General features: G+C 40.4%; 1 long non-coding RNA gene across 1 annotated transcript; it reads right to left on the reverse strand.

Annotated features, from left to right (window-relative positions):
* Window positions 1-13,235: 13,235 nt before the first annotated feature.
* LOC137648678 (uncharacterized) lies at window positions 13,236-38,565 on the reverse strand. The gene is made up of 3 exons (XR_011045676.1): window positions 38,406-38,565; window positions 15,791-15,862; window positions 13,236-14,398 (listed from the first exon to the last, which is right to left on the reverse strand). It is a non-coding gene; the product is annotated as an uncharacterized lncRNA (long non-coding RNA).
* Between the last annotated feature and the right edge of the window lie 33,524 nt (window positions 38,566-72,089).

Raw genomic sequence — 72,089 nt, forward strand, 5'->3', positions numbered from 1 at the left:
CAGGAGAAGCTCGAGGAGAAGTTCTCGGCTTGGGAGTACCTGCCTCTGCCCAGGGAGACTTCTTAAGCCTTGTGGACTCTCCTCGTCGTCTAGCCATGAGACGCTCCAAGATTTTATGGTCGGCTTCAGAGCTAGACCATCTTCTGTTAGGAGTTTTTTCGAGCGTTTGAAGTTTTTATTTGTTGGATTGGTCCCTGGGAGCCTTAAGTAAAAAGGTCTCTCCAGCTGTCAATGTATTGCTGTACAATTATGTCATGCATGAACAAGGCTATCAGGGATGGCTCCAATGATCTGGCAGCCACGTTCACTGCAGGAACAAGGCTATCAGGGATGGCTCCAATGATCTGGCAGCCACGTTCACTGCAGGAGTACTTAAGATGTAAGTGCGCTCAATGTGTTCATTGTCAAGACAAACTTCACGATGAAGACTACCAAATCTGTCTTGGCAGCAGTAAGGGAAGGCGACTGGATGGTCTCTCTCGACCTTCAGGATGCATACTTCCACATCCCGATTCATCCAAACTTTCAACAACATCTGAGGTTTGTGGACGGGAAAGTAATGTACCAATTTCGAGCACTGTACTTCGGCCTCATTCCTGTTCCTCTTGTTTTTACAAGGCCCTTGCAAAATGTAGCAAGCTTTCTACATTTTTTTTGAGGATTCAGAGCCTCCCTTTATTTTGACGACTGGCTAATCAGGGCGTCGTCATTATATCGCTGTCTGGAGAGCCTCTAATGGACATTAGACCTAACCAAGGAGCTAGGTCTCATAGTGAACGTAGAGAAGTCGTAACTTACAGTACCCCATCCCAGACTATTCTTTATTTGGGAATGGAGATACAGTGTCGGATTTTTCGGGCCTTTTCGTCTCCCACAAGAATGGAACAAGCTCTGTTAAAAGTCCTTCACTTGCAAGAGAAAAACAGTTGCTCTGTAAGAGTTTGAACTAGCCTCGTGGGAACTCTTTCATCGCTGGAGTAGTTTATCTCTCTGGGGAGACTCAGCCTTTGCCCTCTCCAATTTCACCTAAACCATTGGAACAAGGAGAAGGGCTTAGAGAGTATCTCTTTCCCAATCTCCAACTCAGTCTAGACATGTCTGACTTGGTGGGACAGCAACATCAGACTTCGAGAAGGTCTTTCTCTTGCGATCAAGAACCCAAACCATGTGTTGTATTCAGATGCATCGGATTTGGGTTAGGGAGCTCCACTGGACAGTCTGAAATGCTCGGGTCTTTGGTCCACGGATTAGAAGGAACTCCATTTAAGGCAAGTAACATCCCTCCTTTGGCTAGATTTGTGCAAGGAAAAATGAATGTCTTGGCGGACTGCCTCAGCAGAAGAGGACAAGTCATCTCCATGGAGTGGACGTTGCACAAGACTGTGTGCGAGAAGCTATGGATGACATGGGGTCAACCCACCATAGATCTTTTTGCGATGTGGAGGATTAATTTTATTTTAATTTATTTTTTTTTGTTTTGCCAAATCGAGAGAGAGAGAGAGAGAGAGAGAGTGAGTGAGTGAGTGTTTATTTACTTAAGTTTTGTCAAACCGCAAGAGAGTAAGTGTTTATTTGCTTAGTTTTGTAAGAGAGAGAGAGAGAGAGAGAGAGAAAGAGTGTTTATTTGCTTTAGTTTTGTCAGAGAGAGATAATTTCATTTGCTTTAGTTTTGCTAGATCGCGCGTGCGCGAGAGAGTATGTGTGTATGTGCGTTTGTGTGTGCGTGTTTTGTGTGTCCGCGGTGCGCGCCGAAGAACAAGGGTAGTTTGCGAATGATTGGTTGTTGTTGGAAAGATTGTCGGTATATTTGAGGTTGTTTGTTTACATTTTTTAGCTAGGATAGGGCGGTGATGAATGTCTTGGGCGAAAGCATTGGATCTTTGACTGTAGGAGGAGTCGGTTGTTATTTTTTTGTTCTTCGGAAGCCGGCTGTTTAGTGTTTTTTATATTCGGAGTAAGTACTGTTTTTATTCATTTTTGTTAGGCGCGTTCGTGAATGATAGAAAGTTTATTGTTTATCTTTGATTATAGTGCGATAGTTAAGTTAGTTAGGAGTGTTCATAAGTGTTTTTCTTTTTTATTTTGGCAGGCCGTGATTCCTCCTTTGGAGAGGTTTTCTTGAATGTAAAATTGTTTGTTGACGACTTGGCCTGTAATAGAACTTGATAGGACTGCTCAGATTGATTTGCTTGTTGACGACCCGGACCGAATTTACTTCTGATTGCTGTTTATGATGATGATACCGATGAGGATGATGATTACGCTCACGGACTAAATCAATTAAAACATTTTGTATTGACTGAGTGTCAAGTGTTGCCATATTGTGGTGTTGCAACCGAGTTGTGGGGTTGGGCTATAAAAGGACTGTTGGCCCTCGTGTGGACAACGACGTCCACACATAAACAAATATTGGTTTTGGTGTGAGGGGTAATTTTAAGTCTGTTAGGGTTTTTGCGGGTTATATGAATGGTGCTTTCGGTTATTATATATTATATTATTTGGTGTTAAGTTTTGATTAGTTTTAAGTGTTGGTAATTTGATTGTGGATGGTTATTGATTTATTTATTATAGTTTGTAAGAATATAGTGTTAAGGATATGTTTTGTTTTGATTTTTGTCCTTTCGTCCAAGAGTCCCGCTGCTGATAACGTAAGGGGAAAGTTTGTTTTGTGGAGACCATTGTAAGTAAGTAAGATTCAAGGGTGTGGGGGTTGTTTTGTTGACATCCCGCCACAGCGACTTCACTGACAAAGAGGCTCTTGACTTACTGCTTTCCAGTTCCAGATCCAGAGGCAGCCCACATAGACGCTTTCCTGCTGGACTGGTCTTACCTGGACGTTTATGCCTTTCCACCTTTCAAGATCCTAAACAAGGTGCTGCAGAAGTTCACCTCTCACGAAGGGACCAGGTTGATGTTGGTTGCTCCACGCTGGCCCGCGAGAGAGTGGTTCACAGATGTACTTCTATGGCTGGTAGACGTTCCAAGAAGTCTGCCGTTGCGGATGGATCTCTTGCGACAGCCTCACGTAAAGAGATTTCATCAAAGCCTCCCCACGCTTCGTCTAACTGCCTTCAGACTATCGAAAGGCTCTCTTGAGCTCGAGGGTTTTCGAAGGAGGCAGCTAGAGCGATCGCGAGGGCTAGAAGATCCTCTACCATCAGGATCTATCAGTCGAAATGGGAGGTATTTAGAGACTGGTGCTATTTCCTCTTCCAGTGCCTCTGTAGCGCAGATTGCGGATTTTCTGCTTTATCTGAGAAACGGTCGCTCCCTTTCTGCATCCACCATTAAAGGCTACAGAAGCATGTTAGCTTCTGTTTTCAGGCATAGGGGTTTGGATCTTTCTAATAACAAAGATCTCCAAGACCTGCTTAAGTCTTTCGAGACTTCCAAGGAGCGTCATATTTCGACTCCTGCTTGGAACTTGGACGTGGTCCTACGGTTCCTTATGTCAAACAGGTTTGAACCATTAAATTCAGCCTCCCTGAAGGATCTTACCCTCAAGACACTTTTTGTTTGGTGTGCTTGGCTTCGGCTAAAAGGATTAGTGAGATACATGCTTTTAGCAAGAACATCGGCTTCTCCACTAATAAAGCAGTATGCGCTCTTCAACTTGGTTTTTTGGCCAAGAATGGACTTCCGTCTCGTCCTTGGCCTAAATCATTTGATATCCCCAGTCTTTCTGAGATTGTGGGGAATGAAGTTGAAAGAGTGCTGTGCCCCGTTAGAGCTCTTAAATTTTATTTATCCAGATCTAAACCGCTACGAGGTTGTTCAGAGGCTTTATGGTGCTCCGTTAAAAAGCCCTCTTTGCCCATGTCTAAGAATGTGTGGTCTTATTTTATTAGACTTTTGATTCGGGAGGCACACACTCATTTAAGTGAGAAGGATCGTAATTTACTTAAAGTCAAGGCTCATGAAGTCAGAGCGATAGCAACTTCAGTAGCGTTTAAGCAAAATAGATCCATTAAAAGTATTATGGACGCTACCTTTTGGAGAGGCAAGTCGGTATTCGCTTCATATTACTTGAAAGATGTCCAGACTCTTTATGAGGACTGCTACACACTGGGTCCATTCGTAGCAGCGAGTGCAGTAATGGGTGAAGGCTCTACCACTACATTCCCTTAATCCCAATATCCTTTTAATCTACTCTTGAAATTTTTAATCTTATTTTGGGTTGTACGGGAGACTAAGAAGTCTTTCGCAATCTTTTTGATTTGGCGGGTGGTCAAAATGTTGTTTCTTGAGAGTGCCCAGATTAAGGGTATTGATGAGGTCCTGTTATAGGGGTGTTCACCCTGGATATAACAGCTCCTGGGAGTCTTTCAGCATCCTGAGAGGATGGCTGGGCTTCGTGAGGAAAGCAGACTAATGAGGCAAAGTAATCATCAGAGTCAGCTTCCTTACCAGGTACCTATACTTAAGTTGGTTTTTTATGAAATAATTGTCAAAAAACTCTTGAGCATATACGCCTTTATTGTATTAATACTGGTCTCTACCCACCACCATGGGTGTGAATCAGCTATTATATATTCACCAGCTAAGTTTAATATTTAAAAATGATATTTCTGGGCTCAATCCCTGTGCCGCCCAGTGAAATTGCTCCTTATGCACCATTTCAAAGGAATATAACTGCTAATATTACCAGAGAAAAAATGTAAAGGAATGCTAGGTTGAACTAGCTCGCTCACCTAATGGTGTCGGTATAGACTGGGGCGAAATACCAGAGGTCTCGTACCATTTAGACTTCTCCTCTTCGAAATCCCTCAATAGTGAGGTGCAGTTCAACCTCCCCTGCCTCGCAGACCAGTACTACTAACTCAACCCACGCTTGCCCATCTCTCCTTTCAAGCACCTGATTCATATAAGTCTAAGTTTTTTATTCTCGTGTTTTTCATTGGATTTATCATCAACTTTCTCTCGATGGCCGATTCCCAAGATACCCCATCGAAGTTAAGTACCTTATCCATGAGTTGTTAGCGAGATTGGGCAGTGTAATTTTTGTTTTTATTATTGAGAAGTGTTTATATATGAGCGGCGTCCCCGTTCTTACTTTCGCCTCTGCCCTTTGTCTCATTAGTTCGTCCGTCCTTAATATTCGTTCGAACCTTTAGGAGTTTTTTCCTTATATTCATATAGTACACCGACTTTATGCTTTCATATAGCATTTATTTTATGTTATCCTATGATATCGGTGTTAGCGTTTCATCAGGAGTAGGTTATGTTGGTATGCCTGCATTCGTGCATGTTGGTGGATAGCGTCACCTTTGAGATTGTTTCGCTAGTTCTAGGAGCTTTATTATCGACCATCTCACTTATTTTTAGTAAAACCTTTTGTTTTATTACACTCCACCTAGTTTTACGTTTGGTTCGAGTGGGACTCTCGCGTATTTTGTTGTTTTTACTGTTCGATCTACCGCTTCAGTAACTAGGTTGGTACCCCTGCTTTCCATCTCCTGATGGCGTCATGCTCCTCCCCTACCACTCGCCCGAGTCCCTCTCTCGCCATATTTTATCTGCATGCCTAACCTTACTTACGTGATTTCGCTTTTAATTCATTAATTATTATTATGTATTTGTGCATTGATATTATATTTATTGCTTTACTCCGTTATGATCATATTTTTGGGATTTTCATGTCATGATTGAGGGGATCTCCAGTTGGTAGCCCTGTCTACCACTGCGCACTGGCGATTTCCCGGTACCATTACCCCTCCAACAAGTTGGGGAGGCTATTCCATCCCCCCCCTTCAGTGTACACCCTTCCTCTCACTCGATGGTTGTTGGTTATGATTTACGGGTCAAGTATGCTTGTACCTCAGTCTTCCATCAACGTTCCGACATATTGAGGACTGAGTATACCAACGGGGTATGACTTAGTCTCATTCATTCATAACGGGCGGTTTCGTCTCCCCCCTCCCGTCGCCCCGATTGGCCATCGGTCGGGGAGGGGGAAGGCCGGGACCACCGGGGACTATCACACGTGATTAGTCGGTATAACTGCACCTTGGTGTAACCTTGCTTTTAGCTACGGTTGTTAGAATGAGCACTTATATTAGGAGTGTCCCCACCTACGGTACCTCCTGCTATTATCGTCCGTATAGGACTTATTATATCCCATATCATTATATTATATTCTACATGAATCATTACCTTTGTCCCGGTACCTCCGGTAAGGTAGGGGGTTTCCATTGGCTCCCCCCGCGCTCTCCCGTTGTACCCTCCCGTCATCAGACATCGGAGCCACCGGGCTCTTAACTACAAGATCGGTTGACACTGACACGGTTTTGATTAATATCATCCCTCCGGGAGCCCTATTCATTACAGACATTAGTTTCAGATCATAATTGGCGTTCTCTATTTATGTACTTTAAGGATGTATCTTAGGTACTTTAAGTTTACTTTAAGTTACTTTAAGTTTACTTACCAACCCTGTTCCCCGGCCCCGGGGGCCCCGGAACTAGTTATGATTATATATTCATCACTGTTTTTTGCATCCTTTTTCATACCCGGCTCTGCCGGATTGCTCTTGGAATAGTCTCAGTTCTCTGCATGTTTAGTCAAAGGCTATACATTTATTTTTATTAACTGGCAGGTCCCGGACCCTCCAGGACCCCTTATAGAGAAACTAGTAGATGCTCATGGACTATTCCGGATGACAGCCTGCGCGGCCGTCCTTCACCAGCCTTGCGGACATGCTGTCTGTCGGTCCCACGCGGACTGTGGGATCCAGATGGACGATATTGTGGTATGGCACCCTGACAACTGCCTTATCTGTTATGACCTTATCTCCACCCTCGCTTCAGATTCGGTGAGCCTCTTTCAGTCATTTTTGTATTTACATTCCCTTCACTGGGCGGCATCAATATGATACATAATCATTAACTTCTGTTATGAATCTTCGGGTTCATTCATCCTTTTGTCCCTCGGGTTTGCTAACCTTATCCCCGTCCTTTCAGAGTTCCCAGGCGGTTAAAACTTCAGCAAGAGCCACTTTGAAATTATGGGTAGGCGGCTTCGCCCGTAACGTAAAGGCCAGGAAGCCCTACGTCCTCTCAGAAGATTATTGTAGTTTTATCTACCCGAACGCAAAATCTTCGGCAGCAGTGCCTAGGCAAGTGGCGGCTCCTATAATTGCTGACATTGCGGAAACCGTAGAACTCAATCTCGTCCAGGATACAGACATCCCTGACGACCCGGACCCCATTGAAGACAATGTTACGGCTCTGACCTTAGACATAGAGCCCATGGTTTTAGACGAACCAGACACAGGTAAGGTGGTAAGTGAGGCAGGTGGGTCTGGCGCTAAGACCTCTCTTCTTAGCCCCTCTTTTTCTTCAACTTCTAATAATTCTTCCTTTCTTGGTTTTGAAGGGAACCACGAATCCTCCCCGAGATCGCTCTCGGTTCCTCCCAAGGTCAAATCTCAGAAAAGACCTTTAGTGAGGACTCGTACGAATCCTACACTACCTGGATCATCGAAGCCCAAGAAGGCTCCCCTCCCCGGAGCCCCTAGTGGCTCGACTAGCACTGCCCCTATGTCTCAGGACCCGGGAGTGCAGTCATCCCCCTTAATTACCACAACCAACCTCGACCCGGTGGCCCTCACGAATATGTTGTCGAGGGTCGTTACAGAGCAGATTAGTTCTATACTTTCTGCCGTCACCAGAAGACTAGATACCCTGGAAGGTGGACTGCCTCAACAACAGCAGTTCCTCATCCCGGACGCCTCAAAACTTCCACCCTTCACGAAGAACCCGTGGAAAATGGCGCTCCACTGTCCTTTCACGGACGGAATGTTGACCATTGAGGGTTTTGGGACCAGGCCCATTGATGATTTTGAGTTCTTCCCTCCCGGCCTTCAATTTCCTTTCCCCGGCTTACGGAAGAGGCTCTTGTCCGGCTAGATAAGGTCCCTAAAGAGACCGTTATCTTTCCGAAGGAACAAGCTCAGTCGGTTTGGGTTAGAACCTTAAATGAGTGGGGTTGTACAAACACCATGCTGACCCCCCACAAGAGTACTTACACCATGTTTCTTGTGGACGAACAGACCCCCACTCCTTGCGTCACCAAAATGGTTGAATTAGCCCTTCAGGCAGTGACCGAAGATAAGCCTTTCCCACAACTCCGGGAGACAGATCCTACATCTCTGCTGTTCCCATCAGATAATGAATGTTGGCTTAACATTCAATCGACATTCACTTCTGGTAAGCTATCCGCTGACTGTGCATCGACACAATTCAGTGAACGCCTCCCAAGACTACCTGAAACCTTAATCCGACTCGAGTTCGAGTCCCGGTCTAGGTTTAGCCGGAGCCTCAACGTCTCGACTATGGCGGAGATGTTTTCTCTTACTTATGACGAGGAACACTCCTTTAAAGTTATGACTAAAGCCACCCTGCAATCTTTGTTAGCAGATTGCTACGACTTCTTGGTGGCCAAAAGACGTTGCCGTAGGCATGTCTTATCTGAAGCTACTATTCGCCATGAGCCAAATAAGCTCATTAAAGCCTCTGCTTGGGGTCCGGACCTATTCCCGGAGGACATGGTCAACTCGGTTTTGAGTGAAGCTGCCAGAGTGAACCAGAGCCTCAAAGTCCGTTGGGGTCTCACTCCCAAACGGAAGTTCGAACAATCGAGCATTCACTCCCGGGGCAGAAAGAGGTTACGCCCTTATAGCTCTACCCAATTCCGCCAACCTATTCAAGTAGTCCAGTCGGCCCCGGTCCCTCAGGGCATCCAACCCTCCACCTCCAAATCTCAGCCCCAAGTGAAGTATGTCCTCGTCCCTGAAAGCCAAGTGGCCTCGAACTCGTTTACCTCTCCTGTTTATAACCCGGTCTATGAGTCCCGGTTTTCCTCCCAAGGATACCAACGAGGCAGGGGCCCCGGTTCGAGGGGTTCTTTTCAGAACAGAAGCAAAGGGAGATATTTCTCCCGTGGAAAAGGGTCACGTGGTGGCCGAGGCGGTAAAACCTCCAACTACTGACGGTCTTCAGGTAGGAGGGAGACTTTATGTGTTCCGGAGTCGCTGGAAATTCAGTCCTTGGGCCTTCAGCATAATCTCCAAGGGCCTGGGGTGGAGTTGGATAGAAGGGCTTCCTCCACCGAACAAATTCCATCAACCCTCGACACCGGACCTACTTTTGTTTACCCAAGATCTTCTTCGCAAGAATGCGATCAAGGAAACGAAATATCTGAAGTTTCAAGGTCGCTTATTCAGCGTTCCGAAGAAAGACTCCGACAGCCGAAGGGTCATCCTCGATCTGTCTCGACTAAACTTGTCCATTCAATGCGACAGGTTTCACATGCTTACCGTCTCGCAGGTGCGAACCTTGCTTCCCCGTGGGGCCGTCACCACCTCCATCAATCTTACCGATGCTTATTATCACGTTCCAATAGCGAGACACTTCCGCCCATTCCTAGGATTCAGACTGGACGACAAGGCTTACACGTTCAAAGTGATGCCTTTTGGGCTCAACATCGCGCCCAGAATCTTCACGAAACTGACGGAATCGGTCATTCAGGAACTCCGATCCCACGGAATCCAAGTCGTCGCATACCTGGACGATTGGCTAATCTGGTCAGACAACGTCGAGGATTGTCTCAAGGCAACAAACAAGGTGATCCAATATCTTCAGTTTCTGGGATTCCAAATAAACTTCGGAAAGTCTCGTCTGACACCAGAGACCAAATTTCAGTGGCTGGGATTACGGTGGGACCTACGTTCTCACACTCTATGTCTCCCCAGGTCCAAGAGGATAGAGATTGCGAAAAATACCAAACGCTTTCTGGGGGAAAAGATAACTTCCAGAAGGAACCAGGAGAGGATTCTAGGGTCCCTACAATTCGCTTCAGTGACAGACCTCCTTCTGAAAGCGAAACTGAAAGACATCAACCGAGTTTGGCGCTCCAGAGCGAACAACAAACGTCGGGACAAGAAGACACGCCTTCCTCCCATTCTTCTGAAGAGGCTTCTCCCATGGACAACCGCCAAGAGCCTATCAAAGTCGGTTCCGTTGCAGTACCCCCTCCAAGGATAGTCATCCACACGGATGCCTCCCTATCAGGTTGGGGAGGCTACTCCCAACACAGGAAGGTTCAGGGCCTTTGGTCCACAATGTTCCAACAATTTCACATAAACGTCCTGGAGGCCATGGCTGTCTTACTAACCTTGAAACGTCTTTCCCCGGCCAAGAAACAACATATGAGGATAGTCCTCGACAACGAGGTCATAGTCCGTTGTCTAAACAGAGGGGGCTCCAAGTCAGGTCCCATCAATCACGTGATGGTGGCAATCTTCTCCCTGGCGGCCTCAAACCAATGGCACCTATCCGCCGTCCATCTGGCTGGAGTTCGGAACGTTGTGGCAGACGCACTCTCCAGGACGGTACCGTTGGAGTCAGAATGGTCACTAGATCGCAAATCCTTTCAATGGATCCTCTTCCAAGTGCCGGATCTCCAGGTAGACCTCTTCGCGACGGAATCCAACTACAAGCTGGAATGTTATGTGGCCCCCAACCTGGACCCTCGGGCTTACGCCACGGATGCCATGTCTCTCGACTGGAACGCCTGGGAAAGGATTTATCTTTTCCCACCGGTGAACCTACTGATGAAAGTGCTGGACAAACTTCGAACCTTCAAAGGTCAAGTAGCCCTGGTGGCCCCCAATTGGCCCAAGAGCAATTGGTTTCCTCTTTTACTGGAGCTGAATCTCCACCCTCACCAGATTCCCAATCCGACTTTGACCCAGATAGTACAAACATGCACTGTGTTCGCTTCCTCAAACATTCAGACCACCCTAACTTTATGGACTTCATGAAGTTTGCGGCTCACAAAGGGGCTAACATAGACCCCCAGAATACTTTATTTTTAGAATTTGACAAGAGAGACTCCACTCTTCGTCAATATGACTCAGCGGTCAAAAAACTAGCTAAGTTTTTGAAAGATTCTAGTACTGACTTTATGACACTAAACCTAACGGTAACCTTTTTCAGAACCTTGTTTGAGACGGGCTTAGCAGCTAACACTATTACTACCATCAAGTCTGCCTTGAAGAAGATTTTTCTAATCGGCTTTAATATAGATCTAACAGATTCATTGCTAGCTTCGATCCCAAGAGCCTGTGCCAGACTGAGACCATCTTCTCGTCCTAGCCCGATTTCCTGGTTTCTCAATGATGTTCTTAAACTAGCGTCAGAAACCGTCAATGATTCATGTGAGTATATCCCTCTACTCAGGAAAACTCTCTTTCTCGTGAGTTTAGCATCTGGCGCCAGGATTTTGGAATTAGCTGCCTTATCAAGGGATCCAGGCCACATAGAGTTCCTTCCGTCAGGAGAGGTCCTCCTCTCCCCAGACAAGGTCTTCTTGGCCAAAAATGAAGACCCTCAGAATAGATGGTCCTCCTGGAAAATTATCCCTCTCCTTCAGGATCCTTCCCTATGCCCGGTTACCACTCTAAAGTCCTTTCTATCAAGGACTTCCTATAAGACCTCGGGACCCTTGTTCATCAGGGAGCGGGGAGGGACTATAACTTTGAAAGGGATCAGACAACAGATCTTGTATTTCATTAAACAGGCCAATCCAGAGTCTTTTCCTCACGTCCACGACATTCGGGCGGTAGCGACCTCAATAAATTTTTTCCATCATATGAACTTTACAGATCTCTCTAAATATACCGGATGGAAATCCCCCTCAGTGTTCAAGCGGCACTATCTTAAACAATTAGAGGCCCTTCAACTCGCTACCGTAGCTGCAGGGAGCGTGGTATCTCCCGGACAAATTCCTTCTAACTAATCCCTGAATCCTATATCTTCCACCTTCTTCCTCTTACCTGCCTCACTTACAGTTCCTACCTGAGTTCGGTTTGTTGTATCACACCCATGGGTGTTCCTAGTTCGTAACATTGCTATTTTATTATCATTGTTCAATTTATTCTTACCATACGAACTGTATTTCTTTAGTGTTCAAGTGTATGTAATTTGTTCCAGTGTTTGACCTTAATTGATTTTATTTTAAGTTAACGTTCTTTTGTCTTCCCTTCCTGGGATATTATACCTTATCATGCTGATGTTATTAAAGACGACCGTCTTCTACGTTAACTTTTGATTAAACCACTGTTTGTTATGTTGATTTTAATTCGTTCCCGTATAGTTAATGAAGTTTGGGTTCGTTTTCTCTGGTACTATTTCACTGGGCGGCACAGGGATTGAGCCCAGAAAAGGGATTTTGACGAAGGAAAAATCTATTTCTGGGCGAGAGACCTGTGCCGCCCAGTGAACCCACCCTATTTGCTCCCCCCCTGATCAGACCCCAAACTTAAGGGTGCTGTAAGGAGTGATGGGCAAGCGTGGGTTGAGTTAGTAGTACTGGTCTGCGAGGCAGGGGAGGTTGAACTGCACCTCACTATTGAGGGATTTCGAAGAGGAGAAGTCTAAATGGTACGAGACCTCTGGTATTTCGCCCCAGTCTATACCGACACCATTAGGTGAGCGAGCTAGTTCAACCTAGCATTCCTTTACATTTTTTCTCTGGTAATATTAGCAGTCATATTCCTTTGAAATGGTGCATAAGGAGCAATTTCACTGGGCGGCACAGGTCTCTCGCCCAGAAATAGATTTTTACTTCGTCAAAATCCCTTTTTGATTATAAAATAAATTTTTGAATATACTTACCCGGTGAATATATAAATTAAAGGCCCTCCCTTCCTCCCCGATAGAGACCCAGCGGACTGAGAAGAACTGGAGAAATTGACAAGTACATGTGGTATCTGGCCGATAGTCGGCGCTGGTGGTCACACCCGCAACCTTCACGGCGATCGCTCGCGAGTTTTTGGAATCTGTCGAGCCGTCGGAGACGTCAGCTATTATATATTCACCGGGTAAGTATATTCAAAAATTTATTTTACAATCAAAATATCATAATTTTATAATTATAAGGTAATATAAGCACTACTGTATTGAATAGAAAATAAGAAAAGGGACTAACCTCAAGAAGATCCAGTAATCAATCATAACATATAAATCAGGCAGAAAAAAATCAAATTATATGAATCACAGATAAATAGTTCAGCTAGTTTTTTAGCTGACAAAAAGTAGGTTGAAGATACACATTATGCTAACTATCTGAATATCCAGTCAGCGTTATCAATACTTTTATGGTCACCATCTTGTACGGAAGTCTTTTAAATAATATCCAAAGGCTTTAAGGAGGAAACAAAGACAAAATAAAAGTACCAGATATTATTTTATTAAAAGCAGTTTCACAATTACTGGTGAAAATTTTTGGCAGTTTAAATAGTTTCTTTATGCTTCAGTATAAATATTGTAAGATTCCAGAAGCTTATACCCAGAACTAGTCTCAAAAGCTAATGTGTGATTTATAAAGCTACATTTATATATTACATCAAGTAAATGCAATGTCCTATAACATTGAAATCTAAAATCTTAAGTATCAAATTCATAAGATTTTCTTGTGACAAACAGACAAAGAATATCTTCTTTAAAACAAAAAAGTATAAAATTTCTAACAAACCTATACAATACTGTACTTGTTAATTTTCATAGGCTCAGGGAGGTATGAGGGAGTATGTATGCTATACTTTATATCTTTGGTTCCCTTTAATATGGTGATTTCTTTTTAATATTGTACCAAACTGTAACATAACTTTTTACACCTAATGCTACGCTTTTTAAAAAATCATACAATGATTTCTCAGATTCATTTCAACATGAAGCTTTTTAAAAAGTTTAAATTCTCAGTGGGAATTTTAGATTTTTAAAATTTATTGATAAATCATCTTGCAATGTATCTACCTTGAATATTTTATGTACTGATTATATTAATAATTAAATAACTTATGGGATCATTTCAATGACATGAAGTAATTTCAATAATAGAATTTGAATAGTAGGGTAATCATTGCATGGTACATATGACAGTGGAGAATCTATTTGCTAAGCAAGCACCAATAGTAGGACCTTTTGTGGTTTAAAAATTTGCTATTGAAAAGTTAATGCAGTACATAGAAAATTAATTACTAATTCAAAATTGCTAGGCATTACAACCATACAAGTCACTTTTCACAGTTTGTGCTTAAAAATAACTCACACTTAAGAATCCTGAAAACAAAGGTAAACATGACACAGTAAAAATGAGATGATGGTGGTCAAAGGCAGCTATAAAATTGGTAATGGAGCTGTTCCACAACTTTACAGCTATGGCCGAGATCCACCATGATATGACCTCAAGACTAGGTTGTGTAACCGCAGTGGGTGCACTTTGGTTTCCGGCAACAGCAGCAAAAGGCAATGATCCCAGGAAAGATCCCAATTGGGAGTAGCAACAGACACAGAATCCATGTGCAGCATGATGCACTGTCCTTGATTTTCCCTCTCTGTTGAAAGTAAATAAAGATAAATCTTTAATGCTTCTCAGATATTTGATAATGAAAAGTTTATTGAACATACAATGTTCCCAGCAAAAGTACTACTATGGTGAATTTTCATCTATGATTGAATTCAAGATTTCATGAAAACTTCGGTTTGATAAACTGAGGTCTAGTTCAATTTTTAAAAAATAATTTACTCCTATGGGTTTGCTTACAGTATTATCATAGAAAAATTATTTTAATCTATACTACAAGATTATCTTTGTAAATAAGAAAGCCAGCTAGTTGTGATGCTTAAAAAATTAATAGAGTAAAATCACATACAATTACTGTACTACCATTGATGAGTACAGTAGATACTCTCAAACCTTAGATTGTAAAGTCAATTAAAAAGAAATAATTACTTGGGTAATATAGCACAAATGGGCTAAAGCCTTGATTGGTGGCCATTTTTCCCATAACTCTTAAAGTCAGGGAATTCTCGAGTGCAATGACTCCAAAAGTTATACTGTAGTACAATGCTGATTTCTTCAAACTATTACACTTATATTTTGCTTACATAGAAGGATAATAACATAGTGTACTACATGATTACTTGAGGGGGCTTGAAAGCATCAATTGGCCCAACCTCAACTTTATAGTGTAACTGCTGCAGCATTTATGTACAGTTGTAACTTAGCATTAAATGGCCTCCAAGACCCCGGTACAAATAATCGATATAATCTAACAGATTTTCAATCCTATGATTGGAAATTCATTTAGCTTGTCATCATAGAATAGCTCCTAAGCAGTTTTTTCATTAACATTGAAACTTCACAGTCTAAGTTGAGTAAAGAACTTGTTGGCAATGAAAGGACTGTTATGATTAGAAGTGCATTGAACTAGAATGGTGATAACATAATGAGAGTACTGTACAGGTATATGAAAAAATAGCTTCACCACAAAATTTTTAATGTGCAGACTACTGTAAAACAAACGCTGCTCAGGAATGGCAAAGGCATAGAAAAATTCCTCACAATGTTATCTAATATATAAACCAATCATTTAAACATGAGATTAGCCTAAGCCATTCACCTAATAAGCTAAGGTCGGATAATGGCTGGTGACGAGTCATAAGTAGACTTACAAACTAGATTCCTTCAGGAGGGTTTTGTAGTCTATTCTTTAAATTTATCATTACCCATGGCATTCTTTTATACGGTACTTCTAACATTTTGATTCCAGAGGTGAAATTTTACATCCTTACGTTCAATCGCAGGTATGAATTATCAACTCACTGCAATAAATAAATAGAACTTGCTTCAATTTTTTTTTTAATTAAAAGGATTTCTTCAAAAGAAAAGCATGAAAAGATTGCTTTCAGACATGAATAGACAAAAGGATTAGGTTGACTCTTACCCTACAGACTGTGCAGGTGCCTGGAGCCAAGTTTTCTGTCACAACAATGGTTTGTGGGGTAGACATTGGGACCTGTGAAAAAAAAAAATGGGAAAGAGTAAATACAAACTTTCAACTGATAAATCAAAGTTTCTCAAAAAAATTAAAAACAAATATTTTTAGAGCAATCTATATGTTTCTAGATGTACAAACATGAGTCATTTATATGGTTACACTCTATTGCTGTTTTACTACAACGAAAATTAAGGAAATCCTGTGGCTATGCAACATGTATGCTTGCTCTCTGTTCCCATATGCCCTGGGTAGGTGCCTGCGGCTCAATAATCACTTTAGTCCTGGTTAAAACTGATGGGTAGGAAATACCTGTATAAATAAATGACAAGTTTGTAGAGCTAGGAAAAATACAAATTACTTTAAAAATGTACATTTTACTCCTATGCATTTATATAAGTCTTCCTTAGGTGAGAGAAAGTCTGTGTGATAGTGTTAGGGTCTGTCTGACCTTTAACCCAGAGAAAATAATGATTATCATGACAGGCAAGGTCATGATGTCAGCCTCAAAAATAGGAGGTAATTATTAGACGCACAACCCGACAAAGTTTGAGTTTTGTGTAAGAACATTTCAATCTTTTTAAGTATCACATTTATGTGAAGTGGTCATAAGCTTAGGTACTCCCACAGAAGGAAAGACTCCGAAGAGAGAAAGGAAGGAACTTTTATTCAACTCTCATACCACACTTATACTGAAAATAACTGAGAACACAACATCATGTCAAGTGTCCAGCAAGGTTATAGGTTTAAATTGTCTGTAGGGCGGCTACCACCGGATCTAAGGAGAATATGTCCAGAGATTTGTGGGTACATTTTATGTATAGTGCTGTGAAGATGGTCTGTTTTTCTCAGACCCTAGCACTAAGCACCTATGCTACAGAGTGCATTTTGTAGAACATTAAGGTTGTAGCAATACCATGAATGCCACAAGCCTTATTAGGGGCCCAAGACAATGCACGCTTCCTGAAGATTTGTGTGCTCTTATAATGGTCTCTCTTAACCAGCATGAGATGGTACTCTTGGTTACCCCTTCCTTGTTTTGATCTGTACTGTGCTTACAAACAAGTGAGGGACGAGAGGATGAAGGGTAAAAATCTCTTTACTTTAAGACTGTCTGGATCATCAGCTATCTCCTTGATTGCTGAAATAGTAAGGGAGTCAAATCGGTAATCAGTCATTATTGGATTTTGCGTCTTGGCTATGAATTCTTGCTCAAAATAAAAAGACAGATCTTTCTACCCCCTGGAGTGTGACACGTGAGAGAGACAGACCATGTTGTTTGCTCGCTCGCTTTGAGGATGCTACAGCGAAGAGGAACACTGTTTTCAATGTTTTGTCTCAGTCTTCAGTCTGGTGCCCTGTGAAGAGGTTTGTAAGGTGCTAGCTTTAGGGACATTAGAACCTTTAAAACGCTCCAAAATGGGGGTTTGATGGTCAAAATTAGAGAACTAGGCATCACAGACGAGCCAGCTGAATGGATCGAAGATTGAGGCTAACTAACAGAAAGCAGAGTTGTAATCAATGGAGATGCTTTAGAGTGGGCAACTGTTACAAGCAGAGTACCTCAGGGATCTGTCCTTGGACCATTGCTATTTCTGATCTACATTAACAACATAGATTTAGGATTAACAAGGAGAATATCCAAATTTGCCGACGATACCAAATTAGGCATAAATGCTGCAAACTCAGAAGACATAGAAACCTTAAGAGAGGATCTAATGAAGCTTGGAGACTAGTCCAGGAAATGGCAAATGCCTTTCAATTGTGGTAAATGTAAAGTCATGCACATAGGTTATAGTAATCCACAGTCAGATTACTTACAGCTGGGTAATGAAATAGAAAGTATGGACCAGGAGGAAGATCTCGGTATTATTATCAGCAAGGATTTGAAGTTCACCAAACAGAGCGTAAAGAAAAGAAAGTACAGAAACTAATAGGCTACATAAAGAGACAATTCAAATAGAGAAACAAAGACACTGTACTACAGCTGTACACATTACTAGTGAGACCCCATCTAGAATAATGAGTCCAATTCTGGGCTCCAAGTATTCAGAAGGATATAGATAGTCAGGAAGCAGTACAAGCTAGGGTCATCAAACTAGTTCCAACACTAAGACAATTTGGATATAGACGGAGGATGCAACGTTTGAACTTATTTGATCTACAAACTTGACTACTTAGGGAACAGTTCATAGAGGCATTCAAAATTCTTAAATGAATAAAAAATGTAGATTACAACAATCTATCCACGCTTAGCACAAATCAGTCTAGAGGTAACTGATACAAACTGGAATTGAAAAGATACAACAACACTCAATGTGGCAATTTATTTACATACAGAAAAGCAAATGCTTGGAATAGACTTTCAGCGGATGTAGTAAACAGCAATACGGTAAACGAGTTAAAAATATGTTAGACAAGATCATAAGAACTATCTAAATGCTTTAACTAAATCACTCTACCAAAGAGCAAATGGTCTCTCTCTCTCTCTCTCTCTCTCTCTCTCTCTCTCTCTCTCTCTCTCTCTCTCTCTCTCTCTCTCTCTCTCATAAAATATACTGTATAATAAATCCATAATTGTTTATTCAAATGGATACATTCTGGTGAATTTATGAACATATAGAAATTAGTTCAGGCCAAGAAAGAAAGAATTCATATCTAGATAAAATTCCTCACAAAGGAAAGAATTCACCCAGTTATTGATTCGATATCTATCGGACATATAATTTGGTAGCTGATTTCACCCAAGACTTACATAAGTTTTCCATCCAAAAAAGGTTGGTAATAAGTCTGAGAAACGAGCAAGTAAATCACTACTTATATAAAGCTTCCTCTCTATAAACTCTTTAAGAGGTGAAACACCAACAACTTTTTCAACCTCAACAACTACAGTACTTGGATTTCGAGGACATCTGTCAAGGTTGGGAAAGGTCCCATGGCAAAGAGGAGACATTAAATTTAATTATTCCTTTGAGGCATTAATTTATCACCCGTTAGGATTTTAAAAGGCACATACCACAGCCTTTCATAATCATTGGACTGATATTTGTTCTCACACATGTTTTGAACTCCAGCACTAACTTTACTGAATTGTCTCAGTAGAATTCCACAACATTAATTGCACTGACGTAAATGGTTATTATTATCACCATTTACACGGCTTACATAGGCCTATCCATGCAGTAGAGTGCAATCCAAAGAGGTTACAGGCTTCACTGAATGCCCATGTGTATAGTTGAAGGCAGAACTGAATAAAAGAGGCTAAAATATAGATAAAAACATGACTAACAGAATAAATCAAACTTAGGATCATCATTAAAATATTAAACAGAAATTTGCTCTATAAAGACCAGGAAATTTGCACTGAAGGGTATTTAGCATCCCGAAGATCAATGGAATAATAGTTCTAACTTACATAAGTGGCCACTTTCATTTAGGAAACACAAAGATACAAAAAAAATAGTCAAAGTACAGAATTCTTTCCCCTCCCCTACTTAATGTCATAAACTTAACACTGTATATGTTTCATATCACAAGACACCCGTAAAATCCATATCATTGGGTTAAAAATCTCTGGGTTGAAGATGCGTCGGAAAACATGTGACATCACTGACCATGCTACAGAGGACAACAAACTTTTATTTAAGGTGATGTTTAATCCTTGATTGGCGGAATTGCTTTGTATCGTTTATTCACGAAAATCATCTAATAATTGACACAATATACTGTACAGTATTTAATACAGATAAAGATACTAGTTTCTTTTGTTTGTTTGAAGGGCTGTTTTCCCAGTCCTATCACAAGGAAAAGACCTGTGCCATGCTTGACCTACAAGGTTTGTTTATTGTATATATTCAAAGATTTGTTTATTGTATATATTGGTAAATATTTAAGAGTACATAGTATAATCTACGCTAATTGTCTAATCAATGGTGTCATAACATTTAATGCTCATAAACGGTCAATATTTACTATTATCACTAACAGCTACAACCCTAGTTGAAAAAAGCAGTTTACTATAAACCCAAGGCCTCCAATAGATAAAAATACTCCATTGGGGAAAGGAAATAAGAACCAAATAAACTATAGTATATGAAAAGTAATGAATAAAGAACATAAAATATCTTAAGATCTGTAACAACGTTAAAATAGATCTGCCATATATACACTATGAAGAAAGACTTGTGTTAGCCAATACAACAAAGAAACATCTTGCTGCAAATTTGAACTTCTGAAGTTTCACCAATTCAACTGCTTTATTGGGAAGATCATTCCACACACTGGTCACAGTTGGAATAAAACTTCTAGAATACTATATAGCCCTGAACCTTATCAGGGAGAAAGTAAGACTGTTAACTGCATGCCTAGTCTGGTAAGACCTGAATGAAAAGGATGCTCAGAATTATGAAAAATCTTCTGCAACATGCATAAAGAGCGAACTGAACAATGGTGCCAGAGATTAATATCCAGATTATGAATAAGAATAAAATCTAATATGCAACAAGTTTTTGTTCTACAAATTAATATGAGAGTCCGCAGTTGAAGACCAGACAAGATAACAATACTTAGAGCAAGGTAGAATGAAAGAATTTAAAAACTTGAAAAGAGACTGATCGTCAAAAATCTTTTAAGACTTACTTAATAAGCCAAATTTGTGCAATTGAAGAAGAAAGACCGAATAAGTTTCCCAGTTGCATAGTTGATGAAACTATAAGAGATTACTCAAGAGCCATATGTGGATGAGATCATGGTGAGGGGTAGATGGAAATGGTATGGGCATGCTCTTTGCACTCCCCAAGAGAGATTAGTTCACCAAACTTATAACCATGCTCCACAAGGCACTAGAAGAGTTGGATGACACAGGCCTACATGGCTGAGGACTGTAACGAGCAGTGGAAAATGATGAATGGAGAAGTATTGATTTAAAAGCTCAAGATAGAGACAACAGGTGAAATCTAACCAAGGACCTTTGCGTCAATAGGTGTGTGTGTATATATATATATATATATATATATATATATATATATATATATATATATATATATATATATATATATTAAGATGAGTGATTTAAAGTGTTGTCAAATATTCTATAGGCCTCTCTTATATATATATATATATATATATATATATATATATATATATATATATATATATATATATATATATATATATATATATATATATATATATATATATATAAGAGAGGCCTATAGAATGTTTGACAACACTTTAAATCACTCATCTTAATATATATATATATATATATATATATATATATATATATATATATATATATATAATATTATACGGACGAAAAATCTTTCAAAAGCCATTAACGTTAAAAACACATTCAACACAAGTGGAAAATATTCGATTAACCCAACACTTAGGCCTAAACCATCAATCCCTTCACTAAGCAAATCGTATACAGAATAAAACTCATGAAAGGAAAGGTTCCATCGAGCATTACAAAGCTTATGGTATTAGCACAATTTAGTCGGCGGAATCCAATGCCTTTACCATCATAACTTCAAGCAAATTGTTATTGGTTATCCTGTGGCCACACCCAGGCCTCTTAATATTCATTCTTAATTCAGAAATACAATAAAAGAATGAGGATCACATAGGCTCATGTCAGGGCAGATTGAAATTTCCCTTATAAATCGTCTTCCCAAATGTTCACAAATTTGTTGATAGATACTACATCTACTTTACATAGGTAAACTTCCTTAAATAGCCTAATAATCATATGTATCACTCATCTGTTAACAAAACTAGCTCTGCAAAATTCTACGATTTTTTACACAACTACTATTTGCCAGTCATCGAGTATTGAAGTTTTGTTTGAAAATGAAAAAAAAAAAACTTGTCGCCTACAATTCATTGCAACACTTCTCTATATTTGTGATGATTAACGGCGCTCTCTCTCTCTCTCTCTCTCTCTCTCTCTCTCTCTCTCTCTCTCTCTCTCTCTCTCTCTCTCTCTCTCAAACTGCCAGCCTAGTCCCTATGTATTAGCGTACTGGTGCTAATATGTACACTTCTAAGCATAGATGTTTTTATGTAAACGTACATGAACGTACGTGAGGAGATATTCATGAATACGATATAGTCTGCTGTATATTTATGCGTTTTAAAACAAATTCTGTTTAGGTAGGCCTAATATTAGTTGGATTTTTCTCTGAGAATTTCTTTACATATATCGCAAATTTTTCTTTTCTTACAACAACTAATATTATTTATAAAGACGTAATATCAAATAACTTTAACGAGTAATATTTGACGTCACCATGCAGTAATGTCAACAAAACAATGACGCAATATCCTGATCTAACTGGAAGCTACTTCAAGGATGTGGTGAGTGTAAACATTAATAAAGTCGTATACGTTTATACGTTAAAAACCAAACAGAGAGAGAGAGAGAGAGAGAGAGAGAGAGAGAGAGAGAGAGAGAGAGAGAGAGAGAGAGAGAGAGAGAGAAATGTCAATAAACCCACAATGTAAGCAATGCACGTACTCATGGCAACTACAAAACACGCATATGTCTTTGTCATCCCCAAAGTTGATTTATCAAGCCATGAAAGAAATGTTCCGCACGGTAGTGTTTGTAGCCCAGCAGGATAAACTGTGTATTCAATGGAAAATAAATCAATGGGAGGTAGCTTTCCAGTCTTGCATTTCCTTGGACGAGTTATACGAGTTTGATTACTTATATGAAAAAGTAACTAACACTGAATGTTAAAATGCTATATGCACTTTCAGAGCATTTATGATTACTTAGGTTATTGAAAATGCATTTTTTCTTTACGCGGAATATTTTGTGACTTGTGTTATCCTTACTTAGTGTTTTTTTTTCTTTTAACTATACAAACGACGCTCCAGCTGTCTCTAATAAACTTTTCCTGCATCTTATATCCTGAAAAATAAATGTAGCATTTTAATATTACTTCATCTTAGTACTGCTTTGATATAGTTGTGTATGAACTGCTACTAAAGGATCTACAATCTATCGGCATTGAAGATCAAGCTTTTGAATACCTAAAAGACTAGCCTATTTGGTTGATAGAAATTGCAGTGCGCAAATTGGAAACTCTTATTCATCATATAAGCCTTTAAACAGAGGGGTACCCCAGGGGAGTGTACTGGGCCCAGTCTTATTATGTATTTATACTATTGTTTTTTCGAAAATACTACAAAGGCATGGAGTGAAGTTCAAACTATTTGCAGATGATACAGAATTTTATTTCTCCATAAACGATTTAGACGACAATACTGTAACTCTAATCCAAATTCTTGCCAATGTTAGGGAATGGATGGCAATCAAACAACTAAAAGTAAAAATAAATCTGAGTTTAAGGTAGTTGGTAAGAAAAACAGCGTAAGAAACTTGGTTGATTTTCAAATAAACAAATAGCAACTCTGCCCGATATCTAGTAAAGTTCGTGATGTAAGCGAACCTCTGGTTATCATTTTAGAAACTCCTTTTAAAAAGAAGTATCTCTATTAACATTCTGTAAAGAAACTTGTGATAAACTGTCTTGTTACGAAGGATTGACTACTGTAACTCCACCTACTACAATTTACCAAAAGTACTACTTACGGTATTACAAAACATAATAAACAGAGGAGCAAGATTGATGTAAGGTGTCCCACCCCGAAAAAGAATCACTCCTATATTAACTGACTTACACTGGCCACCTATTAAAACGAGAATTGAGTTTAAAATATGTACAATAACCCACCAAGTTATCAGAACCGGGCACCCAAAACATGGAAGAAAATTGCTACATATTTTGCAGCCAACAAATCGTGTTGACATGAAAAAAGTTACAGATGGTTTCAAATTATTTCAAATCATACATGTCTACTATATACTCTAGGGCCTTTAAATATCCGGGCCCAAGACTATACAATAAGCTCTCACTAGACTTTCGAAAGTTTGAAGATATTAAGGCTTTCAAGAGAAAACGGAAAATTTTCTTGTCCTCTTAGTGCTACGGTAGTGTCGATTTGACAATAAATGAACTCACGAAGGGTTAAGTAAATGTATGTAAATTAAATAAGACTGTCGTCATTCCTTTAATTGTATTTTCATTCGGTTACAAATATGTAAATCTACATTATTTTAAAGAATTAAATTTTCATTTCACATAGTTTTGTTACGAAGTCTTATGTAACTTGTTAAAAGGTATGCTGTATGACACACACCCACTAGGGATTGCATCATGTTTCAACGTGGTTGGAAATTCCATGAAGGTTCTCGACAAGAAATTTTTTCTTTCAATGTTGCGAGAGGTGGGAGGAGTTAGCTAAGAGAGAGTTGCCTCGCAAGCAACGTTAGTATCCTCTCTTCAAACTGCTAAGTTGGCAACCTTACTTCGCTAGAGCCATGCCCCCACGCCACGAGAATAATTTACTTGAAATTTCTAGAGTAAATTAAGTTAATATATATAAGACCTAGCGATACAAAGGAGACAGAAGAGATCCAGCCTGACACCCCACGAGATTTGTGCTTCCGCCAGCCCTCTCTCCAGTCACAACATAATTTCTCTCAAACATGATTAGTCTTTTCCTCTCAAATGTGAACAGTGATTTCTCTCAAAACATATACTGTGTATAATGTTGATCAAACATTGATATTATTGCGCGCCTACGTTAAAAGTGTTTATGTAAGTACATTTTATAGTATAAATTTTTTTGTAACTGGCCCTGTGAGATTAGGTTAAACAGTGAAGTGTATTTATTTTGCTTAACCGTTTGGTAACCTTGTGTGAGCCTAAGGACATAAGAGTAACAGTTAAGTATATAACAGTGTGATTTTCATTTATTTTCTATAAATGTTTGAGTGTCATTTATTCATTGTCAAAATTAAATACTTTTCATAAATTAATTTCTAGTGAAACAAGTGATTGTATAATTTATAGTGTTATTTTGTCTTAGTCTAAGGGTTAGTTCAGATTTAATATTTCGAGAGATTATTTTTTGTAATTTTGAATTGTTAACTTTCTCTTAGAGAATATATTTATTTTTGCAAAGTGTGTAGTATCTTGATCACCAATATTTTTTCTCAGTGTTTTGCTCATATCCCCTGACTAAGAACCGAAGTAAGAGGTTAATTTAAGAATAGTTCCCATCAAATGTAAAATAATCACCCAGTTTTGTTTCAAGAGTTACGTAAAGAGATCCTTTAGATATTCAATGTTCATATATATTATTGTCTGGGAGTTGTGTATTATTCTTAGAGCTCGAAGGCATTTCTCTTGTATATCAGATTATATAATATAAGAAGGTGGGTTTTGGAGCTCGGGAATTTACGTTATTCTCTGGTAGTAATAAAACAAGACAGCCTGGTGAAGTGGAGTTCACGATAGGAGGACGCAATTATCGACCACCTGCGAGAGAACTAAGCCAGTTGGGTGAAGCTAGTGCTTTACTCTCCACTATCTTCCTATTGAATATATTCCAATAAGATACTTGATTCGGTGAAATAATAATAAACGACCATAAGTGTTAACCGCTCGGTACTAAGCAAGTCTTCTGGGAAGGGTTTGCTAGACGCATTTACTACTCATAATATTGCGATCCATCACAGGTATTATTATTATTATTATTATTATTATTATTATTATTATTATTAAATGCTAAGCTACAACCCTAGTTGGAAAAGCAGGATGCTATAAGACCATGGTACCCAACAGAAAAAATAGCTCAGTGAGGAAAGGAAACAAGGAAAAATAAAATATTTTAAGACTAATAACAACATTAAAATAAATATTTCCTATATAAACAATAAAAGCTTCAACAAAACAAGAGAAAGAGAAACTAGATAGAACAGTGTGCCTAAGTGTACCCTCATGCAAGAGAACTCTAACCCAAGACAGTGGAAGACCATGGTACAGAGGCTATAGCACTACCCAAGACTAGAGAACCATGGTTTGATTTTGGAGTGTCCTTCTCCTAGAAGAGCTGCTTACCATAGCTAAAGAGTCTCTTCTACCCTTACCAAGAGCAAAGTGGCCACTATAGTGCATAATGCATTGTTTGGGGACATGGGTTTCAGACTTGTGTCCCAGAAATCTTGCAATCTGTGACCTTTTGACTCGTGCGTCAAAAATCCTACCCATGAGAATATGAAAAAAAAAATTCTTCGGTCCAGCAAAACAATGAACGGATACATTTAATTATTCTTCAGCCCCATGTTGCGGTCTTGTACGTGTGGTGCTTGGTCCTTTAGTTTTCGATATTTTTTTTTTTATCAAAACACAAAATTGTAAATTTTGGTTGGTATTTACCTATACTGTAGACATTTGTAAAGATATGAACAAAGTTTGTCAGAGTTAGTTGGGCAATTTTAAATGGTGTTGGCCTTCATGTTAAAGACTACAAAAAGCACATCAGTCTTCACATTAAAACAATGCAGTAGTTACAACTCTCTCTCTCTCTCTCTCTCTCTCTCTCTCTCTCTCTCAGGGGAACTCCTAATGAACAATTGATGTATAGAAGAACGTTCAACCAATTATAAATATTAAGGACCCAACCTTCAGATAAAATTCACTTTAGTTTCTACTACTCCCGACAGTGAAAGCCAGTAGTATAAGTCTCTACGAAGGTTGATAGGAAGGTTGTGGTTTAAGAATTATTAGGAATCTCTCTCTCTCTCTCTCTCTCTCTCTCTCTCTCTCTCTCTCTAAAATCCAGCCTAAGTGCCATGAGGAATATACTGTATACTTAACGAAAAGCCATCATTATCTTATGTTTTTTTCCCCTTTTATAAGATGTTAAAATAGCACTAGACTTAATTTCTCAACAATAGCATATTAACAGGAAACTATGTTCGGCATCTGTTGCTCTGCCAAAAGGGGGTTTAAATCTTCAACCTACAGCATATTGTGATTGTCATCCGAGAACGGGTTACCAAGGTCTTTCAGCTGGTATTTTGTTAACATCCGTCCGCCCTTACCTAACATCCTCTTACCTGGCTGGCAGAACATATGAGAGAGAGAGAGAGAGAGAGAGAGAGAGAGAGAGAGAGAGAGAGAGAGAGAGAGTCTCTAGCCATGAAAAAAAGATGCACAAACCTGTGGATGTACTTGATTTTCATGCTAATCTTTATAAACTTTTTAAAGTTTGTTCAAATTTTAAAATATATCCTCTTTTACAAAATATGACACGTAAGGGAACGGTAGTATAACTATTAAGCCATTTCTTCATAATTACGATTGAACATTGTGTACCAGATATTCCCACTAGGTAACGACACATTCATTCCTACCATGAGCCATTGGTGGATGTGGGTGGTGGTAGTTGCCAAGCATTCTATTTCCATGCATCATACATATGCCTACATACATACGAACTAAGACTCTTGTCATACTATTGTGTGGGTGTGGTTGTGTACAGTAAGAAAATATAAAAGACTACCAAAGAAATTCTAAAATTATCCCAGCAACGAAGGCTAAACAAACATGTGATAAAAGTGACCTGGCATCGACTATTGAGATCACCTGTATTATTAGAACCGCGGATGTGGAAGGATTTTGTAAATTATTATATTATACGAAACAGAACATTATTTCACTAAATATTATCACATAGAACTAATGTTAACATTTATTTACATGGTTAGAGTTTCTAGACAAAGGGAAAAAACGAGAAAATAATAACGAAGATAAACAAAATATATTTTCATTATAGTTGCATCATAATGTTCTCTATGACACGAGAGCTGAAGACCTGGGGCCCGAACAGCTGTTTCAAGAGTAGGCTACGGATTTCATGAAGTCTAAGTTTCAAGTTAATAATCAGACCATACTTCAAATTTTAAAAAATGACACACACCCCTTTTCGGTGAGACACTCCTATCTTTGACAAAAAACATATTTAAATTCCCTCCTTCTCCAAAAATAAAACTAGGGGAAAAACAAATTTTACCACGACCACACCCTCTCAAGCTGTGCTCTGAAGTCAGGTGTTCAAAGAGACACGAAAATGCTTCACTATACTGAATAGGCTATATGACAAGATTAGAAATACACACACACACACACACACACACACACATATATATATATATATATATATATAAGAGAGAGAGAGAGAGAGAGAGAGAGAGAGAGAGAGAGGCCACTGGAGGTAGAGAAGTGATCATTTATTGGGAGGTGGCGATATTCTCATCATTAATGCAGTCAAGCCGATCTTCCCAACCAAAGTCTCTCTCTCTCTCTCTCTCTCTCTCTCTCTCTCTCTCTCTCTCATTTATTATTATCAAATTGAGTTGAAAGTAATGAAGAGAAGGTCAATTTGAGACAAAAAGAAAAAAGGAAAGCTTTTTCCTATATTGCATGAGGTTATTGTTTAGTTTCTTACATGAGAGAGAGAGAGAGAGAGAGGAGAGAGAGAGAGAGAGACTATTGTACATCTTTTAAAAGCAAAGTAAATATTCCAGAATTGAGGGGAAGAGATAATCATTATTACCATTGCTTGTTAAGCTACAAACCTAGTTGGGAAAGCAGGATGCTAGAAGTCCAAGGGCTCCAACAGGGAAAATAGCCCAGTGAAGAAAGGAAAAAAGGAAAACCAACACTTTTAAAAACAGTAATAACATTAAAGTAAATATCTCCTATATAAACTATTCTAAAGAGACTGGAGAGAAAGATTGGTGACAAGCTGAGAGATGAACAAGCAAGTTTTACAAAAGGTAGAAATTCCACTGACCAAATTTTCATTTTGAGACATGTTGTACACCAATGCTCAGAATATAGAAATCCATTTTTTATGACATTTGTGGACTATGAAAAAGCCTTTGATAGTGTGCACCTGCCAATTTTATGTTGAGTCCTGCGTTATCATGGAATTCCTCTTAAATATGTAACTTTGATTATGTCTGTTCATGAGCATAGCAAGTTCAAAGTTAATGTTAATGGAGTCTTATCAAATGAATTTACAGTGAACAGTGGAGTACTCCAAAGGCATGTGTTGTCACCTATGTTGTTTATCCTCCTCATGGATTTTGTAATGCGTAGAACAGTCGGAGATGGTGGAGAAGGATTAGACTGGATTGGTGACAGGAATTTAGCAGACCTAGAGTATGCTGATGATGCTGTCCTTGTTAGCAGAACACCACAGGATTTACAATGCTTGCTTACCAGAATGCATGAAATATCGCATGAGGTTGGGCTGGAGATAAATAGAAGAAAGACAGAGATGATGAGAACGGAATATGCAATGAAAGATGAAATATCATTGGAAGGAGAAAAGATTAATGAGGAAGCATCCTTCAAGTATTTAGGACCTATGATCTCAAATACAGGGTATTTGGAATTAGAGTTTAGTGAAAGATTGAAAAAGCAAATCAGACAATGGCTAGGTTAAGTAAAATTTGAAAATCAAATCGCCTGAAATTACATATGAAATCAGACTACTGAATGTATCAGTCTACTGAGATCGGTGTTATTCTATGGACATGAGTCATGCTATGGCAATGAAACAATCTCCAATAGATTTAGTAGATTAAGAACAAAGCCCTCAGAAGGATATTGGGAGTTAAATGTCAGGACAGGATTAGAAATGAAACTATAAGAGAGAGTACTCGAGTGCCATATGTGGATGAGATCATGATGAGGGGTAGATGGAGATGGTTTGGGCATGCTCCTCGCACTCCCCAAGAGAGATTAGTTCACTAGACGTTCAGCTAGGCTCCACAAGGCACTAGAAGAGTTGGAAGACCCAGACCTACATGGATGAGGACTTTGAAGCGCGAAGTATATGATGATGAATGGAGAAGTATTGGATTGAAAGCTCAAGATAGAGACGACTGGCGAAATCTAACCGAGGCCCTTTTGCGTCAACGGGCGTAGGAGATATGATGATGATGATATAAACTATAAAAAACTTTAACAAAACAAGAGGAAGAGAAATAACATTATAGTGTGCCTGAGTGCGCCCTCAAGCAAAACAACCCTACCCCAAGACAGTGGAAGACCATGGTACAGAGGCTATGGCACTACACAAGACTAGAGAGCAATGGTTTGATTTTGGAGTGTCCTCCTAGAAGAGCTGTCTACCATAGCTAAAGAGTCTCTTCTACCCTTACCAAGTGGAAAGTGGCCACTGAACGATTACAGTTGTTTGGTAATCTCAGTGTTATCAGGTGTATGAGGACAGAGGAGAATATGTAAAGAATAGGCCGGACTATTCAGTGTGTGTGTGTGTGTGTGTGTGTGTGTGCAAAGGGAAAATTAATCGTAACTAGATAGAAGGATCCACTGTAATACTGTCTGGTCAGTCAAAAGACCCCATAACTCTCTAGCGGTAGTATCTCAACGGGCGGCTGAGAGAGAGAGAGAGAGAGAGAGAGAGAGAGAGAGAAATCATTGAAGCTTCTTCATGTCTTATGACTTGAATGCCTTATTCGTAATAGTCCTTTGAACAGAAAAAATCAAAATCCCCTCCGACCGCACACTGTCATGATTTGGTAATAACCTGCGTCACAATACCTACGGTCATCGATGTAATGGGTTTTGGGGATGCATCACGGAATAAGGCGGCAGTACAGAATGAAAGGTAATATCAACTTTATAATAATCATTTTGTGAGGTTACTTATTTATAATCATAATCTTCCTTGAAATAAGTTATTTTCAGGGTAAGTTTATCTTTAATTTTCACGATTTTCATTAATAAAAGAATGTTTATGTTGATTAAATATATATGACTGCTATAGACAAATTTATAGGTTCTAAATAAATTTTCATCATTATATGTAGAGTAATTCTTGCCATGTGACCAGTCAATTGAAACAGTCTTGATTTTGACTAGTGTGTGACTATCCTGTTTTCTCTCTGACCTCCCTATTGTGCCTAATCTCCTATCTAAAGCAGCTTGGTCAAGTGTAGGCCTAGTGATTTTTCTTGTATCTTATCAAAAAGTCCGGATCTTTTCCAGTCTTGGTGAGTGTCCATAATTCACATTGGACGTATGAGACAGATTTTTTTTTTTTTTAGAATCCTAATATGCCAAAAACGCATCAATTGATTAATTCTATTCCGGCATCAACCTCTTCCTCTATTATCCCATCTTATGTTAGTCATTCTTAGATATTTGAACTTCCCCACCTCACTGTTCATGCTGCCTACGTTTACCGGACCTTTCTGTTATGATTCCCTTGCTACTTCCATGATTTTTAGTCCCACTTATGTAGCTCTCCTGGTTTCTATTACGATCCAATTGTATCTCCTGTGTCAATGTCGTTTGCGTATCTTCCTAAACACTTGACTGATAGGTCTCCGAATCTTGCTCCTCAGTATGTCTCAGTAACAGTTCTGGCTACTTTTTTCAATCAGTGAAGAGCATTGAAAATAAAATGCACCTTGTTTCAGACCTTTTCTTATTACGACAGATGTTATTTTCTCCCATGTCGTATTGAACATTTAGGATTTGTACAGCAAACACTGTTTTATAGTATCAATTTATACAGTATTCCATTTTCTTTTAAAATATTCCACATCGATGTTAAGCGAATGAGTCTTTATAATCAATAAATGTGTACTAAATATTTTTCATGCTCCCAAAATCTTTCTGTTAATTATCTCATTGTAAAAAGTTAATCATTTGTCGATCTCCCTCGAACTCAAGGTCCTGAGTACAAGCACATGTTTATCCCACGATAGTCACTACATAATTAAGTCTATCCCTTTGTGTATAACTATTAGGGGACCTTCCCACACTTCTGGTTTTCTTCCTTCTTTCCACATAGTTACAATTAAGTCATACTATTTCTTCTCTAAGGTTCTTGGTACAGAACTTTCGTTTTCTTAAGATTTTTTTATTGCTCTTTTAGCCTCTAATCAATTGGGTTGTGTTTTTTATCATTATTTAAGGAACGTGGCGAGATTCTAATGCTACTGGGCTATCTACCCTAAAACAATGAATACTCTTTGTATAGAATACACTCGCAATATATATATATATATATATATATACCAAACATACGTGAAATAAAAGGTTAATTCTTAAAATTAACGTAAAATTACATATTTTAACTTGAATAAATATAATGAAATTCACAATGAAAGTGTTGGGTAATTTACATAAAATACTTATATCTACGTGAGAGAGGCTTATTTCATGGGCTGGGGATCATCTCTTCAATGCACAAATGAAAACAATATAAATAAAATCATTAATAAACTACGGTATTAACTCTACGCTAGACCAGCTTCGTAAGAATATATATATATATATATATATATATATATATATAATACATAATTGGTCGGACTTACTTTCAAAAGCTGTGACGGAAAACAAATGTAAAATTATTAGAGAATTTTATAGAAGAAAATGCTATAAGCGATAGAAAAACAAAACAAAACAGACCAACGAAGGAGAGGTGCTGGTAATAAAGTTAAGCAATATGTAATGGTGCGGAGGTGGTTTGATCGTTTAAGCATTGTGACAGTGTGAAGGAGCGAACGGCAGTCGGATGTTTGGGAGATAATTTCGAAGTGGCTGTTCTGGATATGGGTTTTGCATGAATTTGAATCCTTTCTTATGGATGAATATTCTTTTGATTTTAGCAAGGAACCAGTTCCACGAGTGACAACCCCCCCCCCCCACCCCCCCCCCCACCCCCGGGAATCGACGTGGACTTTTTGTTACTACAGAAACATTTTAAGCTCAAGTTGTATAATGAAATTTATTTCCAATGTAAACATAATTTTGCGGTTTTATGTAGCCCTCACGATGAGAATGGATTCCTGAAACGTTGGTTTATAGAATAATGATGGGAGATGACCCAAAGTCTTCTTGTTGTCTGCTTCCTCATTAAACTTCAGCTTGCCTGAAGTAAGTATATATATATATATATATATATACTTTTTTGCAAGTGTAATGTAATATATATATATATATATATATACATATATATATATATATATATATACATACACAGAAATTTTTGCAAGTGTAATGTATCATTTAGCAAGGTGTCTCGCGGACATCAATAAGTCACAAGAATCATGAGTCACTAGACTGAAGGAGTTACTTCCAATGAATTCCGGATGAATAAGAAACAAAAGACAACATCTGACGTATTTGAAGGCGACAGGAACACGGCATGAACGTGACCTGACATTTAGCGACTAGTCAGGAGTTAGTGAGTCATATGAGAGAGAGAGAGAGAGAGAGAGAGAGAGAGAGAGAGAGAATAGGCAACATGTTTATTTCCACATAGCTTTCGGGAAGGATCTTTTTGTAGGACAAACGTTGCTATTAGGATATTCTATGTTTCTCAAAAGCCATATCAAACAGTTCAAGGGCCTAATGACTTCTTGTACTGTTATAATTTTTTTATCTTTTATGACTTAACCTATTAGATTGGTCTCCGCGGATAGTTAGGCGTAGTGTACGTTAAAACATCACAATGAACGTGAAAAAAAAAAAAAAAAAAATATATATATAATATATATATATATATATATATATAAAACCTTATTTATCAATTATAATGGTAAAACCTTACAAACTATTATCCAATTACGATAAACGAAATACTTCAAAATTCTGGTTGGTAAAATTTCATAACAGGTAAACCCAGAGATTCAACGGAAACCCAGAAAAGTCTTTTCCTGTGGAAGTCTAAAACGTTACAAGTCTTTATCCTACGATCTTCTATTACGTCAAGTGGTCTGACGTCAGTCACTGCCGGAAAACAGTTATCGAGTGCTGGTATTTATCAAGAAGAACTGGGAGTTATTTAGGCACACCTCTGTCATAAGATGAAGCCAAATACTAAACTAGATTGTTCGAGAATTTTGTCGTCGTGGATGTGATTCGAATCCTTTATAGGTAAAACACACATTCTCTCTCTCTCTCTCTCTCTCTCTCTCTCTCTCTCTCTCTCTTATAAACAATGTTAAATTAGAGATACACTCAGAAGAGTATATGCCGTCGCACGCCAAATCAGTCTTATTTAGCTCATAACTCGGATGCGTTCTTGATGTTATTTTCTTCAAAATCTAATGGATTCAACTTTGGGTCATACCCCACATGCCCACCAAGTCTCATTGAAATTGGTTCCGTAGATTGTACATAACAAAAAAAAAAATACTAGTATTTGCCACTTAACATTGCGATTATTTTCAAAGTATTGAAGCGTACTGTACAGTACTTCGATATACTTTATCCAAAATGTTACAGAAGAATCCTTGTGTTATACCCAACATGAAGTTTAGTTAAAATCGGTACAGTGGTTTTCGTGTAGTTTCCCACAATTAAACAAATAAATAAACGATTCTGGCAAAGGTAAAAATCTTAAGAAAGAAAAACCTAAGAATATAAGAAGGAATCAGTGATGCACAAGTGATGAAAAATGTATGAACAAAATATGAATTAACATTAAATAATTCGGTGTTGATGAATGACTCGCCTTACTCTCAAGGACCACATTCGGCGTCGTTGTCATCATCATTGCTCAAACTTGAATAATTGCTTGCTTTGCAATGTGCTTACACACCCGTACGTGCACCAAAAGGACAACTATGGAAAGCAAATAATATATAAAGAGAGAGAGAGAGAGAGAGAGAGAGAGAGAGAGAGAGAGAGAGAACACGCCAATTCCCCCCTTTTAGTTTAAATTGGCCATGATAACTGTAACATAGCAACACCCTTTATAACAGTAGTGGAAGAGGCGGTCTTGGACACGAATAAACTTTTAAGGGTCTTATTGTATCATCTAATGTCGCTGAACACGCAAGATACAATAACAGATGTGCAAGCGCTACTTGACATAACTTATGAGAAGTACAAAGGATCAGATAAGTGATATTACTGTAGTTTACGTAACAGTTTTATATATATATATATATATATATATATTTACACACATACACACACACACACACACACACATATATATATATATATATATATATTCCTTACATTTATTACTAACAACTTTGCATTTCTTTGACTTTGAGCGTTGAAATTCCTTCAATAAACTGTGAACAGGTGAGCGATGAAATAAAACATGAAAGTCCTATTTTTTTTAGAGGAAATCTTCATTGGTATCAGCCACAGAAGGCGAGGAATTATCTCATTGAGAATGGTTCAGAATATTTGCCCTTGTGCCAGTCAGTGGGCGTAATAAAACTGGTGCAGACTTTTGGGACTCCGGTACCCACTGGAACCGAGAGCTGAGCGAAGGTTTCCTACTTTTAAATTGATGACGATGATGATGAATCATGTTTTATTTCATCGCCTGCCTGTTCACAGTTTGCTGAATGAACTTCAGCGCTCAAGGTTGAAGAAATGTAAAGTTGTTAGTAATAAATGTGAGAGAGAGAGAGAGAGAGAGAGAGAGAGAGAGAGAGAGACTACGACTAGTCACGTGTACATCAAGTAACATTCCAGTGCCTTGCCCCATATCTGCCAAAAAAATAGAAAAAAAAACGAATGGAGAAGGATAATTTGAACACCTGGGATATAGAGGTGAGGGGGTTGAGAGAGAGAGAGAGAGAGAGAGAGAGAGAGAGAGAGGAGAGAGAGCTTGGTTTAACCCTGGTGAGATAACGATTTCCTTGCCACAGACCTTGTTTCCAATGTGTGAAGGTTCAACTCTCTCTCTCTCTCTCTCTCTCTCTCTCTCTCTCTCTCTCTCTCTCTCTCATCCCCAGATCTACAATTGAGCAACATCCAGAATCTTACCTACATACTCCAGAGGGGAACTGAATTCCCAAGCAACCCTCACCGCTCCCACAGGGCATCCAAATGGGATTCCTCAGTACAATACCACAATTCAACACTGTGAGTGGAAATGATGGGAACGAACACACACACACAGACACACACACACACAAAGAGAGAGAGAGAGAGAGAGAGAGAGAGAGAGAGAGAGAGAGGGGGGGGGGGAGTTGCGGGCTTGCAAAATCAACTTGTACAGGAGTAGCAGGGCAACAGCTACCATACCTCCGTTCTGACTTGTGAACCTAAAAAGCAATTCGCTTCCAGTCCTGTCAAGTTTGACGATGCATTCAGTTTAGAATTTTTAAAATTTTAATTTTAGCTCCTGTCTCCTCTCACATAAAAAGAAGCAAGGCAAATAGATTTAATATACAGAAAATCACAAACGACACTGACAAATCCAATGAAAGGGAGACCATTAAATGTTTTTAAAACCAATACTATTACCAATGATAATAAACAAGTATGAAACAGAAAAAAAAACTAAAATCTACAACGATATTAATAATCACCGTTCGATCATGAAGTTGACACCGATAAGAAGAGAACAGTCGTAGTCTATTTACAAATCCTTCTTCAACTGTCCAATCGTGTACCAGGTTAATTAGTAGTCAAATGAAGACTGTCTGATAGAGATTAATAATACTCGTACGGGAGTCAACTCAAAACTGATATATATATATATATATATATATATATATTTTCACTTATTTTGTTACAAAGTCTTATATAATCTCGTTTTAGGTATGCTGTATCACACACGAGGTAATAATACAAAGTATTACATCATGTTTCCGAGATTACACAATTCTTATATTTACCACGTGGTTACAAAATGTATGAAATTTCTGGAAATACATTTACTCTTTTTTTTTTTAATGTTTCGAGGAGTAGGTGAGCGGAGCTGGCTGACCGAGAGTTGCCTCGCTTGTGCGTTGGTATTCGCCTGCTACTTGTTTAGTTGGCAACTTTGGCGCCGCTAGGCCTTGGCTCCCAAGCCACGAGAATAATCTACATAGAATTATCTAGAAGTTTTAAGTCAATATATATGTGCCCCTAAGAAATCGTAAGCGCCAGAAGAGATCCAGCCTGTACCTTTAAAAGAACCAAAGTTCGTTCGCCCTCTCCTCTCAAAGTATCAAGTGTTTGCCCTCTTTGAACGTGATTAACGATTTCTATCCAACATTTATGTGTGTAGTGTGTTCAAACGTTGATAAATCCATTGAAGGTGATTTCAAGTGTATTGTGTTAATGAATGTATTTTTATAATATAAATTTTTGTAATTGGCCCCGTGAGATTAAGGTTAAAACAGTGAAGTGTATTTGATTTGGCTTAACTGTTCGATTACCTCCTGTGATCCAAAAGACGTGAGTGTGTCAGTTACTTTTATGTAAATTTCTTTAAGGGTTTAATCATTAGTGTTAAATTGTAAATTATTGTCATTAATTATCAAGATCAAATATTTTTATAAATTAATTTCCAGTGAAACAAGTGATTGTATAATTTTCTTAAAGTATTATTTTCTTGTCTTTGTCTAAGATTTTGTTCAGATATAATATTTCGAGTGATTCATTTTAGTGATTTTTTTTTATATTAATGTTGTAACTTTTTATAGAATATATTTATCTTTGTAAAGTGTGTAGTATTTTGATCACCAATATTTCTTATATTCCTTACTCGTAATCCCTGACTAGAACCGAAGTGAGAGGTTGTTTTTTGAATAGTTCTTGATAATTAATCACTTTGGATATTCAGTGTTTTTATATATTGCCGTCTGAGAGTTGCATAATTTCTCAGAGCTCGGGTATTAATTTTCAAGTGTATCAGATTTATGTAAAAATAAACAGGTGAGTTGGGAACTCGGGAGGTTGTGTAATTTGTCAGCCGTAATATATATATATATATATATATATATATATAATTTCCACTACAAACATAAAAAACCATCATAATTACAGTTCTGTAAAAGTTCCTTCGTAAAACAAAAATTAATTTAGCATGCACACGACGAAATTAATTATGAAAAGTCCTACAAAGTTGGGTTCCCTGTCGTATAGGACCAGGAAAGCAACACTAAGTAAAGAAGGCCTTGGCTATATTCCTTCAAACCTGCCATTCATAAAGTCACTGACCTTAACCCAATTAAGACTAATCTACACCATGTAATGAAAATATAGGCTATACCAATGAACTTTCTAATAACAAACAATTCAACAGATAGGTCTTTCCCTTTAAACATCTAAAATTTACCTGGGGAGAAGCATGATTTTTTTCGGTTTTGTCTTTTAATTTTGCGAAACTAACTGCTCTGTTGATTAAGCGCCGACCTGATACAAGCAAGCATGAATGGGGAAATTTGGCCTGGGGGAGGGAAAGATATATGGAAGGTGCTCTTGTAATACTTTCACTATTGGGCGTGTTCCCCTGTTGGTCTCTATAGTGGACCTACCGTGTGGGTAACGACTAGTCCTTTATTTGTAGAATGTTACAATAAGGTTTTTCACGACAAAAAATCAAGATAAATCAGGTATTTTATTAACAAATACTGTTAACTGTTCACTAACATTCTATCAAGTGATAACCGTGATTAAACAACACGAAACTCGGTGACAAAATATAACATTCGCAACGATACCTATCGATGGCGTCTCTCCAGAGACAGGCGCAGACCTTGGCCTTCTGACCACCACAGCACAAAACTTTCTCTTTTCTTCGGAGCTATAAACGATTTGCAATTCTAAAATCGTTATCAAACTTTAGATGAACTTATTTATGAATCAAGCATCCTCAAATAAAACTATGACACCAGGTATTTACTTACTGGGAAGGGTAAATATTTGAGAGATGGTCTTCAACAGTGTCAACCTAGGAGGTGCCGTAAACACAAGTTCGTTTCACGGGTTACACATACACACTACTAGAACCTCCTCACTCCTCAGCTCCTGAGTCGTGACGGGCCACGGCTGAGGGCTCATGCTCAGTCCCTCCCCCTCCAGCCCTCCACCCTAACTCATGTGACGTCATTTTGTCTTCAGCCATACCAACCTTTCCACAAACAAATTCGAAAATGATACTACACCATATCACAGAGCTCTCTGTGATTATATTAAACATTTAATAAACTTATAGTGTATCGCCCACGAGCAATTAAATCCGAAATTTGGAACACAGAAAGTAAGGCAACATAATGTAATTGATATACACCATTAAATCTTTATAAAAATCTAATAACTAATTTAACCTCCCCACGTACCGAATTAACACTCAGTAAAATTTCGCTCAAGATTTACACCTTATTCAAAACATAGTCGACATGCATTTAATCAGTTCAAAGTAGGGTCTGATTAAAGAATTAACTTGCTGGAAAAATAACTTAACTATTGAATCATGGACGAACAAATTAATGCAACCATTAATCAACAATAATTGAGAAATGCGTTTAATGCTTAATGGGAATTTGGTTGTTCTGGCAACAATTGCATACCTTAAGTCGTGTACATTAAAATTAGTTAGTTCCGTTTCATTGTAATACTTCGGTTCCATCGACCGCCACTCCTGTGTGCAAATTGTCACCTTATGCATGTACTTTCAAATATCTTTTTTCCATACGATACTTATTTTGAGATTAATAGTCCTTCTGAATATCATAAATATTAGAATCAGTGAACTGACAGATAATCTTATTTAGTTGACGTAGTTAGAAAATATCGTATGACCTTTTCAGTAAAAGGATTTAATAAAACAAACTATCATGCAATTTGTCTAGAGCTTTATGCCAGTTTAAAATACGCAATACTCTCTCTCTCTCTCTCTCTCTCTCTCTCTCTCTCTCTCTCTCTCTCTCTCTCTCTCTCTAATAATTATTGACTTATTGACATTCATAGTAGTGTTCAGGATCTCCGTGAGTGCATGCGATTGTATCGTTCGGACAATGACTGTGCCGTGGTGCTTAGCTTACCTGTGTCTATCGCCTGGTAACGTGCTTGTCCAGTACAGTACCTGTGCTTGTTTCTAACATGCACCGATGAAAAACATTCGTGTCTTCTGCGCGTCAGTCAATAAATTACTTTTACATTGTGCAGTACCCTAAATTTACGGGTTATTTCATGTGGGTTAGCTATTCTTTTTAATATGAAATGATATTAGATGAATTATTTCACATTTTGGAGAGGGAAGAATCAGATTTTGCAATTATATTTAGTTTGTGTTTATGAATTAATTATAATAGTATCTAGTATACTTTATACCTGTGATTCTTGTCTAAGTACTTTACTAAAGTTATTTATAATTAATGTTTTTCTTTTATCCGCTATAATTCTAAGTTTATACAACAACAACAACAACAATAATAATAATAATAATAATAATAATAATAATAATAATAATAATAATAATAATAGACTTTTGAGCACATACTTTTTGACACACTCTACGGAATTACGAAACATCATTTCAAATTTATCGTGCATTTCGTTACTGTATTGTAGTTAGTATAATAATAATAATAATAATAATAATAATAATAATAATAATAATAATAATAATGGTTGCTGCAACCTCACTAAACTTGTGAGCTGCTGAGTCACCAAACGCCATTAAAAGGTTTTTAAAGGTCACTCATGAATGGCATAGGCAAGGAACAGGGACATTGCCCTATCGAGCAGGACAATGCCCTAGAGACTTATTATATATACATATGATGAGCGCCCGAGCCCCCTCTCCACCCAAGCTAGGACCAAGGAAGGAGGGCCAGGCAATGACTTGCTGATGACTCAGCAGATGGACCTATAGGCTTCCCCAAACCACCCATCATTAGTTTACAAGGATGGTGAGGTTGCAGCGACCAAAGAAACTAACGAGTTTGAGCGAGACTCGAACCCCAATCTGGCAATCACCAGGAAAGGACGTTACCACATTATTAGTTCTAGCTTGGGTGGAGTGGGTGCTTGGGCGCTGATCATAATATATGTATATATGGTCAGTCTCTAGGGCACTGTCCTGCTTGATAGGGCAGTGTCACTTTCCCTTGCCTCTGCCAATCAATAGTGGCCCTTAAACCCCCTTACCGTGAACAACTATTTTTGCAGTAGTATTATCGGTTTTTTTGTTGGTTCGTGACATAGTTAAGCGATGTCGGAGTGTGCATGCGTCAATAAATTCCGCTTCATGTCAGTAACGTTCTTTTGTATCAATAAATACATTACTTGTCTCACGTCTCTACTTTACAGCCTTTCTGAGAGAGAGAGAGAGAGAGAGAGAGAGAGAGAGAGAGAGAGAGAGAGAGAGAGAGAGAGAGAGAGAGAGAGAGAGAGAGAGGGGGGGGGGGTTGATACTGCGTCATGTTCTTCCCTCACCCTTACCGAGCAGAGCATTTCCTATTTGCACGTTATGCAGGCGCAGGACATCAAAATCCAGCAGCCTTCATCCTTATTTAAAACGAAATCATTGTAGCAATAAAACGAAACAATACATTACAAAAACTAATACATGCTGTATTTATGTAAAAAAAAAAAAAAGATGAAAGGAATAACAGTAAAGCTATAAACTCGTATAACGTCTTAGCAACAGACGGGAGAGAAGGAAGCTTGGCTAGACTTGCCCCTGTCCGCCCTTCTAACCCCGGCCCCCTTTCCGGAGGAGGGGGAATTTAGACTCCCCGTTCCATTCCTTCCTTTCATCTTGTGAGGGTGTTCAGAAACCTACATGGGATTTTCATGGTAAAAATATCATCAGGTTCTCTTCAATATCTTATACCGGCAAAGATCCTCGTTTTGACTGGAAGAAATTTTTAAGTCATATGTAGTCCTACTTATTGGAAATTATTTACGCATAAGTGTTTGTTGTTAACCCCGAGACTAATCCGCTGGGTGTGGTAATCTTCGGTGTCATAGATTGTGTAAAGTCAGGGATTACCTCACCGAGACTGCTCTGATAATTCCTTAGATGATATAGGCTACAATGTGACGGAGTAATAGTACAGTATGTCTACGTTTTATTTCTCTCAGGTCCAGCGATCCAATACTTAAAATGAAAAAAGGTCAACGGATAGGCTGCATTAATGCTGAGAGAGAGAGAGAGAGAGAGAGAGAGAGAGAGAGAGAGAGAGAGAGAGAGAGAGAGAGAGAGAGAGAGAGAGAGAGAGAGAGAGTATTCCCAGGCCCTGTTCATATGCTTTCAGTTAAACAATTATCATTTCTTGTAATAGTATTAAGATGTACTTTCACTGGTATCGGCGAATTGAATTGAAGTGTTGAAAACCTAAGCTTTGATGGCATACTCTTCTCAAGCATGCGATGCCTTCATCTCTCTCTCTCTCTCTCTCTCTCTCTCTCTCTCTCTCTCTCTCCTCTCTCTCTCTCTCTCTCTCTGGAATGTACGAATCTGAGGAGTGTTTGATTCAAAGCTACCAGCATCCTCGTCCTAAGGAGGGGGGTTGCGTATCCCTGGGTAGTTGAGAATGGGAATTGCCATATGATACAAATTGGGTAAGAACAACCATAGGATATTTTTTGCAGGAGATGCCTTACTTACTAATAAATTTTGTAATATGACCATGAATGCGAAAGCATTATGTCTTCGTGAATACTTCCAGCAATAGATTTATAAAAATGTCAATTAAACCATAATTTGGGGCTATGGTGTGACTGCTGGTCTAAGAGCCTCGGCCCGGAGTAAAGCTCCGGGCAATCTGGGTCTGTAAAACCATAATTTGACGAATGTGAACAATAGAAGATAGACTAGACAGTTGTATTTAGCATGTATAACCTAGAATGTCCAACAAACTTAAAGATACCGGCTTAATTGAAAAAAAATATATATATATATTTCGTAGAACGTTATATTTATCCATATTTAAAGGTGACACTGAAATTTCCTGAAGGGTAACCTTCAAGCAATAGATTTTCCCTTAATCCTACCTATATCCTATGTATTGGCCTGTAAGAGGCATACGTTTGCAGAACATGAAAGTGAATGGCCGATTTCTGCCAGGGTTTTATTTGTTACTGGACTTAATTCATCAGATGACCAGAGGCCCTTGTGCTAGACCAAACACCAGTTCCACGTCACCCTTTGCATAATTTACTCTTGCGTACCGAGAAAACAGTGACGCCAATCATGTTTGGAAAATTGCAGAGTCAATAGAACTTGGCCTTTCCCATTCCTGTTTAGTACTCGTATGCCTTTGTCAGATCAATAGCTTACACTTATGATACAAGGACATTGTATTTGTGTGAACAGTATGTAAGGCCACACCCAAATTTATAGCCCACACCAACATTCTGTGCTAAATAACAAGTGCTTCATCCGTCCAACAGACAAATATATGTTGTACTCATAAATGAACAACATTGACATCATATGTTAATGTTTTTCATATAGAAAGTGATGAAAAACTAAAAGTTTAACGAACAAAAACTAAAACTCAGCAGCCTTGTTATTTTCCAAACAGAACAGAGCATGTATTCAATATATATATATATATATATATATATATATATATATATATATATATATATATATATATATATATATATATATATATATATATATATATACCGTACATTTTACTATATCAACGAAATGCAACGTGGGCAAAGTCCGGCGAATTATTGCCGGCTCCATAGAATATGTTCTATAGGCCTATGCGTGGTATTTTACGACCCTCGTTACTAAAACACCGCGTTCCATAGTCCCGTTGGCTCGTAAATAAGAGAAAAATAAGTAACTTACCCCTGAATATCTCGTCATCTTCGTGGATTGAAGTAGCAAGAGAGAATAGGTGCCGGAGAGATACTTCTTCTGTTGTGTGAGAAATAAGATAAGAACGATAAATTTAAATTTACACTGATATGATAACGTTAATGTTGCTGAAAATTTTGACAACATTGCAATACAGTGGTAATAAACATGATACATATAAACTGTTTCTCATTCTTCTGTGACAATGCATTATATATATATATATATATATATATATATATATATATATATATATATATATATATATATATATATATATATATATATATATATATATATATATATATATATATATATATACAATCTTTTCGTGCAAATACTTTTTATATCATTGCTTATTATCGTTTATTATGAAAGCTCTCCCATACATATTTTTCAGTTATCATGAGTACTTCATTATATACATGTAATTATTCTATTAGGTATTATTTCGTTAATATGGATACTTTAATACTATACTAAAATCGTATTAGATGATTTGCCGAGATTAGATTTTTTAAAACCTTAAATTAGAAATAAGCATGCAGGGTTACATACATCATAATTTTATAAATAACTTCTTTATTATTAAGATTGTTATTGAAAATAGTGAATTAGATTTTTACAGACTTATTGTTGTTTTATTATCATGTCACGAATCATGACACAGTTGCGTACAAAGCTTTCAGAAATAATTTTTATATCATACACGCCATTTTAATTGTTTTCAAGAAAATCTTGAAAATTATAGACCTACAGCCTTCTACATACACATCTAAATATTCAACTTTATTTTATTTTTCAAGCATTTCCCACAGTAGTTTCAATGACTTCCCTTCTCTTCATTCTGATTAGTGTAGTTTATCCAGAGGTTTATTTCCGAGTAATTCACTTCAATGACGGGAGTTATTAAGTATGATAGCCTGTTGTGGGGCCTGATGTAGTAACGTCCCTGACTGGTGAACTCCAGACTGGGGTTCGAGTCCCGCTCAAACTCGATAGTTTCTTTGGTTGCTGCAACCTTACCATCCTTGTGAGCTAAGGGTAGGGCTTGCTTGGGGAAGCTTATAGGTCTATCTGCTGAGTCATCAGCAGCCTTTGACTGACTTTCCTTGGTCCTAGCTTGGATGGAGAGGGGGGTCTTGGGCGCTGATCATTTGTATATATGGCTTCTCATGGACCATTTTTTTTTACTTCTAATTCAGATGAGCCACATCCTTTAAGTATGGTAATATTGATATATTTGACACTTATACACACATACATACACACACACACACACACACACACACACACACACACACACATATATATATATATATATATATATATATATATATATATATATATATATATATATATATATATATATATATATATGCATGCTAGTGTGGACAGATGTAGCAGTTGTAATGGAAAGGATTTAACATAAATACAAAGTAAACTATACTTACTTTATTGACACTGAATTTGCAATGACAATATTCATTAGTTATTTCTAAAAGTACTAATAAAAATATATGAACATAATTAGCAGTTTAAAAAAAAAGTAATTTCACATGCAGGAAAAACTACGTTTAATGAGACTTTTGACTGCTTTACTTTCACCAAATCTGTAATATTAAGAGTTAAATTAGTAACTGAGAGCAGCAGACAGTTCTTCAGATTTGAATCGAATACTCGCGACCTCAGTTTGTACATGGTCATTATCTTGCTCTCATCTGTATGTTGTTCCAAAGCTACAGGCATAACTTTGGGCAAGTTTTCTCAGTTCTGGATTTTAGACGGGCTGCCAACGCAAAAGCCCGTGCCCAGCAGTAAGGCTGGGCAATCTAAGAAGGAGAAGTTTGGATAATGTAACGATCGGCAAAAATTAACCATTTCAGATGCACTTGGGAGTGAGGAAAGTTCATTAAAATTACTCTTCAGTACTGATTTTGCTCTTAGATCAATAAGTTCCATCTGTATATTACTAAGCATTTTCAGAACGTTATTTTCAGTAAGTGAAAAGGGATTTATAAATGCAATCATGCAATCTTCTTCAGCAAAATCACTAAAACGACTATCAAAGGCCTCTTGCAGTAATATGATTTTTTCAATGTATTATGTAATGTTGGTATTATCTTCAGCACATTCACTTTGTTCCTTTAAATGTGGAAATTGGCTCAAATCCTTGTTTTCTAGCTGAGAGATAAACAGTTTTAACTTCATTTTGAATGCACCGATATCATTTACTAAACAAGGAAATAATTTATATTTTCCTTGCAATTTTTAATTAGGTAATTGAGATAGATGACTGGTAAAGTCAATCAAAGATGCTAAATCATCGAATCGAAAACAAATAATTTCGTCGAGAGAGAGAGAGAGAGAGAGAGAGAGAGAGAGAGAGAGAGAGAGAGAGAGAGAGAGAGAGACTTCATGAAAATATGATGATTATTATTATTATCGCCACAAACTACGCAGAAAATCTCCATATACAATACATGAAAAAAATAGACATGATAATATACAAACGGTGGCGTCTAAAGTACTTGAAAATATATGATTCATCAGATACAACAATATTTCCAAGTTTCAAAAATGCAAAAGTTCAGTTATTCCCATACGTTGAATAAGCGTCAGCAATAAAGTGGCTAGTAATATTTAGTATTGTGCCACATGACAACCTGTGTTATTGCTTGACAATTCAACGTCAGAGTCAGACTATTGCTTGACGATTCAACGTCAGAGTCAGACTATTGCTTGACGATTCAACGTCAGAGTCAGACTATTGCTTGACGATTCAACGTCAGACAAGTATAATACCTGCGCATTTATGGAACAACTCCTGTACAAATGTCCCGGTTATTAACTGCTGTTTGGGTGTTCACGCAACTTTTTAGGGTAATTCACTTCAGGTATATAATGATGACGCATTACTGTTTAAATAAGATGAATAATAGATGCACACGGAACAATAAAATCAAATGAAAATTATTTGTTTTATATTAGAACAAATCTCAGTAAAACTCACCTCTAACTAGAAGTTACGTAAATTCTCATTGTATTTTTTTTCTGAAAATTATTATTATTATTATTATTATTATTATTATTATTATTATTATTATTATTATTATTATTGAGCAGGCATATTTTTTCTTTTATTATCTCAGGGGTTTAGTGCGCCACTCGTAATCGTGCAATGCGCCACTGTTGGCGCCTGAGGTTGGCCTCCCCTGCTCTAGGGCATTGTCCTCCTGCTTGCTAGGCAAAGCCGCTAATGTCACTCTCCCTTGCCTCTGCCGTTCATAAACGACCTTTACACCTTTAAAAGAAATGTGTCATGTATCGTGTTGAATATTTTTCGTTACACAGTGAGGAGAGGGGAAGACCGTAGTAGCAGCTCACTTTGTTTGCCATTCCCATGCATGATTCGATGCACTTTTTACTGAATTGTGTATATTCCATACTATAGTTTACAATACAACCACCTAAGTATTTCAATGTTTCACAAGTCTCTTTTCATAATTTATATATGACAGATGTATTTTAACCTTGTTACTGATCTTAAAGTATTTTATATCAATTATTCGTTTCTTCTCATGTAGTTTATTTATTTCCTTTCCCCACTGGGCTATTCTATCCCCTTTTGAAGCTCTTGGGCTTAGCGCATCTAACTTTTCAAACATTGGTTGTCCATCCATATACCAAAGGCACTTCCCCCAATTTTAGGGGGTAGCCAACATCAACAAAGAAACAAAACAAAAAAGGGGACCTCTACTCTCTACGTTCCTCCAGCCTAACCAGGGACTCAGCCGAGTTCAGCTGGTACTGCTAGGGTGCCACAGCCCACCCTCCCACATTTTCCACCACAGATGAAGCTTCATACTGCTGAATCCCCTACTGCTGCTACCTCCGCGGTCATCTAAGGCACCGGAGGAAGCAGCAGGGCCTACCGGAACTGTCACAATCGCTCGCCATTCATTCCTATTTCTAGCACGCTCTCTTGCCTCTCTCACATCTATCTTCCTATCACCCAGAGCTTTCTTCACACCATCCATCCACCCAAACCTTGGCCTTCCTCTTGTACTTCTCCCATCAACTCTTGCATTCATCACCTTCTTTAGCAGACAGCCATTTTCCATTCTCTCAACATGGCCAAACCACCTCAACACATTCATATCCACTCTAGCCGCTAACTCATTTCTTACACCCGTTCTCTCCCTCACCACTTTGTTCCTAACCCTATCTACTCGAGATACACCAGCCATACTCCTTAGACACTTCATCTCAAACACATTCAATTTCTGTCCATCACTTTCATTCCCCACAACTCCGATCCATACATCACAGTTGGTACAATCACCTTCTCATATAGAACTCTCTTTACATTCATGCCCAACCCTCTATCTTTTACTACTCCCTTAACTGCCCCCAACACTTTGCAACCTTCATTCACTCTCTGACGTACATCTGCTTCCACTCCACCATTTGCTGCAACAACAGACCCCAAGTACTTAAACTGATCCACCTCCTCAAGTAACTCTCCATTCAACATGACATTCAACCTTGCACCACCTTCCCTTCTCGTACATCTCATAACCTTACTCTTACCCACATTAACTCTCAACTTCCTTCTCTCACACACCCTTCCAAATTCTGTCACTAGTCGGTCAAGCTTCTCTTCTGTGTCTGCTACCAGTACAGTATCATCCGCAAACAACAACTGATTTACCTCCCCTTCATGATCATTCTCGCCTACCAGTTTTAATCCTCGTCCAAGCACTCGAGCATTCACCTCTCTCACCACTCCATCAACATACAAGTTAAACAACCACGGTGACATCACACATCCCTGTCTCAGTCCCACTCTCACCGGAAACCAATCGCTCACTTCATTTCCTATTCTAACACATGCTTTACTACCTTTGTAGAAACTTTTCACTGCTTGCAACAACCTTCCGCCAACTCCATATAACCTCATCACATTCCACATTGCTTCCCTATCAACTCTATCATATGCTTTCTCCAGATCCATAAACGCAATATACACCTCCTTACCTTTTGCTAAATATTTCTCGCATATCTGCCTAACTGTAAAAATCTGATTCATACAACCCCTACCTCTTCTAAAACCACCCTGTACTTCCAAGATTGCATTCTCTGTTTTATCCCTAATCCTATTAATCAATACTCTACCATACACTTTTCCAGCTACACTCAACAAACTAATACATCTTGAATTACAACACTCATGCACATCTCCCTTACCCTTATATAGTGGTACAATACATGCACAGACCCAATCTACTGGTACCATTGACAACACAAAACACATATTAAACAATCTCACCAACCATTCAAGCTCAGTCACACCCCCTTCCTTCAACATCTCAGCTTTCACACCATCCATACCAGATGCTTTTCCTACTCTCGTTTCATCTAGTGCTCTCCTCACTTCCTCTATTGTAATCTCTCTCTCATTCTCATCTCCCATCACTGGCACCTCAACACCTGGAACAGCAATTATATCTGCCTCCCTATTATCCTCAACATTCAGCAAACTTTCAAAATATTCCGCCCACCTTTTCCTTGCCTCCTCTCCTTTTAACAACCTTCCATTTCCATCTTTCACTGTCTTTTCAATTCTTGCGCCGGCTTTCCTTACTCTCTTCACTTCTTTCCAAAACTTCTTCTTATTCTCTTCATATGACTGACCCAGTCCCTGACTCCACCTCAGGTCAGCTGCCCTCTTTGCCTCACGTACCTTGCGCTTTACTTCCACATTTTTCTCTCTATATTTTTCATACTTCTCTATACTATTACTCTGCAGCCATTCTTCAAAAGCCCTCTTTTTCTCTTCCACTTTTACCTTCACTCCTTCATTCCACTATTCACTGCCCTTCCTCAAGCTGCCTCCAACAACCTTCTTGCCACATACATCACTTGCAATCCCAACAAAATTTTCTTTTGCTAACTTCCACTCCTCCTCTAAATTACCAGTTTCTCTTTCTCTCACCTCGTCATATGCCATTTTCAACCTTTCCTGATATTTACTTTTTACCCCCGGTTTTATTAGCTCTTCAACCCTCACTAGCTCCCTTTTACATCCACCTACTCTATTCCCCCACTCTTTTGCTACAACTAATTTTCCTTCCACCAAAAAATAATCAGACATACCGTTAGCCATACCCCTAAACACATGCACGTCTTTCAATCTTCCAAACATTCTTTTAGTTATCAACACATAATCCATTAATGCCCTTTCTACTACTCTTCCATTTGCCACTCTTACCCATGTATACTTATTTTTATCTTTCTTTTTAAAAAAGCTAGCACTTATTACCATCTCTTGTTCAACACACATATCTACCAGTCTCTCACCACTCTCATTTTCACCTGGTACGCCATACTTCCCAATGACACCTTCTACCTCTCCAGCGCCCACTCTAGCATTTAAGTCACCCATGACAACTACATAATTCCTTCTACCCAGTCCTTCTACACACCTAGTTAATTCATTCCAGAACTCATTCCGCTCTTCTTCACTTTTCTCACTACCTGGCCCATACGCACTGACAAACGCCCAACATTCCCTACCCAACCTAACCCTTACCCACATTAACCTAGATGATATCTCCTTCCATTCCACTACTTTACCTGTCATCCATTCACTCAGCAATAAAGCCACACCCTCTCTCGCTCTTCCCCTTTCAATCCCAGACACTCTACCAGACATTTCACCAAACATCACTTCACCCTTTCCTTTCATCTTTGTCTCACACAAGGCCAATACACCCATCCTTCTACTTCTAAACACACTTCCAATCTCACATCTTTTACTCTCTATCGTACTACATCCACGCACATTCAAACACCCCAAAACTAGAGTGCGGGGAGCAGTCACTCTCCCCCAGCTCCATTGGTTGTAGCTTGGCTAATAACAATAACAACAACAACAACAACAACAACAACAACAATAATAATAATAATAATAATAATAATAATAAAAAAAAAAATAATAATAATAATAACTACAGAAATAATAATAATAATAATAATAATAATAATAATAATAATAATAACACCAGCAACACTTATAATAATAATAATAATAACAGTATATAACTTTCTGCTTTTCCTACATTGTAATTTTCTTTTAGTTTTTTCTCTTTACCATTTTCCAAATGCCATTCAAAATGAGAACTAGGAACTTTTTGCGAAGTCCTCATCTCCATGAGAAGGTATTGCTCACTCTTGTTTGTAATTAGAAAGGCTTACAAGCTCAGGGTGACAGCAGGTCATAATGGTTAACCTTTTCATTGGTGTTTTATTTGTTTCACTAATTGTTTTCACGTCCTTTCCCAAAACAATTTTAGGGAGCTGGTTGCAAGAAGCAAAGACTATATTCAGAAGCCTTTTCCTAAGTGTAGACGAAGGGCTAGACTTTATTTCCTGCTCTTTTCATCGTAGTATCTTATCTAATTTTGAATTCAATTCTTACTACTTTAAGCAGTCGTGTTTTAAGTTCTGGGTCATAACAAAATATTATTTAAAGGTCGCTCATGAATAGCAGAGGCAAGAGACCGTAACAATGCCCAAGTCCCCTTTCCATCCAAGCTGGAGCCAGGCAATGGCTGCTGATGACTCAGCAGATAGACCTATGGGCTCCTCTAAACATCCCATCCTCAGCTCACAAGGATGGCGAGGTTGCAGACTCTACAAGTAACTATCGAGCTTGAGCGGGTTTCGAACCCCAGTCCAGCAAATGACTAGGCAGGGATGGTTCCTATAGGCTACCACATTCCCCATTATGGATATCCTTCACCATACAAAAGAGCTGACTTGCTTGAAAGAGTAAAGCCGTTTTGAAATCTATGCAGACATCTTTTCTGTGGGAATTTTACTCTTAAAACTTTTTACCTTTGTAAGTTAATGAGCATATCTGTCTGGAAGTTATCATTCATACCAAAAGCATTTTTTGCCTCAATTAATGATATCGATTTCATTATTAAATAGTGAAATAAAATTAACTGTAGCGATCCAGCTGCTTGAATGTAATACCCACATATATCTAAGAGCAGTTGCAAAAGATTTTGATAACAATTGACACTGTCTCTGTTCTTCATTAAGCGACAGATGACCAGATTAGTTTCATAGGTCGACAACACATTGTTAATTTTCTCAACATTTGACAAATTCTGTGATCAGATACAAAATCCTTGCGATTTCCCGATTCAAGTAAATTATTAATTGCCAGTATTAACAGATAGGGAATATCAGCAAAAAAATTTATTATTATTATTATTATTATTATTATTATTATTATTATTATTATTATTATTATTATTATTATTATTATTATTATTATTATTATTATCTAAGCTACAACTCTAGTTGGAAAAGCAGTCTATATGACCAAGGGCTGCAACAGGGAAAAATTGTATAATGAGGAAAGGTTATAAGGAAATTAATAAATTACAAGAGAAGTAATGACAAATAAAATGAAACATTCTAAGAACACCAACAACACCAAAATAGGTCTTACATATACAGCAGGGGTGGGCAACCTTTTTAAAAGAAAGTGTCACACTAGTCAGGATTATCATATTAGGGGGGGGGGGGGTGGGCGGCGCACATAGGGGCCTGAATAAAAACTCAACTACAAATTTAGTTTTGCATTCTAACTTATGAAAATCATTCCATAGTAACAAAAGGCTTTACACGACATGTGAATGTAATATTATAATTCAAAATGAAATAAAAACCCTCTTTTGACCTGTCATGCAAATTATCTCAAGAAATAAAGATTTTAACTTTCCCATCTTGAACAAAATACTGTTGATTTCTCACTCAGCTACCAATCTGAATTATATATGGATATTTCTCAGGGCGTAATTATTATTAGATATGGCTGTCATAAGCATATAAAGATAACTGTGTTGATGAGAATATCCTAACATTCTTTGTGCGACCAAATGAAAACCTAATCAAGGGGGATGGCGGATGGCTGACTTGGCATTTGTTGGACCATCTGGTCAATATCAAGCTGAATGGCTGATGTGGCAACACCCGAGGTACGTTTTAAGTGTCGATTAGTTAGTGAGGACGGAAATTTGTTCTTCAACAGATTAATTTAATAAGAAAAGCTGTTCACATAGACCTACGTACGTGCTACCAAACACTGCTGTTATCTTCCTTGCATGACCAGATAGTCTGGGGGTATTTTGTGTTTGATAGATATTGTTTATTGAACAGATATATGGAGCTACCACCATACTTATTTCTTGGTTCATTATTACATTGCAGTTCAATTATTTCCATTTGTAATATCCTCTGAAATAGTTTCCAAATTCACATGAAATGGGAAAGCAAACAGTTAAATAGCTAGCGATTGTTTTCTAAGGTCATGGAATCTCATTGAAAACTCTTCTTGTAGAGCTGCCAACGTGTCACAATGTTTTAGACTGCTCATCACTTATTGCGTGGCTGTTTAATGTCTGGACTCTGGAAGATGCCTGTGATTTGATTCATGATCTACGATTCCCACAACTGTAATTTGGTCTGAAACCCTTTGATCAGTATGAAAAGGTCGTTAATGAGTTGATCTTTCCCTTGAAGCATAACATTCTTGGTACTGAGAGGGTCTGTTCAATCTACCAAAAAATAGCCTCCCTGAATTCATAGCTTTGTCAGCCACATCTTTCCTGTTTAAATATTCTCTCCGGTCATTCCTGACTTCTGACTTTTCTTTTTGACCTCGATGCCCATACTGTAATGCTTAGCATGCTCTACCTTGTAATTTTCATTATTTCCTCGAAAACTTTCAACAATTAATTTCCGTTTTTGTCTCCCTTTTATAGTATCCCACGTATCATTTGATATCCATGGCTTTCTCCTTGTAACTGCATATCCCAGAACTTCACATCAACTGATATATGGGTGCTATTATAGTATGCTATCTACCTCCGATTTTGCATATCTATCACCCCTCTCTGACTATAGTATGATACCTACCATCAGTCCCTAAGAATACAGTCTACTTGCTAATCCGCCTCTAATAAGGAGGATCACTACCGACTTAATAACATAACCTAACCTTACCTAACCTAACTCAACCCAACCTAACCTAACCTACAAACTACTTATAATTATGCACCATGTTCTAACCTAACCCAACCTAATGTAACCTACAAACTGCTTATAATTATGCATCCATGTTGTCTTTCCAATAAATATTAATAAACTTTAATTAAAGTCTAATGAGGATATCCATGGCTTTCTCCTTGTAACTGCATGTCCCAGAACTTCACATCAACTGATATATGGGTGCTATTATAGTATGCTATCTACCTCCGATTTTGCATATCTATCACCCCTCTCTGACTATAGTATGATACCTACCATCAGTCCCTAAGAATACAGTCTACTTGCTAATCCGCCTCTAATAAGGAGGATCACTACCGACTTAATAACCTAACCTAACCTTACCTAACCTAACTCAACCCAACCTAACCTAACCTACAAACTACTTATAATTATGCACCATGTTCTAACCTAACCCAACTGTAATGTATTGAGAAACACTACTCTCTCATTCTACTATGTTGAACCTTTGAGTTGTTATTGTTGTCTTCCCCGCCATCCACGAACTGTGACGCCAGCAGAAGCATGGGTCTGTTTACTTGTATTTGATGTACCAGAATAAAGTACGGACTTACCAACCTGTCTTCTTGGAACCTAAGTACTAAAGGGACGAGGATGTAACAGTGGCGACGAGGAAGAACCCAGTGTACAAAGAGGTATGTCATATGGAAGCAGAGTTAGTGTACCAACGACAGCCGGCCGTATCTAGCCTAGCACACCCAGTTTAGGCCTGGCCAACGTCCAGACTCCAGTGAGTAGCCTGAGTTCAGCTGTAATTGTTGGGGACTACCGATTTACCGAAGTTCCATACCCAGTCAGGAAGGATGGCAGGTACAAGGAGACCGGCAATTCCCGAATTCAATCCAGATAAGTTGGAACTAAATTGTTGGTTGGATCTATTTTCCATGAATTGTGAAGTAAACGAAGTAACCGAGGCGACAGCAAAAAGGGCTTTGTTGCTTTCTTCAGTGGGAGTAGAGACTTTTTCCACGATCTGTAAGTTAACAGCACCGAAATTGCCGTCTGCAGTTCCTTTTGATGACCTAGTAAATCAACTTAAGTCTCATTTCATAACGAAACCAAGTTATCATAGAGCATTATGTGATTTCCTACAGAGGAAGAAGAAAAGTAGTGAGTCAGTGAAGGAATATTATGCAGAACTTAAATTATTAGCTCAACAGTGTGAATTTAATAATGAGTTTGACCGAAGGTTGAAGGAACAGTTATTGGTTGGTATTGATAATGAAGTATATTTTAAGGTTTTATTAGCTGATCCTTTTGAGTTTAAATCCATCTCCTCTCGTGATTTACTTGCCAAGGTTACCAATTTAGAAACTGCCTATGTTACCGAGTGTAGTCCTACTTCAAGTTCTTTTACAGATAATAGGCCATCAGGTACCGTTAACAAGGTTAGGCATAAAGTAACTAGGCCTAGGCCTAATTCTAGTGCAGACTCTAAGGGGAGAGGTAAAAGTGATTATGGTAAAGCTCAAGGTAAATGCATTCATTGTGGGCGTGATAACCATTTAGCTAATAATTGTAAATTTAAGAATGCTAAATGTTATTACTGTGGCAAGGAAGGCCATGTGAGTACAGTGTGTTCCAATAAAAAGGTTAGAAATAAATCTAGGAATGTTAATACAGTGCATGATGTAGACGAGTCTACTATTAAGCATATTCCTGTTAATGAAAATTTTCATGATTCTCATGATTTATTGAAACTTTTTGATTTTGATGTGAATTCTATTGACTTTGTCGATAATTATGAGGAACCATATAGAGAAATTTTAAGGTTAAATGGGTTTCCCCTAGAATTTGAATTAGACACTGGCAGTGGTGCATCCACTATTTCACGGCATGATGCTAATAAATTGAATTTAACACCATTACCAACAAGGAAACGCTTAGCTAATTATGATAAAGCGGAAATGCAGGTGTATGGTGAAATAAATTGTGATGTTTCTTTTAAAGGCCAAATGGTCAAGGGACAAAAGTTTTTTGTTGTAGATAATGATTTAAATTTAGCAGGCAGGTCTTTGATGAAGAAATTGAAATACCAGTGGGTACAAGTTGATAATGTGAGTGATGATAAATTTAAAGGTCCTCTTATTACCCCAAGTAGTGCATCTAGGCTTAAGCTTGATTGTGTAAAAATGTTCAATGAGTATCAGGTGGTGGAAGGATCACCCATTACAAATTATGAATGTCAATTAATGTTAAAAGAAAATGCTGTGCCTAAGTATTTTAAAGCCAGATCTGTGCCTTATCATTATAAATGTAAAATTGAGAATAGTTTGAAAGAACTGGAAAGTAAAAATATAGTGAGCAAGGTCGAGCATGCAGGAGATTGGGCCAGTCCTATTGTTCCTGTAATGAAACCTAATGGTGAAATAAGGATTTGTGTAGATTTTAAGTATCTCAATACCCAAACAAGTGTTAATACCTTTCCATTACCGAGATTGGATGACATTTTGGCAAATGTAGGTTCTTGTCAGTATATTTCAAAATTGGATTTGAAAAATGCATATTTACAGGTATCTGTGAGTGAAAATTCTCAACAATATTTAATTATGAATACTCATTTGGGATTATATAAGTTCCACCGATTGCCTTTTGGGTTGTCGTCAGCACCAGGTATATTTCAGAGGTTTATTTCTGAATTATTGGCAAATATTGAGGGTGTTCATGTATTTTTAGATGACATATTGATTGTCGGAGCTACCAAAGAGGAACATGACAGGAGTTTATGTAAGGTTTTATCAATTTTGCAACTGAGAAATGTTAAATTGAATAAAGATAAATGTATTATCGGTTCTAGGGAAGTACCTTATTTAGGATACATTTTAAGTTGTGAGGGAATTAAACCTGACCCAAAGAAAATAGAGGCAATTTTGGAAGCTCCAACCCCTCAGTCTGTCCAGTCTTTGAAATCATTTTTGGGGTTATGCACTTACTACAATAGGTTTGTACCTCAGTTCAGTTCTATTTTATGTCCTTTATATAATTTGACACAAAAGAATGTTGAGTTTCATTGGTCAGCAATTCATGAAGAAGCTTTTCAGAGTATTAAGGAAGCCTTGGGTAGAGCTGATATTTTGGATAATTTTAACCCCAATGCTACCATGATTTTAGAAGTTGATGCTAGCCCTGTAGGAGTGGGAGCTGTTCTTAAACAAGAATATAAGGGTAAAATTTCTACCATTTCGTTCAAAAGTAGAAAATTAGCTAATGCTGAGTGTAATTATTCTCAAATTGATAGAGAGGCTTTATCCATTATTTTTGGAGTCAAGAAGTTTTCTGATTTCCTTTTGGGTAGGAAGTTCGTTATTAGGACGGACCATAAACCCTTGACTCATCTATTTAACCCTAGTAAGAGTATTCCACAATTATCTAATGCTCGTATTCAAAGGTGGGCTTTATTCCTATCAGGTTTTGATTTTAAAATTGAGCACATTAAGGGAGTGCATAATACAGTGGCAGATGCTCTTAGTAGGCTACCATTATGTAGAGATGATACTGATTTTCATGTACCAGGAGAATATGTAAATTTGATTAATATTTTGGATAAGAATTCTTTTGATGTTACAATGGTAAAAGAATGTATAGAAAGAGACACTGTTTTATGCAGAGTAAGAGATTATGTAAGGAGGGGGTTCCCCAAGGAAAATGTGATGGAAAATTGTATGTTACCATTCTATAAATTGAGAAATGATCTTTCTTTGCATGATAATGTATTACTGTATAGGAATCGTATTTTGGTTCCTGAAATGTTGAGAAAGCGTGTTATGGAAATGCTTCATGAGGGCCACAAGGGTATTGTTGCCATGAAAGCCGAAGCAAGGTCTTTTGTATATTGGCCTAATATGGACCAAGATTTGGAACAAATAACTTCTAACTGTGCATTATGTATAACAAATCTCAAACATAAGGCCATTTCACCTTTATCTTGGCCGTCAGTAGATAGACCTTGGTCCCGCTTGCATGTAGATTATTGTGGGCCCATTGACAACATGCAATATTTGATTATTATTGATTCCTTTTCTAAATTTATTGATGTCTATGCTTGTAAGAATATAACTTCAGAGGATACCATACAATGTTTAAGGTCGTGTTTTGCTAATTATGGTATTCCTGACACAATTGTATCTGATAACGCAACTTGTTTTATGGCTAGGGAGACTCAGAATTTCTTTCAGAAAAATGGTGTTAGACATTGTTCAGGAGCACCATATAATCCAAGTACAAATGGGCTTGCAGAACGGGCTGTCCGAATATTCAAAACTAATTTAAAAAAGTTTGATTGTAAATTGCCTGTAAAAACCAGAATGGCAAAATTTTTGTATACTTATAGACGTACAGTACAGTCTTCCACTGGCTGCTCCCCAGCTGAATTATTATTTGGAAGGAAATTTAAGGGTCCACTAGATGTAATAATGCCTAAACAAGGAGATGAGTTTTACGTTCATGAGTCTAAATTCAGAGTTGGTGATGCAGTATATGCCAGGAATTTTGGTAAAGGACCAGAATGGGTAGAAGCTAAGATTATCAAAGTTCTGGGTGAAAGGAATTATTTAGTTTCTGTAGATGTTAATGGTATTTTGACTTGGAAGCGTCACTTATCACAGTTATTTGAGAGAAAAATGTATAATACTAGAGTAACTGATGAATCATCACTATTAAAAGATACAATGATTCCTTCTGTTCCTGTAGTTTCTTCTCCCAATAATGTACAAGGATTAGAAGAAACAAATAACCCTATTCAGAACTCAAGTAGGATTTGTAATCCCAATGTAGAAGTAGTAGGATCAGAGAACAGTAATTGTGATACTGGTGCCATTGTAAGAAAATCTACCAGAGTAAGTAAAAAACCTAGGAGACTCATTGAACAAATTTAATTTTTTGTGTGTGTTAACCTAAGGGGGGAGGAGTGTAATGTATTGAGAAACACTACTCTCTCATTCTACTATGTTGAACCTTTGAGTTGTTATTGTTGTCTTCCCCGCCATCCACGAACTGTGACGCCAGCAGAAGCATGGGTCTGTTTACTTGTATTTGATGTACCAGAATAAAGTACGGACTTACCAACCTGTCTTCTTGGAACCTAAGTACTAAAGGGACGAGGATGTAACACCAACCTAATGTAACCTACAAACTGCTTATAATTATGCATCCATGTTGTCTTTCCAATAAATATTATTAAACTTTAAAGTCTAATGAGGATAACATACTTGTGGTAAGTAATCTGTTTGATAATCCTCATCAAACAGGAGGATAGCATACTATAATAGCACCGGTATATGTTCTTAGTATCACACCATTGTTCATTAATTGTTTGTTCTTCGTCTCTTAAAGTCTCTAAACTGAAAATCAATTCCTACATTCAATTGCAAATGTTTCTCTCTGCTCTTCTCACAAAAGCTTAGTTGTATCAAACCTAGGTATTCTATTTACATTTCTGTTGGGTGCTTTCAGTTTTAATTTCAATGTGGCAATGAGGAGCTGGTGATCACTACCAATATCTGCACCTCAATAGATTCTTACATTTCTCAGAGTCCTCCTTCTCTCTTTATGGATGGCTATGTGATCTGTTTGATTTTTGTAATTGCCACATGGTGAAGTCCATGTATATAAGTGGATGTCCCTGTGCTGAAAAAAAGAGTACATCCAATGACAAGATTGTTTGCTGAACAAAAACTTATAAAAGTTGCTCTATTTTCATTTGCAACTTCGCCAAGACCCTCAACACCAATCACATTCTCTATATCTTATTTATTCCGTCCAACTTTAGCAATGAAGTCACCAATTACAATTTTCATATCTCTCTCTGGGATCTCACCCATTACACTGCATTTCTTCATAGTATTCATCTTTCCTTTCTTCAGGGGAATCATTTGTTGGGATATAGCAAACTATAATACTCATATTATATATATATATATATATATATATATATATATATATATATATATATATATATATATATATATATAAAACGGATTTTGAGCGAAGCGAAAAACGGATTTTGAGCGAAGCGAAAAATCTATTTTTGGGTGAGATAGCCATGGCGTCCTGATGGAAGGTTCCTTTTTGGTAGCTTCCTTGGGTATATAACTACTGTACTAGATATTCCCAGAGAATTTAACCACAGGTTATCACAGAATTCTAACTTCTGGAGCGAGTATCCTAAAGGTTTCCCTTTAAGACATCGTATATCAACAGGGGACGCATGTATTAACGCGCCACATAGCTATCTGCACCCCACATAGAGTTAACACTTCGATGTGTAGGGGCGGAGAATAGCTGGGGAGCCGTTCCACAGCTAATCTCGTCCGTGGCTACTTTTGGTACTCGAGACGTAAACAAACGGGCGCCATTGCTAAATGACGTCACGTCCGTCCTCATCCTGAAGCCAGTTGCTTGCCGATCACCATGATACAGCAGGACAGGGTGGGACCTGAAAAAACTGGACGAAGTAGCAGGGAGGGTCCATCAGGACGCCATGGTTATCTCACCCAAAAATAGATTTTTCGCTTCGCTCAAAATCTGTTTTTTGGGCTCAAGCCATGGCGTCCTGATGGAAGAATACCAGAGAATCAATGTATCGTGGTAGATTTTCCCCTTGAAGTGTAAGTGCCGAGGGCTTTGAACAGGTTAGCATAGTAATCTCAATAGAGGAACCGTAGGGAAGAAAACTTCCTGCCCCCCTTGGCAGTGAAGTCCCAACGGACCATGCTGAAGATCAAAGTGGTCATTGAAGGGCTACCCACCTTGCTGGGAGAACATGAAGAACTCGGAGACAAGACTGAATGGTTGGTATTCATATAGGAACATTCTCAAAAGCAGACAAGTGGTGGTTAGGCACTGTATGTGAAGAGAGAGAATCGTCTGGTCTCGAAGGCATGATGTAAGTAAGTATTCGGGTAGGAATATTACATTGCAGAGGTGAGTATATAATAAGGATTGAATCCTTAGTAATCTTCATCGTATATAAGAGGAAGGGGATAATAAAACTATGACAGTCATGTATTTCATAGTATAAGTAGGAGCGAATTGAGACGCACAAGTAATAAAATAGAAATTTTATTTCACAATTGCAGAATATGGTAATTAAATGCAATAAGTATGTAAAAGTAATTTACAACAAATTATAATGTACATAGTAATGAAAGACTTGCTCTTGAATCTGAAAGAGAATTTCAAATTATTAGTAGGCACTCGTTCCAGAGGAACGTCAGTCTTTAAAAGAAAACACATCATGCTCTAGGCATGCGGCACTCATGTGACGACTATGACATTTCACCTGGGAGAAGAACAGTATATGAAAAGCACTAAGTGTCTTTGAAATCACTATGTATCACACGAGGGTCAACATAGGCACCCGAGGAGTTAGAGTCCCAAGTAACTCACTGTTCTATGCAGAGTTAGGTGCAGGTTTCATAACACTACCTGTGGCTACCACAAAATGTTTGACTTCATGCACTTGTTTCGCATAATGTTTGAAGAAAACACGCGAGGATTTCCAGCCTGTGAAACTCTTAAGGCTTTCAAAATCCATACTCTGAAAGAAATTCAGAGACAATGCAACTTTTCTAGGATCGTGACCTGCGGGTGTACTGTCAGGATCCGCTCTGCGAATGAAGTAGGTGATTTTCGCTCGTAGTTGTTTCAGTGACAGGTCGCTGCCCGATGTTTCTCCTTTGAAGAGTTGGCCTCCACCAAAGTCAGAAGTTCTACTAAGATAGACCTTGAGGCTCTCTACTGGACATAGAGAGGCATCTTCTTTCAGGGGGCAGATTCTTCAAGGGCCCCATCTTTTGGTGGGTAGTTCGTTTTTGGCGAGAAACGTCGGATCCGGAAAGAGGGTAAGGTCTCCTGAATCTGTAAACAGAATGTGACCCTCGTCCCTTGATAATGCCACTATTTCGCTGACTCGGGCTCCTGAGGCAAGAGCAAAAAGAAAAATAACTTTTTGAGTCAGATCCTTGAGAGGGCACGAATCATTGTCCAAGTTGGAGGCAAAATGGAGCACCTTGTCCAGGGACCAGGAGATCAGTTTTGGTGGGGGTGCTGGGCGTAGACGAGCGCATGCCTTCGGCAGTTTATTGAAGATGTCGTTGGACAGATCAATCTGGAAGGCGTACATTAGTGGTCTAGTCAGGGCCGATTTGCAAGTAGAAATCGTGTTGGCTGCCAAGCCTTGTCCATGAAGGTGAATGAAGAAGGACATGCAAAAATCAATGGTGATTTCCGTAGGATTTTTTGCCTTGACGAATGAGACCCATTTTTTCCAGGATGATTCGTATTGCCGTCGTGTGGATTCGGTCTTGTATTCCTCGAGGAAGTCGAGACTCTTCTTCGATATCCCGAACCTTTTCTTCACGGCTAGGGAGAGAAAATCATGAGATGAAGGTCCCTGACTTTCAATGATGAAGCGAAGACAGTCGACTTCTGTACTTGCTGGGAGAGAACTGGGCCCGGGAGAGGGATCAGCGTGGGTTGTAGCTCCAGGACTAGGGGGTACCAGTTGCTCCGAGGCCATTTGGGCGCCACTAGGGCTGCTGTTCCTTTGAAGGTTCTCAGTTTGGAAGGTTGGTGGGAGGGAACAGGTAGATCTTGGACCACCTGTTCCAATCCAGTGACATGGCGTCCACTGCTTCTGCCTTGGGGTCCTCGTACGGGGCCACATATCGAGGAAGTTGATTGTTGTCGCTCGTTGCGAAGAGATCGATCTGAAGTTCTGGGACTTGGTGAGAGATGAAGGAGAATGATCTTGCGTCTAGAGACCATTCCGACTCTATTGGGCTTGTCCGTGATAGAGCGTCCGCCGTCACGTTGCGGAATCCTTGTAGGTGAACTGCAGACAGGTGCCATTTCTTCTTCTCTGCCAGACGGAAGATTGTCAGAAGCACCTGATTTATCTGGGGCGATCTTGAGCCTTGGCGATTGAGACATCGAACTACCACCGACTTGTCTAGGGTTAGACGAATATAGATCGAGGGAGGCGGGGAGAGTTTCTTCAGAGTTAGAAGAACCGCCATGGCCTCCAAGATGTTGATGTGAAACGTCTTGAATAGGGGAGACCATGTTCCTTGAGCCTGTTTTTGGTGGGAGTGACCTCCCCAACCCTCCAGCGAAGCGTCCGTGTGGATGTTGAGTGATGGAGGTGGGTGTTGAAGAGGGATGGACCTTTTCAGGGCCTTTGCTTCCGACCACGGCTTTAGGAGCAGCGGAAGTCTGTTTGGGAGCCGTCTCTTGAGGTCTCTTCGAGCGATGGATGCGGAACGTCTCCAGACTCCCGCGGCATCCTTTAGCTGTGCACGTAGCACTGGGTTTGTCACTGAGGCGAACTGTAGAGAGCCTAGAACTCGTTCCTGCTGACGTCTTGAGATCCGTTTGGATTTCAGCAGTCTTCTGACAGACCCTGCTATTTCCTTCCTTTTCTTCTGGGGAATGGAAAGGCGGTGTGACTGAAGGTTCCACTGGATTCCTAACCATTGGAACTTCTGAGCTGGAGAGAGGCGAGATTTCTCGTTTATCTTGAATCCCAGGTGTTCTAGGAACTGGGTAACTTTGTTGCAGGATCTTAAACAATCCTCGGGCAATGGAGCCCAGACTAGCCAGTCGTCGAGGTAGGCCATCACCTGGACGTCTCGGAGGCGAAGCTGTTGAACGATGGCGTCCGCCAGCTTTGTGAAGATCCGAGGGGCCACGTTGAGGCCGAAGGGCATGGGCCTGAAGGCGTAGCTTTTCCTTTGGAGTCGAAATCCTAGGTAGGAGGAAGCGTGGTGGTTTATTGGAACGTGCCAGTAGGCATCCGCCAGGTCTATGGAGACCGTGTAGGAACCTTGAGGCAGAAGGGTCCTTATCTGTTGAAGAGTCAGCATCTTGAACTTGTTGTTCGCTATGAACTTGTTGAGGGGGGATAAGTCTAGAATGACTCTGAGCTTGTCGGAGTCCTTCTTGGGGACGCAAAACAGTCTCCCTTGGAACCTGGTTGACTTTACCCTTCTTATCACCTTCTTGTTCAAGAGATCTAGGACATATTCTTCCAGAAGGGGGGTTGATTGTTGGAAGAATTGCTGGAAGGTTGGGGGTGGTTGAGTCCAACTCCAGCCTAGACCCTTCTTGACGATGCTGTGTGCCCAGGGATCGAAGGTCCAACGATCCTGGAATTGGCGGAGTCTTCCTCCCATCGGAAGCACTTCATTGCTTCTGGTGTCCCGAGGGATTGCCTCGGCCGCTAGCTCCCCTTCCTCCTCTGCCTCTGGAGGGACGGCGAGATGCGTCTCTGCCTGCACCTCTGTTTGAGCTTCTACCTTTGGGACGAAAGGTAGTCGTCTGTTGCTCGAAAGCAGGGGTGAAAACCGGCGACTGTGACAAGACCGGTTGGGTGACCAGCTGAAAGGTCTGCTGTGGCAGAGCTGCCACTTGGGGAGTAGCGGGTCCCGGAAACTGCCGTCTCTGTTGACGTTGCTGGGGTTTCTGCTTGGAGGATTTCCTCTTAGGTTGAGGGCCGTCGTCCTGAGAGGATTTCCTCTTCTTCGACATGCCCCACTTGTGGAGAAGGTTCCTGTTCTCCGTGGCGGCCTTGTCGGTGATCTCTTTCACAAGGGCAGAGGGAAAGAGGTGCTTACCCCAGATGTTGGAGGAAATCAGCCTCCGGGGTTCGTGTCTCACTGTGGCACTGGAGAACACGAATTCACGACAGGCTCTACGAGCCCTAGTGAAGCTGTACAGGTCTTTAACTACAGTCGCCAAATGCGTTTTGGCGAGCACCATGTAGTGATCGGGGACTCTAGTGTCACCGGCCATGACGTCGAGCTGTACCTGGAGGGACATGGATGCGGCGAGCCTTTCCTTCGTGTCATGTTCCCGACGAAGGAGATGGTCATTAAGTTTCGGGAGATCTTCGTTAAACTGACGTCCAGCAACGTCAGGTTCTAGTTTGCCCACCACGAAAGTATGCTGGACATCTTTCCAGTGTCGAACATCGGGGGGAGTAATCAGGGAGAAGGGTCTGCACTCCTCCAGTGCAGGGCAAGGTTTCCCTTCTTCCACTGCCTTGTGTACCGCAGCGAAGGCCTTTTCCATGAAGGGGAGGATCGCATCATCAGGTGCGACGTAGGTAGGGTGCTTCTTGCTCAGCGCCGGAAGCTTTGAGCAGGTAAAACCCCTACTTTTAACAGCATTGGCCAGCATAGCCTGGGCCTTCGGGAGATCGAACACTATCACCTCCATAGGTTCGGTCTCTTCTCTAGAGGTAGGTTCGGATCGAAGTCGGACGTAACAGTCCGGATAAGCCTCAAAACTCGGGAAGAATTCCACTTCTTCCAGGGCAACCGAGCCGACCTTCTCACTGATGAAGATCCTGCCCGTTGCGATAGGCATGTGCTCGGCATACCTCCAGGGGTTGGCGTGCGAACATGCCGGGAAGTCCTTAACCGAAATCCTTTTCGGCTCCTTTGAACTTCCCATGGTCCTGATGTATTCGTGTGTCTCACGGAGTTTCTTGTCCATAAGAGCTTCGAGCATACGGAACATCTCCTGGGCGCTGGATGGGATGGGGTCCGGGGTGGCGGAGGTAGACGGGAGTGATACATCCGTCGGTGTAGGAGTTGGGGCGGGGGTGGAAGGCGGAGCGACCTCTTGCTCCGACTCGGTGTATTCCACTTGGTCTTCCTCATAGTCCAGTTCTTCGGCCATGAGGTTCCTCTCCGTGGTCTCCGACACCTCCGACATACGTTCCGCGTTGTTGGTATCCAGGCGACACTCGTGCATGGACTGGGCCATGACTACATCGGGTTCCACCATTATCTGGACGGTGGGGATCTGATCCTTGGGGACCACAGAGTCTGGGGATGCCTTCGGGAAAAGCAAGGCCCTCAAGTCTTCAGTGGCAAGGTATGGTCCAGTGGCATTCTTCTGGAAGCCACGCACCCATTTGCGTAGCTTCTCTCGAGAAGCGTCCCTAACCTCCGCTGAGGGAGGATTATTGAACGCCTCGACCAGGTGGTCCTTGCAGACTGTACAGTTCTGCGGGTCCCAAAACTTCAGATCGCCTTTCTTGTTGGCGCAAGGGGCGTGGGTCCTACACGCCGTGTGCCCGTAGAAGTGCGGGCGCTTCACTGCACAGAAGCCGTGATCGCACTTCACGTACTCCTCCTGTAAGAGAAAGAGAACATGAGTATGGGGCAGTCATAAGATTGACTTATATTCTAAAGTTAAATATTAAAGGATTAATCTTTAACTTAATATTAAGTGGTATAAACAATGTGATGTTTTGAGAGTGGGCGGAAATGAAGGAGATAGACACATACTCCGTGTAACCTGCCCGGCTGGTTACCGTAACCTTATCCATAGGCAATTTGTTTGTGACCGAGGGCACAGGGCAGAATTCTTCATAGATTGCCAGGGAGGCAGGGGGAATTCTAGTAGGAATTGCCAAGGATATAAAACTGGAACTGAGGCCACTCAGATCATAGAATTAGGAACGTAAACGATCCCATAGGGTAACGGTTTCCGGCAACCAGCCGTGCTAAGATACACACAGCATGCTGGAAATTTGTAATATGCAAGAAGACACCATGGTTATTAATAGAACGGTAAGATAATACCTATCTATTTATGTAGTCAAACCATCTGGTTGCAATGTAGGGCTATCAGCATGAGATGATAGCTAGGAGAAGGGGTGCAAGTCGCTTTGACGCCTCCGGAAGGCTCCGGCAGACCGACGGCACGCCGGAGGGCGCTCCAGCAGAGTTTCTGGCATTAGGGAAGACAAATATATAAGTCAGGAGTAATGCCAGGATGGCGGCCGCCAGCACGCCGGCGTAAAGCGGCGGCTCCGGCAGCTGAAGGTTGCCGGCTTGGTGACAGGGACAAGGAAGGGCTATAGCAGAACCGGACTGCCGGCAGTGGATGCCGGCACTCCGGGGGCCGGACCGATGGACGGACGACTGAAGCTATGAGGTATGAGGGAAGGCCATCGGCTGTACGCCGACGGGAGGCGGCAGTCCCCCGGCACACGGAGGACTGATGGCCCAGGGGGCAAGGAATGTGTCACCAAGGGTGGGAGGTGGGTATCACCGACAGGGGAGGCGGCAAGGGACCGGCACCAGGACAGTGAAAGAGACAGCAGGAGGGATGTAGGGGTACGGACACGGACCCCAAGACATCCCACCTGAATGGGTGTACCCATGATAGAGGCTAGCCCTATCACCCAGTGGCAGGGGCCGCAGGCGGCCGGGAGCCAGGGTAGCCCAAGGGAGGGCTAGGGAACACCCAAGAGGGGGGAGAACCCCTGCGGACAAAACGCATCCAGTGGCTAACCCCATAGGACACTATGAAGGGTATATGTACCAGAGCGGACTGCACACAGGGACCCAAGGTAGCCCTATCACTCCACCCTAAGGAGGAGTTGTAGGACAGGGGACAGATGGGTATAGACTAACCTAAGTATAGGCTAGGCCATACAAGAGATAGGTGGGGAGAGGAGAAGAAGAAGGGTCTTCTATAGGAGAGGCTCTGTACCAAAGCGGCCACCAAGGAAGGGAGGACGCTCCCTAGCCTAAGGTTAGGCAGCCTGTCTGAGAACGGTGCATGGGTACCGTTTCTGCAAGGCACAGAACTAACGCCCCCCAAGCCTAACCTAGAGCAGGGATGTTACACCCTGAACTAGGAAGGATGGAAGACGTATCGCATTGCAGGGAAGGTCAGGAAGCCTAGCCTCAGCAATAGAGGAAGGGCAGGCCGTTCCTCATTTTCGGACGCAGCCCTAAGGGGGGATCATTCCCTTAGGGAGGACAGAGAAGCGATAAGTACTCTGGTATGAGCTGATCCCCTTACGTGGTAGGGGGAGCAAGGCAACGCAGAGGGAATGCCCTAAGGCAGGGGGTGAAGGGAGCATATAGGGGGCCTACAATTAGGTTAGGTTAGAGAGGCACACTGTCAAACCTATCCCCTATATGGTCCCTGAAGGCGAAAACACTTGCATCACAGTAAACAGTATCATAAAATAATGCCACTATCTTCATAACTAAACCTAGGATCACTGAAATATATCATGCATGAACACTGATGATAGGCACTCTGGCCTAGGGGCTAGACTAGCGAACTGGTATGGGGTCAGTCGATGACCAATAAAAGAGCGTCAAAACACGATATATAAAGTTCCTAGCTATGAAGACTAAATAACTAATAGTATCGATTAGTTAATGAGGCCGGAAAACGCTGTTGAGGCTAGGTAAATAAGGCATGCAAAACAACAGCGACGCCATAAAATGGCGGGTCCGGTAGTAGCACAGCTCTGCCACAAAACATAAAATATCTCGAAAAGTAAAAATTACTTTACGGTCAGAGCTTATATAAACAATACTGGAACCTTGTACTCAAGTCGATAAGATACGCACAGGGAAAAATCCGTCTAGTAAGGCAAGCTACTAAGCGAAGGAAGAGGACGGACGTGACGTCATTTAACAATGGCGCCCGTTTGTTTACGTCTCGAGTACCAAAAGTAGCCACGGACGAGATTAGCTGTGGAACGGCTCCCCAGCTATTCTCCGCCCCTACACATCGAAGTGTTAACTCTATGTGGGGTGCAGATAGCTATGTGGCGCGTTAATACATGCGTCCCCTGTTGATATACGATGTCTTAAAGGGAAACCTTTAGGATACTCGCTCCAAAAGTTAGAATTCTGTGATAACCAGTGGTTAAATTCTCTGGGAATATCTAGTAGTTATATACCCAAGGAACCTACCAAAAAGGAACCTTCCATCAGGACGCCATGGCTTGAGCCCAAAAAATCTATTTTTGGGTGAGATAGCCATGACGTCCTGATGGAAGGTTCCTTCAATAGCTTCCTTGGGTATATTTAACTACAGGGATATTCCCAGAGAATTAAACTACAGGTTATCACAGAATTCTAACTTCTGGTGCGAGTACCCTAAAGGTTTCCCTCTAGGATATCGTATATCAACGGGACGTATGTATTAACACGCCACATAGCTACAGTATATGCACCCCATATAGAGTTAACACTTCGATATGGAAAGGTGGAGAATAACTGGGGAGCCGTTCCACAGTTACACTCGTCCGTGGCTGCTTTTGGTACTCGAAACGTAAACAAACGGGCGCCATTGCTAAATGACGTCACGTCCGTCCTCCTCCTGAGGCCAGCTCCTTGCTAATCTCCATGATACAGCAGGACAGGGCGGGGCTTGAAAGGCTGGACTAGAATAGACGGGAGGGTCCATCAGGACGTCATGGCTATCTCACCCAAAAATAGATTTTTCGCTTCGCTCAAAATCCATTTTTTGGGCTCAAGCCATGACGTCCTGATGGAAGTGTACCAGAGAATTAATGTTTGTTCCGTAACCGAAATACAAACCACGCTATTTACAGAGGGTTTACCTTTTAGCGCAGTTGAAATGGCGAGCCATTAGAATTTAACGAGGGTGTATTACCCCCGCGCTAGTTAGCGTTGGGGTAGGGGAGTGGTAGCTAGCTTCCCCTCCCCCCCCTCACACACAGATGAATGCTCACTTTCACTTTTGGCTTGGACTGTGACAGACGTCTCTGTCTTGGTCCTCTCTTGGCAGCCATTGTTTGTTTTGTCTTTACTTAATCGCTTACTTTTCATTTACTCTATATATATGTAAACATGTTTTCATGTTTGTATATATATTTGAGTATAGAAATCAGTAAGTTTCCTTTTCAGAGTTGTATGTGTAGTGTACAATTTCTACGTGGAGTCCTCGGCAGTTAGGCCACCACGGCGTAATTTTATGGGTGGCGATCGAGTTTGACTTATGTCTTTCTCTCTCTCTCTCTCTTGAGGTCGTTCACCCTTTTATTACGTGTTACTATGCCCTTGTAGCTTCCTTTCCGTGTGGGGGGGTTGCTACGCCGTACGTTTGTCTCAATTAGTTTATGAATCTAATTGTAGTTTTTTTTTTGTTCTAAATTACATAATTACATAGTTACATAATTATAATTGTTATAATTCTGTTTTGGTTACAGCTCTCCTTCCGTGAGTGTAAGTGGTTGTGAGGGCACGTGCCTGTTGTGTAATTCTTGTTACCTTTCCCTCGGGATTCCTCTTCGGAGCGTTCCCGGGGGAATGAATGTGTACTAATGTTGTTTGTTTTATTTTTTTTACAGTTACCGATCTAGTTCGTTTCTGTAATATGGCAACGGTGTAAGCTGTCTTGTTGAGTCCTGGGGATTTGACTGTTGCTGCCTCCCCCCTTGTATTTTCGTCAGGGGCGTGTCTCCTTCTACTGGAAGTACTCCCGTGACGACGGACAGCTCTCCAGTTCATTTTAGAACTCTCAGGAGGCTTGCCTCCTTGGGCGAGTAACTTTCCTTCCGAGGGAAGTTTTTCCTGTCCAGGCTTGAGTTTTTCCCCTTTTGGGGGGTTCTTCTCTTGCCTTTTTTTCGTGCGACTATGCTTTTGGTGCTGAGCGATCACACCTGCAGTTTCGCTCAAGGGGCTGGGCAACTGCAGGAGCTCCTCTTTGGAGGATTGCTCCTTTTAGGTCACTGGCTGACCAGTCTCTTCTACGAAGTGTTTCTCTTTTGTTCGCGAGAGAGTACACTCATAGAGACTCCTCTTCGGAGGATTCTTCTGTTGCTGTTGCTGTTGGCCTCCCTCGCCGTAAGGCCCACCGTCCGCCTCGTCGTAAGGGCCTCTCATCTCCCTATAAGGGTGCTAGAGGCGCCTTTTTGAATCTCCGTTTGCAGCCTACAACTCCTTTTTCTTGATCTTCCACAACTCCTTTTTCTTGATCTTCCGCCTTGGTGCAGATGGACAGCAGTCTGATCTCGTCTTCCGACGGGCAACGGTCTTCCCGAAGGACAATGGTCTTCCGACGGATATCAGTCTCCCGGCGGACAGACATCGGTCTTCCGACGGGCATCAATCTCCCGGCGGACAACGATCCCTTCGGGGCAAAGGGTTGCCTCCCACGGGGGTTCTTCCCTTGCGTGTCAGGGTTCCCCTGCGCGCCCTTCTGCTGTGTTCTCTCCTGCTCCTGCTCAGTGTTAGTGCACAGGCGCTCTCCTGCTCATCAGCGCTCTCCTGTTCGTCAGCGCTCTCATGATGATCATCCCTGCTGTTCCTGTTGGTTCCTGTTACGCGCCATGTGCGCCCACGTTCGCCCTCGCGATCTAGAACTTCGGTTCAGGTCGGGGTCAAGGACTCTTCTTCTATGCGCAGGCTTCCACGCGTTGCCTTCTGCTCATCAGCGATCATCAGCTCGCCAGCGATCATCAGCTCGCCAGCGATCATCAGCTCGCCAGCGATCATCAGCTCGCCAGCGATCATCAGCTCGCCAGCGATCACCTGTCTCTCGGCGATCTCCGGATCGCCCGCGTGTGTTACAGCCGGCACGCCAACGTTCTCCAACACTTCTGAAGGAACATGGTTCGCCAGCTACTAGCTCACCTGCGCATGCTGCTCACCATCGCGCGATCGCCTACCTGCGGATGCTGCTCTCCATCGCGCGATCGCCCACCTGCGGATGCTGCTCGCCATCGCGCGATCGCCCACCTGCGGATGCTGCTCGCCATCGCGCGACCCTCAACTGCGGATGCTGCTCGCCATCGCGCGACCCTTAACTGCGGATGCTGCTCGCCATCGCGCGACCCTCAACTGCGGATGCTGCTCGCCATCGCGCGACCCTCAACTGCGGATGCTGCTCGCCATCGCGCGATCGCCCACCTGCGGATGCTGCTCGCCATCGCGCGACCCTCAACTGCGGATGCTGCTCGCCATCGCGCGACCCTCAACTGCGGATGCTGCTCGCCATTGCGCGACCCTCAACTGCGGATGCTGCTCGCCATCGCGCGACCCTCAACTGCGGATGCTGCTCGCCATCGCGCGACCCTCAACTGCGGATGCTGCTCGCCATCGCGCGATCGCCCACCTGCGCATGCTGCTCGCCATCGCGCGACCCTCAACTGCGGATGCTGCTCGCCATCGCGCGACCCTCAACTGCGGATGCTGCTCGCCATCGCGCGATCGCCCACCTGCGGATGCTGCTCGCCATCGCGCGATCGCCCACCTGCGGATGCTGCTCGCCATCGCGCAATCGCCCACCTGCGGATGCTGCTCGCCATCGCGCGATCGCCCACCTGCGGATGCTGCTCGCCATCGCGCGACCCTGCGCATGCTGATCGCCATCGCGCGATCGCCCACCTTCGCATGCTGCTCGCCATCGCGCGATCGCTCACCTGCGCATGCTGCTCGCCATCGCGTCGGCATGCCACAACGCGCCATTGCCAACCTGCGCGTTAGCGCTCACCAGCTCAACACCGATCGCCTGTTGATCCGTATCGCCAGCGGTCTTCCTCGCCCACGCGGCAGCGCGTTTCCTCGCCGTCGCGCTAACGCTTGCGTTCGCCGCCTAGGACTCGCGCTCATTTACCTGCCCACCCTCGCGACCGCTCGCCCACGCGACCGCTCGCCCGCGCGACCGCTCGCCCGCGCGACCGCTCGCCCGCGCGACTGCTTGCCTGTGCGCGCCCGCGCGCCCACGTGCCTGCACGTCCGTGCCCATGCTCTCCAATGTTCGCCCGCGCGCGAACGAACGGTTTTCCATCGCGCGTCGCGCGAACCGACGGTGTTCCGTCGCGCGAACC

Source organism: Palaemon carinicauda, chromosome 10 (assembly GCF_036898095.1).
Source record: "Palaemon carinicauda isolate YSFRI2023 chromosome 10, ASM3689809v2, whole genome shotgun sequence".
In the NCBI taxonomy this organism is placed as follows: Eukaryota; Metazoa; Arthropoda; class Malacostraca; order Decapoda; family Palaemonidae; genus Palaemon; species Palaemon carinicauda.